General features: G+C 38.0%; 2 protein-coding genes across 3 annotated transcripts; one reads left to right on the plus strand and one right to left on the minus strand.

Annotated features, from left to right (window-relative positions):
• Positions 1–12,937: 12,937 nt before the first annotated feature.
• LOC149533648 (floral homeotic protein AGAMOUS-like) lies at positions 12,938–14,376 on the plus strand. The gene has a single exon (XM_089803837.1). The coding sequence runs from the start codon at positions 12,949–12,951 to the stop codon at positions 14,029–14,031; it is 1,083 nt and encodes a 360-aa protein (XP_089659963.1). The 5' UTR covers positions 12,938–12,948; the 3' UTR covers positions 14,032–14,376.
• A 3,495-nt stretch (positions 14,377–17,871) lies between these two features.
• PUP5 (purine permease 5) lies at positions 17,872–60,393 on the minus strand. 2 transcript variants are annotated; one of them, XM_089803836.1, is made up of 2 exons: positions 60,256–60,393; positions 17,872–19,492 (listed from the first exon to the last, which is right to left on the minus strand). In XM_089803836.1, exon 2 carries the CDS (start codon positions 19,362–19,364, stop codon positions 18,381–18,383), a length of 984 nt encoding a protein of 327 aa, XP_089659962.1. In that variant the 5' UTR covers positions 19,365–19,492; positions 60,256–60,393; the 3' UTR covers positions 17,872–18,380. The 2 variants fall into 2 exon arrangements, with proteins under 2 accessions (XP_089659962.1, XP_089659961.1); XM_089803835.1 differs by lacking the exon at positions 60,256–60,393 and adding an exon at positions 59,591–59,919.
• Positions 60,394–60,948: the final 555 nt, after the last annotated feature.

Below are 60,948 nucleotides of genomic sequence, written 5' to 3' on the forward strand. Positions count from 1 at the left end.
TAATTAATTAATAAATGTAATTTTTTCTCATATGTTTTATCATAGATTATATTCAATGATCATTTAATAAAATAAAATAAATAATTATAATGATAATATTAAAAATCAATGCTATTAATCTAATAACATATATTTGTATGTTCTAAATGTAAATATGATATATATACACATATATCTCACAACATAACTCTTCATTAAAATAATAACAAAATTCACCTTTATATATATAATAACATAATAATTTATTCAATATAAAAATAAAATACTAAACTTAATATAAAAGTTAAAATATAAGGATGCCTTGGATATTACCTTTTATAACTTCATTTTATCTCCTGAGTTGGCCTAGTGGTGGAGAACTTGTACTCTTGAAAGAGAGGTCACAAGTTCAAATCCCACTGGGGGGTAGGGTTATGTATGCCTCATTTGTAGTGCCAAGTGCCTCTTGAAAAAGAGTATGAGGTAGTCCCATATCACTGTCACCATACGTAAACCCAAAAACTATGGCATAGTGTCGTGGACTATAAAACCCCATTTCCTTTCCTTTCCTTTCTCCCTTTTGATTTGTATATCCTCCTCTTGATTTGTATTACTTTACAATATTAGTTTGCATTAATAAATTAGTTCCAACGGGATAGAGGAGGTTCCTCGTCAGACTTTTAATAATAGACCTCCCAACCACTCTTATATGCGTCAAACTATGAAATGGTGACATAGCGATGTAGTGTGAGGGTTGTTTGCCTCAATTTGAGTGCCAAATCCACTATTGGATTCGATCCTTGGCCACTCACAAATTAGGAATTCTTAATTTTTTACCAATCCAAGTATGATCTATGCAAAGCCTAAATCTTACAAAGAACTTTCCAAAATCTTACTTCACTATCAACCTTGCTATGACCCTCTCAATTCTTTCATTATGTAGAGCTGCAAGCTATCTGGGATAGCCCCCCTTTTATTTTTATTTATTTAAAGCCCACTTGATAGTGTTAAGTTACACAGTTGTCATTTACCTTGTTCCATCCTATAACATGCATTTCTGATATATTAAAAACTTCAATTTTTTGTGGATAGTTTAGGCAAGATAAATGAATCCCTTGCCATATTATAAATTCAATGCAATGTTGTAATAGTCATCTTTGGCTCAAATATTATGACATAAAAATGTTGACTCATATTTCTACCATTACTTCTACACTAATTTAGTCCGGTCCAATTAATCTTCTCTCCTTCCTTATTAACTTTGATACTTCCTTTATCACATGCATCCTGATAATTCAAACAAGCTGAGGCAATTTTCAAAACACTTGACCATTGAGTCAGTACCTTGGACAATAGTTTTGAGATTATGTGGTGTGTCTTTACACCACTAATCTTTCTTCTGTCATCCATAAGCTTGACATGGTTTGGAGTCTTTGAGATCTTTGGACACGATGGCATTAGGACGAAGGGCTTAAACATCACAAACTAAGGCTTGATTCCTAGTGCAAAAGTGTTAAATAGTCAAAGTTTGACTTACTTTTCTAGGCTTAATTTCTTCCTTAGTGTGTGATGTTTAAGGCTGGCTGCATTAGGATACTCTTCACCAATTTTCATACAAGACTGTAGGTATATAAGAAGTATGAGAAGCAACCACTCATCATATTATAGCTATTTCAATGCCAAATTCCAAATCCATGTGCAGGGAAATAAGGAAACTTGTCTCTCAATATTTTAATCTTTAACACTGTAGATACCATCATCAGGAACAAATATTTGCACACATTTTTCTAGAAATATATTATGCCTAATATGTATGTTTCTCATCATTTGAATCATGTAGTCCCTCTCCAAATATTTCCCAAATACACATTTCACACACATCTTTGGTGGAATCCACGAAGGGAGGGCAATCAAATTCTCCTTTGAATCTTGTATATTTTCTATTTTTCCCTCTAATCGATGGTCTAATGTTGGCGGCTACATCATTATTTGCACATTATTATAATGATATCTCCATTTACATGTGGTTGAATGCTTTGTAACTGAATCAAATGCTCATACTTGGCATGATCCCCTTTGTACTTGTGTGATAACCCTTTGTCATGGCTAAGTCAAATTGTGTCTAGTTTGAGCTTTTGTATTTTTTTCTTTGGATATATAGTTTCTAATGACCACCAAATGGGTCTATGATCTTCCTTCCCATCTTATCTTCTTTTCTTTGCTTGGTTGCATATTGTCTTATTCCAAGAGAATCACTTAAACCTTGTTTTTAGTCTTTTTACTCTATCTTCCTAATATCCCCATTTTGAATAATAGATATGCATATAGTCTTATTTCCTTTTATGAATGTCTGCTTTCTTTCTTATATTATTCTTCCCTCTTAATTCCATATTACATTCTCATATTCACTTCCTACAACAATATTAGATCTGTCTAGACTTCACAAACTAACGAGTAATCTCCAAATAATAGGAAACTGACATTGCTTTTCTCCCATTAATTGCCATCTAATCTAGATGAGTAGGGTAATAACAAATATTGATTTGTTTTCCCTCAGAAGTCTTTGAGTAGTCACCCACCAATTATCTATTCCTCTCCAAAATATAATGGCAGGCCATCTTAGGTATTTCTATTATGTAAAATAATTTTGTTATCTTTTGGCCTTTCGGTGATAATAATCACGTTATTTACTGGATACTTATTGCTTATTGGCCTCACTATCAAGCAAGATCTTTGGCTTTTCTTCAAAGAGCCCATGTCTTCATCTTCTCTCTAATTCAATTCTTAGGTTATAAATTGATTTCCAAGATTGTCTGAGTCGTTTGAGTCTCTACAATGTCTCTACGTTAATAATTAGCTTACGTATTTTCTAACTTTTCTCAAGCTGGAAGGACCTGATTCTCTGATACCACTTGTAATGTTCCGTTTAGGACATTTATTTATTTGCCTTTTTATTTGTATAAATTTGATAGTATTCTATATGATATCCCTTCCGTCATTTGATATTCCATATTTATATATGCATTCCATAGTCATGTCCTTTCATTATTAATATTAACTATGTTAATAAGGTAATTATAATATATTATATATTATTTTAATAATTATACATATTATATTAATTATATGAATCATCTTTCTTATCATTAATAATGCTATTTAATTGTTTATAACATTATTATTTTAATATTTAATAAAGATGTAATTGTCCTATACTATAGTACTTAAAATATTTTTTGAAATTAAAAGCGACCAAAATGAGGGGGTTAGCCCATACAAGCGAAAAGTTGGTAACCAACACATTACCAACAGACAAAAGACTAACTAAACATCAACATAGTTCCAAATGTCTGCAAAAAACCAACAGAGTTTAAGAGAAACTAAGCTAAAACCAAACAGAGATAGCTAGCAAACTACAAAAGTTCAACATAACCAAAATTGGCATAACAGGCCAACCTGAGTCTTAATAACAACTTTATACCAACAAAACCTTAACCAACAGTAAGACATAAAACTTCTTGGATCCAAGGATCCCAGTAAACTAAGAAACATAATTATCTTTTTTCCCCTTCCCTTTTGCATCCAGCAGGATCCAGGCCCAGTCATCTGCAAGGAACTTGAAGAGCAACTTGTGGTCCTCCATATCCATACTCATGTCCTCCTTTTCCTATGCCAACAACTAGAGCCTAGTAGCCGCAACATGTGTGACTTTGAGGCCAAATTTGGAGAAGGTAAAAAAACTCTTCCTCCAAATTTTTAACCCTCCTTTTCAGATTAGCATACCGGTCTTGCAACACCTCAGTCCCTTCCTTAGTCTCCACTTCCACCTTTAGTGCTTCCTCCTTGGCTTTCTGCACCTGGATATCATCCTGCAAAACCCTTGGGTTAGAGGAAACCTTAGAATTATCCTTAATTGGGGAGGAAATAGTTATGGGGGAGGTGTCCATCTTCCTGCTCTCTTCACAAAAGGTAATGGGTTTGAGGGAAAAATTGGCAGACACATGGGTGATCTCTGTATTCACAACATTACCAGCAGAAGCTTGGGTCTAAGTATTATCCACCGAATTATCCCCTGAATTAAAACTTTTCTATCATCCTTCTTGGAGTTGGAAATATCTTCCTCCCCCCTTCCTTCATTATTTTTTTCAGAACTATCTTCCTCAACCTCCTCAACCGGATCTCTGATGGATTTCTATTTGCGCCTAGCCTGAGATTGTGCAAGCCTACTAGATCTCCTCCTCTGAATCCTCTCCATCAACCTCAACCGATTTTTCAATTTTTATCTTCTTGTTTCCCTTTTGTTCCACTGTTATATCAGATTTTTTCTTTTTCTTGTTTTTCCTACTAGGGGAGGGTCAGGGGGTGTGAATTTTAGTGCCCGTACTAGAGCTCGGGGGTGAATTCTAGCAATGGCACTGGTTATCCACCACCACCACCCTAGGGGGACATAGGGCAAGGTGAAACTAATAGAGGTAGAAGATTAAACCTTGATGAATTATGGTAAAATTTAAACCTTTACTCCTTTTTTCTCTAACATCAACAACCATATCCTCAAGAGAATGCAGAAGATAAAAAGGGATAGAAATGAAATCCTTATTCCTAAAATGATTTAATAAAGGGAAATGATAGTAATAGCAGACACCGAACCTACCCTCCGACATCAAATACCTCATAAGGACCAGGCACACATTATCCCATGGGGTGGGCAACTTGTCTCTTTTAAACTCTCCTCTGTAACGAATTGACTCCTCATCTTCCACAAAAAAGCTATTCATACTGGCCTCATCAAAAAATTTGGTTACCTTTCTCCATTTTTTCCCTTTCATTGAGAGGCCAGTCACCATGGCAATCACTTCCTCAATGAGTTGGAAGGTGATTCCATTAATGGTGACCTTTCTATCATTCCATCCATTAACAAACTGAAGCACACAGTTCTCATCATACCTCGCCATAGTTGATATATATATATATATATATGTACAATTATATAATAATATTTATAATTATATTATTATGATATATAACAATTTATATTTTCATCTTAGTATAATTAATATTTTATATACATTATTGATTATTTTAATATTATAAACTTTATATATAATACTTATTTACTATAAGATTATATGTCAAAATTAGGACATCACAAACATCCAATAAGTGTTTACACTTTGGGGGCTCTACTACTGATTTATAGGGATATGTTGGCTCAGATTTGGTAGGGTATATTGATGCCAGGTGGAGTACTACAAGTTATGTGTTTACTGTTGGTGGGGTGGCCATGAGCTGGGTTTCTAGGTTATAGAAGGTTAATGCTTTATCCTCTACAAAGGCATAGTATGTTGCTACTACAAAGGCAGCTAAGGAGATGATACGGCTTCAGTTCTTCTTGGAAGAATTGAGACACCCTTAGAAGTATAATTATTTGTCTACAAATAGTTAGAGTGGAATTCATCTTATAAAGAATTCAGCTCTGCATTCAAAGACAAAACACATACAGTTGCGGTACCATTTAATTCAGTCAGTTTTGGATGATGGACAATTAAAGCTAGACAAGATACATATAGATGACAATCCAATGGATATGTTTACAGAGGTAGTGACAAGGGAGAAGTTGAACTCCTGTTCAAATTCGGTTGGTCTTCTTGACTGAACAGAATAAAAGAACAACAGAGTCCAACGTGGTTTGATATATTTCAGTGGGAGCTATAGGTTTAGCAGTGCTATGATCAATCTCCAATTGGCAGGTTATTTTTGTGGAGTCTAATCAATCTTCAAGTGGGAGATTGTTGTGATATGGAGCCTAATCAGACTTGGAGGTTTATTCGGTGTGATTTTCTTCTTGTATTATTTCTATGGGGGTTTGGGGGTAGCACCCTTGTGGGGTCCTGGGGCAGCGCCCCAAGTGCGCTCCTTGTTGTAGTACAAGGTGGGGTTAAGGGGCAACATCCCCAAGCCAAAAAATGACCTTATATTGTAAAAGGTGTTGGCTACTATTTTTCTATTATTTTAGCCCTAATTTTGTAAGCAACAAAAGCTTGTATAAAAAGGCTTAGGGTTAGGGATTTCATGATGTAGTGGTGATATTGTAGCTTCTTGTGGTAGTATTAAGTTGTAAGGAATCATGGATTGTAATCAAGTTGTAATCACTAGATAATAATAATATTGGACTTACTATTGGTGGACGTAGCCTAGGGATTGGGTGAACCACGTTAAATCTTGGTGTCTTGTGTTCTCTTTTATGCAATCTACTATTTTCTGGTATTGGTCATATTTGCATGTAATTGTCATTTCCTTTTGAGGTTAATCCTAATAGAGCGGTGACGGAAAGCCTATGAGCATGGTGTGTGCGAGCAGCGGCCCCTGGGTGGAGTAGCATCAACTGAGACATCAGGTGACACTCTAGAAACTATACAGGGAGCATTATCCCAGTGATTGAGTAGCTCCAGGAGATGGGCCACCTCTAGAGCCACCTTGTTGGCTTGTACTTGAATCTACATTATTACAAATGCATGCTTTAGTGTACATAACAACATTTATATAAAGAAAACTGTGAGTGAAAATAACAAAATTTCGATCTTTCTATAAAGTAAACAAAATCTCCATCTTGAAGGTATTCTAGATCTAGGTAAATTTCTTAGGAAACTTGGGGGAGTCACCCAAAATAACCATATGGCAGGAAAAAGGTTCTAGCTAAAAGGGCTTAAAAAAATCATGAATCCAGTACCAATATTGCTAAGCACGTCTATAGAACCAAAAAATATGCAAAAATGTCTTTGGTTTCTTGTAGAAAGGACACTAGGAATCTGAAAACCCAATATGCTTGAGTTGAGGCCCAAGGGGAAGACCTTGAAAAACCACGCCAAGCAAAGTGGGCAATCTTGGGCTCCATAATGGCATTCCAAATAGTGTCAAAATGCTTTCTCCACTGAGAAAGAGAATCCTACAAATGCTAGCGCTGCTTAAGGGTATCTACCATCAGCAGATGTGGAGAAATCCATCGATACCCCAAGTTGGGCTTATAGCTAGTGAAGGGAGTGGTAGGATACCACTTCCAGTTAGTCCACCAAGGACGAACAGACTAAATACCCAGTTTATGAAGTAAATGATCTGGAATTGTAGCAACCAATAGATCAAAAGTTTTCTGATTTGAGCGAGCAAGACGGAACTGGACTTGCATATCTTCCTAGGATCTAAGGCTCATAGTGACCTTGGAAAAGAGGTCCTTAGGAGTCTTGATGCCACATTTAACAAAACATAGTGCACAAGCACTTTGAGTCTTGGCTAGAGGGACACCTAGGGTGGCAAACAGAGGAGACCACCAAATGTTTTGTTGATTCAAAGAGAGTCTATCTCAAAACCCATCACTAGACCAGTGAAGCCAAGGCTTGATAGCTTTCTAGATGCTCTTGGTAACAAAAGAGCCCTGTATGTGCACAAGTTCCCGCATGATAAGAAGTGTTTGAAAGCCAATCCTCTTTCATGCATGCCTATTAATAGGAAACCTAGAAGAAATGGAATGCCAAACCAAAATTTTCCAAGCTTCATCTCTAGTAATGGCATGAATGATCCATTTGGCACAAAGAGAAAACCCTTGCTTCTAAGTGGAAAGAAGGCCAAGGCCTCTAGACTCTTTGGGGAGACAATAATAATCCCAAGCCGCTCTATGAAAGCCATGATGATCAAAGCCAGAAGCTCAAAGAAAGTCACATAGTAATCACTCTAATTTTAGATAAGAGGCTTTGGAAGGAGCCCAAGAGGAAGAATAATACACATGTGTAGCTACTAGGACCTTTGAGAAAATCTAGAATTTCCTTGCAAGAGAAAGGGGTTTAGTAAGCCAATAGTCAAGCTTCTTTTCAATCTTGATAAGCACAGCATTCCACAAATCAACTAGCAAAGCTTGAAAGGAAAAAGGAATGCCTAGAAAGCGAAAGATCTCATGAGTGACCCATTTCCATTGGAACTGGTCAAGCCATGGTGGAATTGGAAGAAAAGATTGCCAAAAATAGAGCATTTTGTGTCAGCTTGATAAAAGGTATCCAAACATTGTAAAGCATTAGTGATATTTTCCTCATCCTCCAAAAGAGTGAGAAAGGAATCATTAGCAAAGTGTCCATTGACCAACTGGGAGGAGGAATCTAGCAAGGAAATGCCATGAACCAAACCAGAAGAAACAAAGTGGGGTAGCAAGTATCCAAAACCTCAGTAGTGAGAACATATAAAGTCGGAGCTAGAAGGCAACCCTGCCGGATGGAATGAAAGAGCCCAAAGGCTTTAGATTACGAGCTATTGATAGTAATACAAGAATTAGCATCTCCAAAAAGAATTTCCACAGACTGAAGGAAATTGGGGCCAAAACCAAGAGCTTGAAGCATAGCCAAGATAAAAGGCCATTCCATCCGGTCATAAGCTTAAGCAAAGTCAATTTTCAAAAATACTGACGACTGATTGGATTTGCGAGCCCACTTCATGCCTTCCTAGATAACAATGATGTTGTTAATAATGTATGTGGAATTAATAAAGCCAGTTTGCTTTGGCTGCACAATTAAAGGTAGGAGATGGCAGATTTTGAGCGAAATTGCTTTGGCAATAATCTTATAGGACACATTAAGCAAGGTAATGGGTCACCAATTACAAATATCTTTAGGTATGAATTTGATGTTTCCTTTGTTAATAATAGCTCCTCTACTCTTAGAATGATAGGCTTCAAGATACACTTTCTACAAGTCTAGACAAGCTTCAAGATAAACTTTGTGCAAGTCTAGACCCATAAACTTCGAAAGGTGTTTGTAAATTTCACAAGGGAACCCATCACACCCAGGGGATTTGTCATCAGCCATAGAAAAAATTGCCTCCTTGGAATCTCAAATGGTGAGAAGTTGCTCATAGAAGGCTCGTTGCTTGACCGTTGGGCGGTTTGGAGTAATAGTAATACACTTTTTGAGGGCTTCCTCCCAAGCAACCAAATTTCCCTACGAAGCAAACCCATTTTCGTAGTGGTGAACAAAAGCTTGCAAGATGTCAGGGAAACTGGAGAGAATAGAATTGCCTTGTTTAACCTTTTTAATCCCAAAATTGGTATGACAGGCTTTAAGAGCCTGGAAAAATTCTTTAAAAGCCTTATCACCAACCTCCAACCAATGGAGGCAAGTTTTGATTTGGGCCCTACAAGCAGCATAGTTGTTTGCAACCTACTTGTCATGACGAAGCTTGGCAAGCTGAATTTGCAAATCCACATCAAAAGGGTTAAGGGTGAGAGCTTCAAAAGCTTTTTTGAGAGCCGTGGTAGTAGATTCATAAGACCAACATCTAAAAACTATCAACTGCCTCCCTTAGATGCGCAGAAATCTAGCAGTTATGGTGATGACATCATTCCACCACTAAATCCAACCTATCTAAGAATGTGGACGTGGCTCCAAATTCTAGATACGTGGGATATGAGCAATAGTGGAAGCATGCATAAGCACTGATGTATTGAGGAAAAACTAAGTCCTGACAACAAGTTGGACAACTATATGCCAAGAGATGGAAAAATAAATGGGATAGTGGTTTGATAACAACACATCTGGCAAGGGAATGACAGGTAGATCTCGATCCTTAGAAAAGGAGAAAAAAGATTGTGTAGTAATCATAGCAAGATCGAGACGTTTTAAAATGCAGTCAAAGCCAGCTCGAAAGTTGGACCAAATGTGACAGACCCCACTATGCTAGCGACAGTTAGTATTGGGATCATAAAGGCCCAATTTATTACACATGTAGTACCAAGCTTCCCTTTCCCCAACTGTCCAACAAGAAGGCACAATGCCATCTTTGTCAGAGGCCAACTCAACCATATTGAAGTCACCACACATAACCCAAGTAGCAGGAGGCAAGTTGTCTGCCATCCATCCCCACAATTGAGATCTTTCCACAGCATCATTAGAAGCATAAACATTAACTACTCCAAAGGAATGATTGTTGATAGAAAGCACATGCTAAATTATTCTGTGCATGGGGTTAGAACCATGCAAAATAATGGCAGAATGAAGATGAGGTGACATAAGAGTAACTACACCACCTCTACTAGTTTCATGCTGAGAAGAAAACATAATGCCATCTAGCCAAATCACAGGAAATGTAGAGGAAAACATGAAACCAGAAATTTTAACCTCTTGCATGCAAAGAAAATCTAAATTACCAAGTCTATTATGGTTATCCCTGACATAATACTTCTTGGAGAGGTCTGTAAGACCTCGCACATTCCATGATAAAAAAATTCATGAAAACTCTTCCATATCTTCTTCGTCCTCGAGAGAGGAGTAGCTATTTTGCAGGAAAGTGGAAGCATGGTTAAAGCTAGTAGGAAAATCCTCTAGACTGATAGCCCATCTTTTCTCTAGTGTCTCAACACATCCGGGAGGACTACGAGAATGCTACACATTTTGGGTCGCTGGAAGAGGCCACAAGAGGAGTGTGAATCACCACCAAAGTGTTAGCCCTTGCGGTCGCCTTGATCCCCTGTGAACTATCAAGGTTTGAAACGTGGGAAACACTAGGGTTTGAATTCAGAAAAATTGGCTTCAACCCTATAATGGCTAGGGTTTACGCTCTTGTTGAAATAGGAGGAACTGAAACAACAACTGCATATGACTATTTCAGAGCTGAGGGAGTTTTGCCCTTGAGCACAACTGTACTCCATTTCTCTTTTTTGTTTCCCTTCTGCAGATTTAACCAGGGCCTCCTTAGGCAGGGGTCTAACCCTAAGCACAACCAAAGGGCAATCCCTAATCTTGTGTTCTCTTAACTAACACCTGTAACAGGTTTGGGCAGGTTCAAATGGAGCACCTTCTGAGAGAAGGTTTGAGAACCAATCTGAATTTCCATAGAATCATTGAGATCCTTGGAGAGATCAACCTCAGCGCACATGTGTTTCTAAGGATGAGCATTGAAAGAAATTTCATGTTCATTAGTAATAACTTTGCCAAGAGTATTGGCAATAGACTCGATAAAAGGCCAACACGGCAAGGGTAAACCTGAGAACACAACCCACACAAGAACCCTAAGCTTTTTGTCGTCAGAGACGGTGAAGTCTCTCGACCATCTTTGAAAAACAAGCAGGGATGAATGCACAAACCAAGGGCCATTGTTAAACACCATGTCTACCTGAGATGGGTTGGCAAAACGAAAATAAAAAAAACCTTTGGTAAGGTTTTGCACAACATCAAACGGACTCCATGAGGAGTCCAACTCTTGTTAACACATTCTCGGAGAGGAGTCCTACCAACAAAATACTCTATCAAGGTATGTTGTTCTAACCAGTCACAAGCAACATCAAATTCTTGCAAAGGAAGGATAATATCAAGATTACCTTGTGAAAAACCTTTGGGATGAATTTGCAAGGACGTTTATTCAATGGAGGCACCATGGCTTTCCGAAGCAGCAGTGTGAACACCAATATCAACAACTGGGTCACCGTTGACCAGGGCCATTATAAACAAGCCTAAAAACTCCCACACTAAATGCGGTCTAATAGGTGGAAAGCACAGAGGGAAAGCTTAGACAGAGAGCCAAATGCAAGGAAACTCAAAGAACGCATGAAACCCTAGCCTTCCATATCTATTTTCACCAATACGATCCTATGAAAATGTCTTATACATTTAAATATTATGTTTACACATTCATTATTAACTATATTATATAAAATAATAATTTATATTAAAACTTTCTAAATTTTCTAAGCTTAAAATCTTTAAGGCAACAATTTGATAAATAGGTAGTTTTGAAGGGTTTCCACTAACATAGGTCTTATAGATGTCATAATAAAAACAAATTAATAGTCTCATTATTATCTTTTACCAAAAAAAATACACATATATAATTATATACCTAAACCTAAAATTAAAAAATTAGATATAATATAACAAAGTTTTAGAAAGCACGTAGAATAAACTTTCACGTCATGCCAAAAGTACCACTCTAATTCTAAAATCTAAAAGTATTATCTTCTAAATTTTACCCAAGATTCGAAATTAACATGTATCACAGTTTATTGTAAGCCTATTCCACAAAAATAGCTCTTATAGAGTTCCATATGTCCTTTTTCTTTCTTACCAATTCAACCGTGTCAAAATATCACTACCAACTCCTTTAAAAGTCAGGTTAAACATATAAATTAATTTGACCATTTAATACGAGATTCGATTTGTTTTGGAATAATTAATTCGAACTTTTATCCAAAGAAAAATGTATTTCTAATTATAATTTGTAAAAACAAGCTCCTATACCAAATTATTTTTTATTTAAATTTTAATATAGACTCAAAATGGATTTAGATTTATTTATTTATTTTCAAATGTATTCTAGAGAAAATGAATGTCAACTCCATTTTTGAAGCTGTTTTATAGCCGAAGAACGTTGTCTGTGTTCCCAGTTTTAAGGACTTTCTATGTATAACAATCATGTTATCTCTTACAGACAAAGTTTCAATCAGGAAATTTCATCTCTTAATATTCAACTCATAATTAAACTGCAGTGAAACGGCAAAATAAGAGGAAACGTTAAATCAATCTCGACTCTTAAAAGAACATCTGTGTCCACATTGTTGATATGTAAAGGAAAAAGTAATACCTCTGCAGTAGGTATAAGAAAAGTCGATTGAGCTGATCTGTGAATATCCAACGTAAGTTTTAATCCTGCATTCATTTTCACTTTTATCATTATAATCATATTTGCGTTATAATGGCGTTATTGGCATTCCAATTTTCTCTTTATGAATTCCATGACACTTCCACTGCTGTAAAGATCATTTTTAATACATTTTAAGATATGTTTTGGCTTTCAGTAATACTTATTATGTTTTGGTTTCATAATCATGCGAGTTGATGTTGAAATTGGAATGATTTCAATGTGGGTTTAACTTTATTCATTGTATTGATGAGTTTGAAATAATTTTTAGAGATGTTTTGACCAGGTATGTTTGATATTGTTATGGTGTCTAGAAAGATGGGTCGACAAAAGATAGAGATAAAAAGGATAGAAAATTCAGATGCCAGGCAGGTGTGTTTTTCCAAGAGGAGAATGGGCTTGTTCAAGAAGGCTAGTGAGCTTTGCATTTTGTGTGGGGCAGAGATTGGTATAATTGTCTTCTCTCCGGCAGGGAAAGTCTTCCCATTTGGACACCCTTCCATTGATTTTGTAATTGACAAGCTCCAGGATGTCCCTGTTTCTACAGATAGTGAGAAAATAGAGAACACTCAAAAGCTTGGAAAGCAATACAACCAACTTGTTCAAGATCATGATGCACAAAAAAGGCATTTGGAGCTCCTAGAGTGGGAAAAGCAGAATATTTGTACTGGGTATGGGTTTAACCATGAAAAAAAGGACTATTGGTGGAAGATGAATATACATGACCTCCACATGAACGAGCTGAAGGAGTTTGCAACTTCGTTGCAGATGCTTAAAGAAAAAGTAATTGAACGGGCAGAGTATTTGTTATCAATAAGAATCAATGAAAACAATAGTACTTCTCCCTCCATGAATGAAATGTTCATGGAACAATACAATCAACGGCCTCTTTATGAGAATGCTAGGCCTCACCCATCTTTAGTCCCTGACTTCTATGGTTCAATCCCACAGTCTATATGGAATACAACTAGTTCTTATCCAGCACCATATGCTTTAATGGATGGCAACCAAGGTTTATTGAATGCAGATGGTAATGAGTTTGTTCAAGAATCCGGGATCCAACCGATGTCCTTTCCAGATTTGCCCAGTCCTGGCATTGATTTTGTTCCCACTGAAAGATCAGAATCAATAAATCAACAACGGCTGTCTCTGCCTTCCTCAAATATATATGATGGTGTGAGTTTATCATCTGTGTTAGGAGAAAATCAGCCCTTTGGTTCCTCTCAAACAGCAGACATGCATAAATGGATTTTTGCAGATAAACAATCAGGGTTTTGGCATCCCACCAGTGATATTACTGAAACTTCTACATTTCAGTTTACATCCAATGTTCAAGGAGATGAATATGAAGCCATAAGAGGGCAAGCTTGCAACCCACAATTTTGATGGAGCAAAGCCTGCAATAAATAACAAACAATTTTGGTTAGAAAAGGCATTGATCATCACGTAGAACTAACTGAAGCACTTTCATTTTGTTCGTGGGATTACAAAAACCGTACTTGATTTGTGTCCTATGAGAAGCTCACGTAGGGTTAACAGTATTGGTCTTAGTCATAGAATACCAGAACCTTCTCTCATTCTATGTTTTTTGAAATCAGAGTATAAATATTTTTAATGCTTTTTATAAAAAAATTCTCTGGATAGAATGGAGAATAGGTGTTAATGTTACTAGTCAATTATCAAAGAAAGTTTTCTCAACTTTGAGAATTTTCAAAGTCCTTATTGCAAAGGTTTTCATCGCTGCCAAGTTCTTGATTTCTAGAAGCAACTGAATTTACATGCATAGTTTTTAGTTGTTGAATTCAAGTGCTTACAAACTGAAGTATTCAATTCTACTATTAGAATGATTCTGCTCAGGCATTAAGGTTTTGTATGACTATGGGGAATGACAAATTTACAGTTTTATTGTGTTTTGGACATGAGCTTTATCCTTTAGTTAGAAGAATAAGATTAGCTAAATATTTTATTTATAGAATGACAGTAGATCTTGTTTTGTGCCTATTAGATACAAATTTATCAAATGCAAATTCATTGGGAATGATCTTCCTCTTTATATTATAAATTAGCACGTGCTTTTTACTAGTGGATCAAAATTTGAAAAGAAAAAGACCAATTTTAGTTTTCTCTACTGGATTTGGTATTGAATGGATTGCTGCAACACTTACCCATATTTTTCTTTTCAGTGGAAGGTGTATTCTCCATAAGGCTTTCTTCGTCTCACATTTGATTGGCATTATGAGAACAAGTTTCATGTATTTTTATTAATTTAAAAGAAAATTTGAGTACATATAAAAGAATTACTTATATCCTCGAGTCTGTTTTGGAAAGAATTAGGCTTATTGATATTCCTTTCCAAATATGTTGGCTGCATTTCTCAAATTTCTCAAGTCACTCCATTAAGAAGTAGCAATCTGATCAACGCTTATGGTGTGTTACGAAATTCTTAAGAGCAGATATCTGTATCTGATAACGAATAGATCAGGATGCACATGCACAAATGACGAAAAGTTCTCATGAAATTGGTGCCAGGGTTTCCTTAAATGGATTGGAGACTAAGAAAGGAAGTACACTCGCTCAATAATGCACGAGACAAATTACATTTACAAGAGTAGGACATTCGTTCGTTCTAACTATGCTTTTGTCTTGTATTCTTCAATTGGATTTCTTATTCCTTCTCAACTCTTAAATTATGGTTATTGAGTTATTTTTTAGATGTTTTGATCTTGTGACAAAATAACCTTAGAATGAATGCTCCTTTGAATTGGTGGGTGCATGTTGATGATACACCTCCTGTACTGACTCCCTAAGAGGAAACTTCTAAGTTATATTTGGGAAAAAGTTGTGCTTCCTTGTGTAGAACTTCAACAGTGTTTATAGATTCAATTACATATTAAAGGAAAGAAAGACCATATGACATATTTACTTCCTTTGCCTGAGGAGTTTTGCTTGACAATGACTAATTTTAGGGATTAAGTCTTAGTTCCCCCTAAATTAATAGTTTGTCTAGGTCTTTGTCTGTAGCAGATGAACATGCAAAATAATTTGCATCATCCTAATCAAGGTAGCTCACTGTAAGCATCAGCCCTATTGCAGGAGATGCCTATGCAGTATTAGATTGTTTAATTCAGCAGTATTTATTAATCCTATGTAATTGTCTGGATTTTGCTGGCGGTAAGTGTAATTTCTATCTTTACAACTTCTTGAACAATTCTAAAGTGATAGGGAAGATGCTATAGTTTGCTTGCATCCTGAGAGTTCCTCGGATACAATAGTATCGAAGTGTTGAAGCAGCAGGAAGAGTGGAAAGGATCCCAATTGATCAGTTCTACAAGAACCTTGCAATTCTCTGTCATACCTAGTGCAGTTGTTGGGAGCTACATTGGAGTTGACATTCACTACATCAACTACACCAGTTGTGTTTTCTCGAGTTAAGAGGTTTAAAAGTTTTTTCCCCTTCTTTATAAGATTTCCTATCCTTCAAAGATACATACTTGCAGTACTAAAGAAAAAGAAAACTTAGTTTGCATAATATTTGCCATTAAAACTTAATGTTTGACCATATATATTATAGAATAAGTATCCTTGATGGTTAGAGGCCATTACCAATATGTCAAGCGTGGTGATATATTTATATTGTGCTTAATACAAACATATTATTGCTTCCACTTGTAAAATATTTGTGTTATAATTATTTTCTCCAAATGCATCTCTAGCAGCAAGAATCGGGTCTCTTTAGACTTTCATAGCTGATTAGAACATTTCATGTTTCAGATTCTGCTTACCTTGATGATTAGGAAAGGTTTCAAGTATGAAAAAAAAACGTTTTTAGTAATTTCATTGTTAAAGAATGCAAGGATTTGATGTTGATCTTGACCAGGCAAGGTACATGTCAAACAAGTGACATGTGGTATCATTAGAGGATGAGCAATGCCAATGATTGTAGTCTCTAGGCATGCAATTGACTTTATAGACACATGATTACTAAGTCATCATAGCCTGGTTTCTATTATTTATCTTACTATTGTAACAAGATAGATCATAATCTAGATGATAGAGACATGAGAGTATAGGATTAGAAATAGATCTGTAAGCAGTGTGATGTGATAGAGACCCAAAATTATTCAAGCTTAAATTGTGTTATAATATTAATATATTGATGAAATCTAAACTGAAAATAGGTAAATGAGTTAGACATAGTGTACTGTACTCTGTATTTATGATGATAATGTGTGTCTATATTAGAGTACAAACACCCATTTATAATTTAATTATATTTTAGATTTATTAATGAATTCTTTCCTTATATAGAGTTCAATTATTCAGTTTATTCCACCACCATAATTTCAGGAAATCAAAACTCTTTGCAGCCTTGATTGCATTTGTAGCTTGTAAACCCACATTCGGTTTAGTCCTCCATTATTGCAGAACCTTCTGTTAATGACTCAAACGTTTATCAATTCATGCAGCTTATGTAATTCTAGTACCGCTTCTATGAAGATAATTAAGTAGACACACACTAAAATTATAAAAAACAAATATATATGGTTATACTGAATAGATCAAATGCAAAACATAATTTTGCACTTGAATCTACTGTTGAGCTGGCCATAACTTCCTTCCTGAACTCATTTGGGTTTGGAAGCAAAATTTATTTAGGTCCCCAAACTAGAGCACATTCATTCCTCTCTAATGAAATGTAACAGAATTTCCCTAGTGCAAGTATACAATTATCCTAGACAGTCTCTTATTATCATCCAATTTCCTCAACCTCCTTGTTTAAATTCATTACTGTTAAAGATTATTTTACCTGATGAGTCATTTTTTGATTGGGAGGAAATGCATTTCTGTACACTATTGACTTATTGAAACCTTTTCATCACATCATTCTTTCCTTAGCTCTACACGTTGGAAGGAATCATTACTTTGTATGAGAGTACAGTCCAATATTTTGTCTGGTGACCAAGGCCTCTTTTCCACATTGTTTACAGCACCACCACTAATATTTTGACACTTGTACTAACAACAGGCTTTTAAAATTTTCACTTGTAGAACTTATTCTGCAATTTCTCAATGCTGAATGTCTTGTAAAAGACTTGCGCGAATGAATACTCTGTAGGATGCACTAACAATCACAACAGTTTATCCATTGTTTGTGCATTTTAATATATGATCTTCACTACTGACATTTGTAACTGAATCATGCAAAACACAAGTTACACAATACAATTTCTTATAAATGGAATTGAATTGAAGATTAATCTGTATATCCAGTATAGCAAGCTTTTCCCACCTACTTTGTCACAAATAGGTCAAATATTTTTTGTTGTTGTTTCTTATAACCATCTATCATCAAGGTCTTTGATAATTCAAGTTATAGTGTCAGTCCAATTTTTTACATTTAATCCTATAGAATTGTTAGTGCACACCATGTTGCAACTGTCAGATTGCAAGTTGCAACCTCGTGTAGATACCTTGTCTCGATGGGTAATGAGAAACTAGGAATCTCTATGCTGCTTTAGCTTATTTGCAGCTTAAACAATGATTGAATCCTGCAATCCTGTGGAAAATCATGTGATTCATGGCACTATGCAAATGTTCCACTTAAAGAGGGAAACCCAAAGTCTTATGTATCTTAGTTTTTCAGAACTTATCATAGTGCAGCCCTCCAATTGGGTAACTATTCATCCCATGACATGGGAATTCGCTAAGAAGCTTGAATGTCATGCTTTAAAGTTCTAAATTACAGACTCTTCTTCAATTTTTTTCCTGTCGACTGCAATTTCAGTAAAGTCATGCTCAATTTTGACTTCTGAAGATGTACCATAAATGTATGAACCAAAACCCCAAACTGTGAGGACTAGAGAAAGAATTTTATAGCCACCCATAGGGTCATGAAAGCATACAACAGCAGCAAGGCTAGTAATAGGAACTCGTACTGCATTAACCACCCCAGCCAGTAATGTCGATGTGATGTAAAGCACTGCCACACTTCCTAATATTCCAAGCTGGAAAGTTACAGCTCCCCAGAAAAGCACCATGTAGTAAGATACTGCCCCATGTTTGAATGTATCTGCCTCTGACTTCATAGCTGTAAAATCACCATTTACTATCACTCCAATTGTGGTAAAAATACAACCAAATAATGAAACCATCACCTGTTGTTCTAGGACAACATGGAACGATTTCCTTCCTAATAACTTAATAAACAGAAGCTCTGATAATGCAAAAATTAGGCCATGCAAGGCAGAACCCAAAATGTCCCAGATGTAGCCAGCAGCATATTGACCATTGCTTACACCTGCAGGCTTATCAGAATCTGAATCTAGGCCTATAATCACTGCAGCTGCAGTTATAATTGCAACTGCATTGAAAGTGGAAGCATTCAATTTTTTTCCCACAATAAAATAAGCAAAGATAGCTGTAAATACGAGTGAGGATGAAGCAAGAAGAGAAGATGTTGATGCTGGTAAATATGAGTAAGCCCATGCATACATCAGGTTGTCAGCGGCACTCAAGAATCCAAGTACCGCATATGAAATGGCAAGTTGCCAACTAAGTGGCGTAGGTGAGATTCCCTTTTGAAAATAAAATGGAAATAGAAATACTGCAGTTAGGGGCCAGCCTGCTACTGCTATCCATGAGAGCAACCACCTGCTCTTTCCACCATTGACATAGTAAAGACGGGAGAGAAGGCTGGAAGCTGGAAAAGCTGTCATCATGGCAAAAACACTAAGTAATAAGATTACCCAGATAATAGGTGATTTCCTGTCATATATTTTCCATAGTCGAGAATAAGCTGACTCCGCAATCAACTTAGATAGAATCTGTGGTCTCTTATGAGATGTACCTGAAGAGATAAAACAACTAAAATGTTAAGCACTCTTCAAGGATTCCAAATGTTGTATGAACTAAAATTTCAAAACAATGTTACAATTTGTAATCTGCACAAATCGATACATTAGGATTTCTCCTTCAGCAAAATAATATTCATGATATATAAATATATAAGGAAAAACCAAATAAACTCACTGTGCCTCTATGATCAATCACAAGCCAAGAAAAGAACATAGTGCTTCCCTGACTGTAGAACACGTAAATATGAAATTAACTCTAAATGTAATCAAATTCAACAGTTTTAATGGACAGGTTATCCATGGTACTCAAGCATTCACATTTCTGATGTGAGGTCCATAGAGCTTAACCATGCCTATTTCAAATATGAAATCTATATTACCTTATGGGCAGGACAGATAATTCACAGATCCAAGTGTCAAAGCATTGCGATGGAGACAAGCAGACCAATACTCGAGCACTTCTTGATTGCTTAATTCATCAGTTCCAAAACTACAAATAGAGGGTATATGCATGAAGCATAATACATAACATATCGGATAAAGAGACACAATTTAAATCTTGATGGAGAAAATATGGAATTCAATATCATAGGTCACTTCAGATGAATAGAAAATCATTATTCCTTAAATATTTAGGTCCCCAAGATATAATTTATCGTCATAATGTAGTGGAGTACTTGGGCAATTTGATTTACCTTCAGTGTTACAACTGATTTATTTGATTTTACAAACTGACAAATACTTCATTAAGATAGTGTTAATAAACTTATCTATGTTGCCAAACTTCACAAACTAGTTTTGGACTTAAACTTGGTATAGACTCAACAATTTGAAAAAAAGAGCAATGTGTTTTTGTATGCACTCTGCTCTAAATCATTTGATAAAATCATTAAACAATAAAAACTATACAATTACAAACTAGTTTGATCACATGCACAAGCATACATCAAATTGATGAATATAAAAGATTTTGAGCTGAAGACAACAAGATTTTGCAGGTATAAGTATTCATAAGTAATTTTGGTGTACCAAGTTCAGGATTCCAATATCCATCATACCAAAGAACCAAAAAACACGTGGAATCATGACCTCTAACAGAGACGAGTCTGTATCACTAAGGCTAGAATCACTAGCTCTATCATGTGTCTTGCAATCACATCTCAAATAGGTCCTCAATGCTGCTGCAACCATGATATCTTGTGTCAGAAATGTCAAGCAATCTGCCTAAGCTCTCTTCTCTTCCTCCACGATTGCTCTTAACTTTGTTTCAAGCTCAACCAAATCAAATGATGTTTAGCCATCCTTACTAAATGTGATTTTCTTATTCTCTATGATGTCTTTTTTTTTTCCGTTATGTATTAGAGATGTCTCTTCCTTATTTTGGATGTCTTTATACTTTTTAGGGGTTAGAAATTAGAATGTTAGTTTTCAATTTTTTAAATTTTTATTTGAACCCCCTTGAACAAGAAGAGACTTGTCTGTTATAGTCAAGTTCTCTATCATCTGTCAAAGTTTCCCATAATCTTCACATGGGGTTAGACTTTAGATGCTTGTTCAGCCCATGGCGAATAGGAAAGAAAACATATAATCAATGCAAAATACTATTCACTATCAAATGCTTTTCTGTACACAATAATGATATAATCGGTACAATGATAATGATGTTGACAATGATACCAAAATACATAAGTGTTCACAACATTTATAAAGTCCGAAACGGTGCCAATGAAATGACACAACTGTCGCCGCACCGGTAACTGTCTAACTACCCTTTTTGCCGGATAAAATCATCCCCCCCAAAAAAGAAAAGTCGTCTCCTAGTGACTTCATAAACTAACAAAAATAGGAGACAACAACATACAACATAGAAATAATATAGACTAGGGAGGAGGTTGGATCCCTGAAGAGCTTTGTTGTCGGCGCAACTCGTACACTTGATCTGTGTGGATGCGTAAATCCTTCCGAGTCCACGTATTAACTCCACTATTTCCTTCAGAAGAAGCGTTGCATCAATAGCCTAGGCCTTAGCTGTCTGCAATTCCTGCTCGGCCGCCTGTAGTCTTTGTTCGGCCATCTCCTTGTCTCGCAAAAGTGTTGCGCACTCGACTGCCCACACTGCCTGCTGGCTAACCAAGTCAACAGCTAGCTTCTCTCTAGTCCCCCTCTCAATTGTCACAAATCTCTCAATTGCGATCCTCTCCGATGCCTTGTCTGCCTTTGCACGCCTATGAGCATACTAGACGCCTTTATATAACCCCACTATCTCGTGCACCAGTTTCTCCATTGGAATCTTGCACAATCCTAGCTCAGGCTTTGTAGCCCAATCAACCAACATCTTTGGTGTCTCCACAGCTGGCCATCCCCTAGCCTAACAACAAGAGTGAAAATGCTCAAGACAAAGCCCCCAAATATAAGCTCGAATCAAATGTAACTCCCTCCTACGAGTCAAAGCCTGGCATGCAACGATGCGTCCTTTCTCCATCACAACCTGCATAGCTTTGAGGTATGCCTTGCATCTATCCTCATCCGACCCATAATCCTCTTTTCCCACATCGTCAAGAGTCCACTCCCCGTCGGTATACATCCCTGCCTATCTTGCGGTAGCCACATCCACATCCAGTGTTGCTGCCTCCTCTCCAGGCGCATCCTCGAACTATGGTACTCCCACCTCTTGTGGCTCTAACACGATAGCTGGTCCTAGGGATACCCCTTCATGCCTTGGGGACTGAATGGAAGGACCGACCTTTGCAAGAATGAGTCAAAACTGCTGTCATAGGAATGCACTAGCTCTGTCCATCACCTCAATATTCTCGGGTTGAGCTCCCTGTGTCGACTGAATGCTTTCATCTGGCTATGCTAACTGTACTAGCGACTGGCTGGGCGTCGGCCAACAAAGAGGAGATGGTGACCACAACATCAGAGCCAATCACATCTAATGGAACCTAAGGTTTGGGCTCTAGCACTGGCAACTCTACTATCTCTGCAGCTAGCTCTGCTAGTGCAACTGAGTCTGGCGAAAAACTCTGTGGAGGCATAACATCTGTCGTGGCCGTTGGTGAAGTCGTAACCTCTGTCGTGGTTGTCGGTGGAGTCATAATGACCTGCGCATGTCTTTGGCCAAATGGAGAAATGAGCGAAGTGGTGGCTGTCAAGTGTGCCGAAGTTGGCAACTGGGGCAGGGTGAAGAATGTGGACCCACTGGTCACCGCGTTGCTGCCAACTTCTGTAGAGGTACTCTCTTCCTCAGAATCGGCCCCACTGCTCTCTGTGGTTTCCTCCCTTCCGCTGTCCATGTCCTCGTATGCCTCCAATCCCTGCAATACTTTCTTCTGCCCAGCCGCGGTTCCACCCATGTCTAAATGTCTCCAGTAGAATATTGGGGGTTCTTCTGTCGCCAACTTCCCCCTCGGTGGAACCTCAAAATCGTCGATTGGAACTTGATGAAGAGGTGCCTCCAAAAACAAGTCGATGGCATGATGCATCATTAAGAATGTCCGATGTTGGAGTGTCATAAACTCCATCCTGTCGGCGAGGACCGTGGCCCAATCATACACGGTACCATTCATGATACCGTTCATGAATGTAATTTGCGACAAAGCTATATCCAAGGCCCAACTTGCCCTCGTTAACCTGCTTTTAATTACATCCATGATACATCCCAATGGCCCTCCCAAATAAAATCTCTTCATAGTCCTCGGCTCTTGGCACCCTTCACCACAGACTCCATTTCCTCTGGTGTGAGGTCGTAGCCTACTAATTTCACCCAATACTCTTTATGTTCCTATGACAACTTGCGATTCTTGGTCTCCACCTTCTAACCTCCTCGGCAAGGAATGCCAAAAACCCTACTGAAATCCCACAGTTTGAAAGAGACTGTCATACGGTGCTTTTTGTAAAGAAATGTACTCACCTGTTGTACGATTCTATCATAGTTCTCAAAATTGATTCAAACAACCAAATGAAAAATACTGGAAGTTGTATTGCCCAATGTACTTGTGCTCGTACCAAAATTTGTTTGATTACCTCTGTATCTACAGTCTCTTGCCACCATTTCCAACACTTGTTGCCATTCAATCCTTCAAACTGAACCGTGAGGTGTGAAAGGTCAGCCTTCACTTTCTACTTCTTACTGCTAGATGTTGTTGGCCCTGCAACTCGGACTCCGAAAGCCAACACTCTCGCACTCTTTTCCATATTTGCCTTCAACTAGTTTTTCCATTGCTTTCTTTTCCTTGCGGATTCCATAATAACGGTCTCTTGTTTTGTCTTTTAATGTACCCAAAAGAAATAGTTAGAGTTTCTCTCTCTTTTTGTCTTCTGCGGCAATAATTCTCCGATGGCAATGGTTCCCACGTTGAATGCCTTTCCTTCCCTACGGATATTCTTTTCTTCCCATGGATGATGTGCCTGCAATATGTTCCTTTCTTGCGGACCATAGCTTCTTCCTTTTCTCCTTCAACACTTATTCTTCTTATGACTTCCTCCTGTGGATGCTCTTTCTTTATGTCTGACACCAATGTTGCTACCACGGACTACCTTTCTCTCGTCGACGTGAACTTTCATTCCTCCTACGGCTAGCTTACTATCTCTCCACAGTTCTTTCTTTTCTTCTCTACGGCTTCGATTTTCTTTACAACCCTTGGCGTATTACCCCGCATGATTCCTTGTAACCAGTGGCCGAATTATGTAAGTCTTGCCAATTGTCCACAAGACCCTTACCGCGAGACACAAGTGTCCGCAGCCACACGTCTACGAGATGCACTTTTTTTTTTTTAACCTATGTTTGATTTGGCAATTATTTCTTACTTCGCCTCCTTGTCGCGCTTGATAGATTTTTAACCTTGATCCATTGATGGCCTCGGGAATTTTGCGCCCGTCCAAGGTCCACAATTTTATGGATCCATTGTCGCCAACTTCTCACTTTATATGGTCCTAGCCACTTAACCTTGAACTTCTCGAGTTTTATTTCATTGCGGCTGTTGTACCGAAGCATGAGTTGGCCTGGCTAGAACCTCGTCCTTTTCAAATGTTTGGCGTGCCACGCTTTTTGACGGGTTTGTGCCACTTTTGTTGCCCATTGCGCTGTTAATCTGCGTTTATCCAGTTTGTTCAATTAGTAAAGGCGTTCTTGTAAACTCTCCATATCTCCTAATCTATTGTGAATTGCAATTCGCAAGCTTGGGACCATAAATTTGGCTAGTACCACAACTTCTTGGCCAAACATCAACTAGAACGGTGTTTGTTCCATTGTGACTTTGAATGTGGTATGCTAGGCCCACAACGCCGAAGGTAACTTCTCCCAGTCGGCCTATTCGACGCCACATGATTTGTATATGATGCCCACCAGAATTTTATTTGTGGCCTCCACCTGCAATTGGCTTGTGGATAGTAGGGACTTGACAACGAATGAAATTTTCTGAATTCTGTTGTCAATAATCTGGTCACGTGGTTGACAAAGTGACCTCCTTTGTCACTCGTCAACTGAATAGGTATACCATACCGTGTGATTATTTGTTCATACATGAACTTGGCCGTGTTGATTGCAGAATTATCAGGTAGTGCTTGTGCTTCTACCCACTTTGTTAGATACTCCATGGCTACCACTATGTATCAGTAGCATCGGGCCCTACTTGCCTTCAGGGGACCGACAAAGTCTAATCCCCAACGTTCAAACAACTCCTAGGCGTGGGAGGGGTTTGATGGCATAAGTCCCTCTTGAGTGGTTTGCCGGCTCTTTGGCATGTGTTGCAGCTCAGCACCCATTCTCGTGCATCGTTGTAAAATGTGGGCCACCATAACTCGACAAGCAAAACCTTTCGTGTTGTGCTAGGTCCCATGTGGCCACCTGCCAGCCCTTCATGTGTTTCTCTTAGAACACTTTGCACTTCTTCCTCCATTACACATTGGTGTAGTACTTGATCAGGACCCATCTTATAGAGAAGACCATTTATTAACTGAAAAGTCTGGCTTCTTAAAACTAGCTTCTGTCGTTCGCTTGGCGGCATCTCTCTCAAAAATTGGGATGTTGATAGATACTCCCCTATAGACTCATACTATTCCAAAAGAATGAGGATTCTAAACAAGTGTGCATCCAGAAAGTCGCCATTGACCCCTTCCGGCAGCTCCTCGGACTTGATTCGGGAGAGTTGGTCGGCAATGACGACTCTTCCCAGGTCGCACAATGATGGTGAAGGTAAATTCTTGTAGCAGCAAAAACCATCTACTAATTCTACCTTGGATGATTGGTTTGTTCACTAGGTACATCAATGCCTGGTGATCCACATAAAAGGTAAATGGTGTGGCCAATAAATAATGTCTGAACTTTTGTACCGAGTACACCATCCCAAGATCCTCCCTTTCAGTGGTACTATAATTTCTCTTCCCTTTTGACAATAGCCAACTTGCAAAATAAACTGGATGATCAAGACCATGATCACCAGTCTACGCCAACGTCACACCGATAGTGAAATTTGATGCGTCCACGTGGACATGGAACTCCCTGTCCTAGTTTGGATATGGCAGTATGGGCGCTCCCAGCAATCTATTCTTCAGTTCTGAGAAGGCGGTCTCCTACTCAAAAGTCCAGATGTACGATTCTCCTTTTCGTGTCAACTTGTCCAGGGGCAGAGCAATTCTGGCATAGTTCTTTATAAATCGTTTGTAATACCCAATGTGTCCAAGAAAGGACTTGACTCCAGATATGTCCGTCAAGGCTTCCATTTCCACTATCACCCTTACTTTATCCGGGTTGGTCTTTAGTCCTGTCTTCCAAACAATATGTCCAAGTAGTTTTCCCTGAGGAACCATGAACTGACATTTCTTTGGATTTAATGCCAGCCTCACCCATCAACACCTCTCCATACATTCCTCAAGTGCCTTTAAGTGGTTGTCTTGTCCACTGAAAATGGACCAATCATCCAGAAATGCATGGAAGTTGCCTACCGACATTTTGTCAAATATGTGCAATATGATCCTTTCGAATGTGGCAGGTGCATTACACAATCCGAAGGGCATTCGATTGTACGCATACGCTCCATCCTCCACCACAAAAGTAGTCTTCAGTTTGTCTTCCTCAACAATGGAGATCTAGTTATAGCTAGAAAATCCATCCATGAAGGAATACATCTCGTGTCCAGCCACTTCTTCCAGAATTGCGTCGGTGAACAAAATCGGGAACGAATCCTTTATTGTGACCGCGTTGAAGCACCGAAAGTCCACGCATATCCAAATTTGGATCCCGTCCATCGATATCACAATAGGTGACACCCACTCGCTCGTTTGAAATTTGAATATTATGCTGGCTTCCAGCATGCACTGTATTTCCTCATCTACGCAGGCTGCATAGTTTTTGTTCATTCGGTACGAGCGTTTCCGCACAGGTATGGCTCCGAGTACCAACTGTATGCGGTGGATGCAAATCTCCGATGGGATTCCCTTTAAATCTTTGTAAGTCCATGCAAATACATCTTTGTACTCAAGAAATTTTTTGAATGTTGGCCTTCAGTACCGGGTTCCAGTCGTCTCCCACGAGTATGTTCCTTGGATTCTCCATGTCTCCAAAATTAGTAACCTCTATGGACGGCTCTTCATATCTTATCTCTTTTCCTTCAAAGCAATGGTTGAGACTCTCATTGATCTCTGTGTTTCCTTCTTTGTATTCCACGAACTGTGGTGGGAATACCTCCTCATCTTTGGGTTCTTCCACGCCAAGCATGTACATATGGAAGAGTTCATAGTCTTCCATCTGCCAATGAAAAATTCCATTTAGTGAACTTGTCTCGTCCTCTGAACACTCCTCCAGCTCTAAAATGCCTTTTTCGTTCAGATCCATTCTTCCCTTGTCTGTCTGGTGCTCTCTGTTTGACTCGGATTTCAACGACGATGCCATCTCTTCACTTACCACTTGAGTTCAGAGATCAATCACAAACTTCCACCCTCCACTTTCCATTGACAGGATATTCTTCTTCCAGTTGTGATTTACTTTCACCGCCACTAGCCATCCTCTGCCAAGAATGGCATCATATCCCTTTTTCTTCAAGGGGATTAGTACGAAACCCAACACAAATGGCTGCGTCCTGATAGTTACTTGTTGAGCCACTAAGGTCCCCAGGGGTTTTATCCCTTGCTGGCTGCACCGAGTAGGTTGAATGTGGACAGCTACAGGGCAGGTTTTCCCAATTTCCTCCACATCTCCTTGGGAAGAACATTTACCCCGCACCCACCGTCCATGATGGTGTCCGTCAAGATGGTTCCGAGGATTCCCATCTCGACCACCGCCGGATGACGATCGTTGCTTACTGTGAGCAACATGCGATCTGTCGCGGACCCTCCTGGTATGGTTCGCTGTCCTTTTGTCTGCGCCGTGTGTGTGGGTATTCAGTAATGTCGTCCTTAGTTGCGGTACTACTTGTAAGAGGTCTTGAACTCTGACGAGCACCTCCATTTGTAGGATCCGATTGACCAAGTTGTTTTCTCCTTCCAATCATCGAGGAATAGCATCTTTCATATCCTTCATAGCCTTCATTGCTTTCTCTACATCCTTCCGTGCCTCCTGCAGTATTTGCTTCTCTGTGTGGGTCTCAAGATAGGTGGCCTGTTTAGCCTAGTTGCGGGTGACAACTAGAACCTTTTCCTCATAGATGTTAATGAGATTTAATTGTTTTGGGCAATTTGCATCTTCGTCATCCACATAATTTTTGTGGAGTGTCATTCTTTGGACACTCTCTGGCGAAGTGGCCCCATTGGTTACATGCCCGGCATTGGATTATAGGCCTCCCTTTGGAATCATATTGTATTCGATTTCTATTGTCTTTCCCGCCCTGTCCTCGGCGATTTTTCCGATAGCTGCCAGATGTGGCTGTATTGTTGCCCTGGGTCTCATTGTTTGTGCCAGACGTGGATGGTTGTTCTTGTGTGAACAATATCTGTTGGCTCCTAGTCTTCATGTTGATCGGACATTCCTTTGTAGAATGCCCTAAGACCTGACAAATATCACACATCGCCTTTTTGGAACACGCTCCTTTTAAATGGCCCTTCTCTCTGCAATCCGTGCACCATATTTCTCCTTCCTCCGTACGGCCACTGGTTCCCATCATGGATTTGAATTCCTTTTGCATCCATTCTAAGTCTTTTTGAAGTGCTTGTACTTTCTTGTTGGGCTCCTCTTTGCAATCTATATTGCTACCCTTATCGGAGGATTCATCGCTCTCGAAAGATGATGAAGATTTACTTCTCCTCCTCTTCTTCTTTGTTGTTTTGCTTTCACTTTCTAAATTTAGGGGATGGTTGTATGCATTGGTATAGGACGTGGGCGGAACTATTTTCATTTTTCTTCTCAATGCTCCTCGGAGGCCTTCTACAAACCAGCGTTTCTTTAGTCCGTCCGCCGGTTGCATACCCATCCGACTAAGATCTTTAAGCCTTCGATTGTAGGCTCAAATCATGTCCTTCCCTTGTTTGCAATTGTAGATTTCTGCTACAACCTTGTTATCATCCTGGAGTAGTCGAAATTCTGTTTGGAATTCTTTCTTCAGAGCATCCCATGTAGAGATCTTTGCCTTGTCCATGTCGGAGAACCAATCCACCGCTACCCCCCGTAAGCTGGTGGGAAATTAGTTCAACCATTCATCCGCATTCGTGACCGCGTTGGCAGTCCATATCATTTCACACGTATGGCAATGCCATACAGGATCTTTCATCCTGTTGCCCGTGAACTTCAGGAGTTTTTGCTTTTGAGACATAGTGCTTCTTTCTCGTTGATTACCACTAGATCATGTTGCTGAACTATTAGAAGTTGATCCCAACGGGTTACTCTAACCACCATGCATTGCCACTCTGGCACTTCCTTTCGCCCTAGTGTCTTTTTTTGGCCTTGCCTCTTCTCCTATGTCTTCATAGGTTCGCTCTCGTAGTGGTGTACGTGATGAATGTAAAAATTGCTCCTTTGTCTCCTCAAGCACTGCCAATCGATGCTGTGTTTCCTCGAGCAACTCCTCGTTGCTCCATCCTCGCCGTTCCGGTGAACTGAGACACCCTTCATTGGTTCCTGTGAACCCTGCTATGAACACCACACTAGGTGATTCCTCTGGCTGCCCCTCAGTCCATTCCCCAATGAGTGGTCTTATTTCTCCCCCGTCGCTCGGCTTCACCACACACAATTTGTAATTCATCAATTTCTTCCCTCAAATTCCTATTCTTATTCAAAAGATTGGGCATTTGGCATATAGTACCATTATAAAAGAAAATCAAAACAAAACGCTCTTTTAATTATTTATTTTGTATACATCATGTGTCGACTTGCGACAATTACTGATTTTTGAGTGCCCTTAACACCATAGAGCAACTGCTCATGGTTCAGTTTTCCAACGCCGTGCATCTCTTTCCTCATAGAATTTCTTCAGTCTCCTAGCGGCATTCCTCGCGTTCCACTTCCTCCTGGTGTCTCTTCTGTGCCACGTAGGCTTGTGCGATCAGACGGGGAAGTTGGTCTAGAAATTTGTTCATGGTGGGGCTTGCATGCATATCATCCCACACTATCTGTCGTAACCTCATTCTCCGTGGCTTCCCTCCGTACGAAACTTTCTAGAGCTAGGCGATACAGAATGTGAAAGTTCTGCACTGCCTTGTGCTCTCCAAAAAATTTTGTTTTGCCGTCATCATTTGTCTTCCGGTTGTCTTGTACTGTTCTTTCCATTTATCTTCATCCTTCCATACTATCACGAATTCGAACTAGCAACAACGCCAAATGTTCAGCTTGTGGCAAACAAGAAAGAAAACATATAATCAATGCAAAATACTATTCATTATCAAATGCTTTTCTGTACACAACATTAATATATTGTGTAGAATGATAATGATGCTAATAATGATGCCAAAATACGGAAGTGTTCACAACATTTATAAAGTCCAAAACGGTGCCAATGAAATGACACAACCATCACTGCACCGATAACTGTCTAACTACCCTTTTTGCTGGACAACAATACTCATGGTCTTTTTTGCTACTGTAAATACACTAGGATCAACAACAATTGTATGCTCAAAAGAAAATATGTCAATAACTCTTATTTCCATTGAAATCAAATTATGAATTTTGTCAACATGAAACAAAGTTATCATATATTGCACACATGTAAACATAAGGATAATTAAAATTAGCAAAACCAGAAAAGAGAGAACACAAACACAAAGGTTGTGGAGCTTTAAAAGCATTCACAAAAATTTAAACATCCTTTGTAAATCTCAAAAGGGCCAAAGAAATGGACATGAGCAGGTAGATTACAAGAAATATGAGTAAAGAAGTTGTATGATTCTGGGATAAGAAGAATGGATCTGGAATACAAAGTTACTAGAAGTAGGAAATGCCACAAAATCAGGAAATAGTGCCTTCTAACATATGTAAAATAGTTGAAAGACGAGGAGGTGTATATGTCTATAAAATAGATAAATGCAACCTGAAAGAATTGCTTAATTGGTTTCCATCTACATCACCAATTTTTATTATGTTAAAGAGTTCCTTGTCACAGCAAATTGCTCTTACACCACTAAATTCTGAAATCCACCTAGATTCTTGTGAACCCAAAAGCATGATTGAAGTAGCTGTAATGTCACATTCTACACCTAAACGATTGAATTTGACTTGTGCACACAAGTTGTAAGATGAACATGTCATAAAAAAACATAGTTCTTCTTCTTCGTCTTCCCCGCAACCATTCTTTACAAATGGTTCAACGATGTGCGATTGCATATTATGTGGAAATTCAAAGAATACCTTTCCATCTTCCTCTCTATCATGTCCCCTTTCTAGAGTGGGCATCAAAGACGATAGAGTTAGCCTATTAGGGAGTCTTGTAGGCTGGCCGTGGTGTTTAGAGACTCAATTAGGGTATACAGTGTTCGGATCTAGAGTTTCAGACAGTAGGAGGGCAATTGAGAGCAATTCCTTAATTGGAGGAGTTTCCTACATTTTAGGAGGTCGAGATGGGTTATAGTCTTGAGTCTCTACGAGATCATTCTATGGTTTCAATTTCGGGAGATTCGGAGACGTTCCTATTTTTTAAGAGTATCCCTAATTTTGAGGGATGAGACTGTCAATTATTTCAAATTATCCGGCATCAGTCATAGGAGGTGACGAGTTCAATTTCACCTTGTAGAGGTGTTTTGACTATTAGTTCGCTATTTGGGAAATATTTTAATATATTTAAATATTCTCCTAAGTTAGCATTTTAATAATTTAAATAAGGCTAAGTTATAGCCATTTTGGAGTAATAAGGGGATTTTTGGCCTCATCTGGATGAATATCCCTTGGTGTAATAGCTTGTTGGAAAGGTCTTGAACTTTTCTAAATATTTCTCTTTTGACTCAGAGCATTTCGGTGAACGGATTTCTTTCTATTGGGAAAAAAAAGTCATTTTTTGGATACTTGACCACTTCAAAAATGAGAAATATATTATTTTATAACCCAACGCCACATGGGGACACTGTTAGGGTTCGAGCTAAGTTTGGTGGGTTATAAGGAGATAAAGACAAAGTTCGAAGGCATTATTGACATATTACATCTTGGATTTGCATTTTGGGCTCTGATTGAGCTTTCAGCATTTGGGACGCCAAACCCACTTGCTTTGCCTGTTTGGGACGTAGCCCCCAAAACAATGGTCTGGATTCTTGTAGTTAGAAGCATCTTGGAGATTGTGAATTGTTTCTTCTAGGGAACGCAGTACTAAGTCAGAGTTTTAACTGGGGTTTGGGTATTTTACCCACGTGTGGGCACTTTGCAGCTATACGGCTGCGCCTGGCAGCCATCTACTTTTCCACGTACAACATTTGAGAGCTGGATTCTGGCTGTAGCTTTCTTCTGGGCTCATATTTCACCTTCACGCCTGCAAGTTGGCTTTATTCTTGGTTGTAATCATTTGGATATTATTGTAAATCTTCATCTGGTTACATATTAGGCGTATATTCAAAAAATATCTGCTTGAAGCGACTTTGCTTTAAATGTATTTGGAATACATTTTCAGAACTGGTTCATGTTATTGTACTCCTGTTATTACTTATTGAAAAATCATCAAAAATATAAAACAATCAAACCCTTCTACAACTTCTATCTAGCTCTGCATAAAAATTTTAATAAACAGGGAAAACAAATTTATAAAAATAATAAAATTACAACAGATCAGTAGAAGAGATCCATCAAGGATCTTTTAGTGGTATCAGAGCCTAGAACCTGCTAGCCTGTTGGAAAAGAAACCAATTCAGTTACAGACCAATACCATAGTTAGAAATAAAAATGGGTGCTCTAAGGTTTCATCTTCGTTAACAAGCACAAGTAAGATGCCTCTTGCCAAGACATTCAATGTTGTAGTTATGAGCAGCTACCATCAGTATTGTTCTCTTCCTAAGGAGATACACAACCCCCTTTCCTTTATAGAATTTATGGGTGTACCTGAAGCAGATGATAACTAGGTATCTACAAGCTCCTTTCAGCAGCAAAAAGAGAAAGAAATATTAAATAATAATAAAGAAGCCACTAGTCACAAATTGGAAGAGATTACAATCAAGGGACAAACCATTAGAGATGTTGGAAATGTGACACCAAGGTGTGAGGCCTATTCTGAAATTTGCAACAGCAGTTCAAATCATGAGGCAACATTTATTTCAAAATGGAGGTAATGATGTTGATGATGGTATTCAACTTAAGAATGGGATGACAAGTTTAGTATGCAGGCAGTCTGATTTTGAATCTCATAGAAGCCAAGTTGAAGACTTCTTTGAGCCACTTCTATCTAAGCATGTGAAGAATCAAGATGGCGTGTTGTTTGATGATTGGAATGGAAGCATGGAGGAGGCTCCCACAACTCTGATTTGGGGCAGCGATAGCTTACACCCTCCTTGTAATATGGTAACTCTTTCACTTGGGAATAGTCATGAAGGCCCGTATGCAAGTGGTGGCCATGAGGCTTTCTATGATAATACACTTAAAGGGGTCAAAAATATAACTAGAACACATCATAATAATTCTGAAGTTCATAACAGCAATGACACAACTTCGTTACCTCAAGATGTGGCATCCTTTGGTCAAGAAGAGAACAATGATTTGTACTCTATATTTGAGGGTACACATGGTGCAAGCATGGGACGTGATAATGGGAATGGTACAAGTCATCATAAGCCTGATTTTGTATACTTTGGAGTAGATACTATAAAACATTGTCAAAGGTTGAATAAATATTGGTTAGATAGAGCTATGCAAGAAAAGATACTTGCTGCCCAAGCAAGACGACGTCTCCAAAGAGTCAAAGAATGCCATAATCAGATAGATGATGGAAGGAAACAAAGGGAATCATCCATTAGAACTTTATTTCTTCCAATGGCAGAAGAGGCCAGCATTGATTTGGATGGAACAACAAGTAATACAGAGGGTCAAAATTATTTTGGTGAGTTTGCACAAGAGAGTACTCTGGAAATAGGTATTTCAGAGAGGCATTGGGTGATGAGACTTCATTTCATGATGAGTCTGATTTCTTAGACCATACCCTAGAAATCAGAGTAGTGTGTACTCATAGTGACACTGAATCCCAAGATCGTGATTCGGTTGTATGTGCAGACACATGGGGAGCTAATGAGAGTGAGCATAGTGTGGTGGCAGTAGTTTCATCATTGACAAAGGAGGTGGTCTCTGAGGTAAAAAGTTGCAGTACTATAAAGGAGGATACATGCATTAGTGAATGCATATTGGATACTCCTTACAGCGATGTACATGACTCCGACACAGTATTCTACCATAGTGCAGATTCAGAGGTAGTACACATGCTTGAGAACTATCATTTTCAAACTCCTCATCGCTTGATTAGACAACTCCGAGTTGATGACAGGAGGGTAGACATAGTGGTTGAGCACCTTGATGTCACTTGACAGATGTTATCTACACCCAGTTGGAGTGCTCTTATGACTGATGAGCAGGATAGTGGAGGATTTTCCATGACAAATTTCCATGCTCTTCATAAGGCTATGGGGATATTAAAAGCAAGACTCATACTATTCGTGTTGCGATAGTGCGCTCCCATCTTCAGAGGATAGAGTTATTGCCTGTAGGCACCTGATTCAACAGTTTGGGAGGATTGGTTGGTGGGACCAGCAAACGATCCAGCATTATGTCAAGTAGTTTCCAACATGGGCTATCACATCTATATCACAGAGACTTCATCCGGGATCATGGTTACAGGATGATGTGGGTATTAGCAGACATGATGCTTTGGATGATTATTACTTTTGTGGTGGTATCACAGTGGTTGCGGAGAGATGGCATGATAGAGGTTTCCAGTTATCCCTGTTTATACCTGATGGATGGGTGTTGGAATCTGGGTGTTGTTTTGTTTGATGCCTTGTCTCACAAGGATTCCAGCTGGTTACCACCTTGGTTGTGGGAACACTCTCATCCAGTGTGGGATCCTGGTATTATCCTATGTAGTGCATTTGATTGGGCGATCCTTGATGTGTTGCTTCATTTCACACACCCAGGGGTGTATATCAGAGTGGCACAACAAGAGTTTGTTCATTGCTTGTGGACAAGCAATCTCTAAGAAGGGAGGATTGTCATGTCCCCTTTCTAGAGTGGACATCAGAGATGATAGAGTTAGCCTATCAAGGAGACTTGTAGGCTAGCAATGGTGTTTAGAGACTCAGTCAGAGTATACAGTGTTTGGATCTGGAGTTCCAAACAGTAGGAGGGTAGTTGAGAGCAATTCCTTAATTGTAGGAGGAGTTTCCTACATTTTAGGAGGTGGAGATGGGTTATAGTCTTGAGTCTCTACGAGATCATTCTATGGTTTCAGTTTCGGGAGATTCAGAGACATTCCTATTTTTTAGGAGTATCCCTAATTTTGAGGGATGAGACTGCCAGTTATTTCAGATTATCCAGCATCGATCACAGGAGGTGACGAGTTCAGTTTCACCTTGTAGAGGTGTTTTGGCTATCAATTTGCTATTTGGAAAATATTTAAATATATTTAAATATTCTCCTAAGTTCGCATTTTAATAATTTAAATAAGGCTAACTTATAGCCATTTTGGAGTAATAAGGGGTTTTTTGGCCTCATCTGGGTGAATATCCCCTGGTGTAATAGCTCGTTGGAAAGGTCTTGAACTTTTCTAAATATTTCTCTTTTGACTCAAAGCATTTCGGTGAACAGATTTCTTTCTACTGAGAAAAAGGTCATTTTCTAGATACTTGACCACTTTAAAAATGAGAAATATATTATTTTATAACCCAACGCCACATAGGGACACTTTTAGGGTTTGAGCTAAGTTTGGTGGGTTATAAGGAGGTAAAGACAAAGTTCGAAGGCATTATTGACATATTACATCTTGGATTTGTGTTTTGGGCTCTGATTGAGCTTTCAGCATTTAGACTGTTGAGATTTCCGGATCTGCTGCAAATGTAATGGCATTGCCTGTTTGAGGTATATGTTTTCCATATGCAACATCCTCTCATATTTATATTGAGCATAGGTTACTGAATAGACATGTCTATTCAATTATTAAATAATTAGTTTATTTATATAAACTTAATTATTGTTATATATATATATATATATATATATATATATATATATATATATATATATATATATATATATATATATATATATATATATATATATATATATATATATATATATATATCTATTTCTCACATATAATAAGTTTATATCTCACATAAAATTATGTCTCATATGTATATCCATAGAGTTATCCGACAGAAGCTACCAAACATTAACACTCCCTCTTAGCAAGGGAGGATAAACAAAAGACAAATATTACACCATTGGTAATATAAGGATATCTCAAAAGTTTTCCACAATTAATGTCACATACGATATCAAGAGTATTGATCTCCAAAATATCAACATATGATATTCATCAATTACTCAAACTAGGGTAAGATATCACATTTGATATCAAGAGTCTTGATCTCCTAGAATATCGACATCCGATATTCATCAAGTACTCAAAAAACAAGGTTTGATATCACATTTGATATCAAGAGTATTGGTCTCCCAGAATATCGACATCCGATATTCACCAAGTACTCCAAAATCATTTAGATATTACATTTAATATCAAGAGTATTGTCCTCCCAGAATATTAATGATATTCACCACTTCCTCAAAATGTTTAGATATCACATTTGATATCAAGAGTATTGGCCTCCCAAAATATCAATGATATTGACCACTTACTCAAAACGTTTAGATATCACATTTGACATTAAGAGTATTGGCCTCCCAGAATATCAATGATATTCACCAAGTACTCTATGAGTAATGGCCTCCCAAAATGTTGAGATACAAGACATTCACCATTTACTCAATTTATTAGATCTCATAATACAAGTTGATTGTAAGATTGTCACCTTACAACAACTTCTCCCAAATACAATTGATGATCATTTGGAAGTTGTCACTTCCTCATGATGCACATAGAGGATAGGCCCATATAAAAGTCACATGGTCACAATCCTCTTGATTGTGACAACTCATAGATCATTAGAGAAACCATCTCAACATGGTTTACTCCCTCTTAATCAATAAGATCGGGTTCACTGAAGGTTAACCAAAATAGCATCCTCGGTCTTCTACCTCTCTCCCAAGGTTGCCTCATGCCAGGCTCCCTCTAAATCATAATCTCCTTCTTCCTGCAAGAACATTCTCAGAGGAAAAGATCAAGGTGCATAGCTCTTATAGTAATAAAATTATCATTTATAATTATTTTGAATACTAATAATATAAGAACATTAGAACTTGATTCTATACTTAATTGATATTATTCCAAGATTCGATGTAGTAATCAATTTTATCATCATGATTTCTTTCCATAAGCATATTATATCCCCATAGATATATTATAATCACATATGCCTACATATAAATCTATTTCATAATAACTCATATTGCTATCTAGCGACATATCAATTAATTAATAAAATCTATCAATTTATTAAATCTCATATTATTCTTTATAATATTAATAGAAATTCAATAATTATTCTTACCAATATTAAAAATTTGAATATCAATTCTATTTACTTAAGAAGTAATAGAAATTTCTTAAAATATAAATTTAACAAGTGAACCCATACCTTTTATATGTATATCAATTACCTTGTGGGGATTCCATGACTTACTCAAGCGTTGTTTGAGTTGGTCTTACAATCTCATTTGTCTCCTTTAATAAACATGAGACCTTTTACATTACTATTCATTACCACAAGCTTCTCTCTCATGCAACCGGAGATTAATCTCCATACTGATGTCCTTATTGCTTTCCTAAGGGGCACTTGACATGGTCTATTTAGGAATCAAACATTTTATTGAGGCTCGTCAACTTAATATAATCTTGGACGTGAATGCCTCTTGGGTTCCACTTAGTAAGCATATACCCATCATTATCTTTTATTAGGGATAATTTATGATATTTACGTTCATGCCAATCGAGAAAGTTTGAACCAGTTTGAAATCGATGCTAATGTCTCTTCAACCTTATTCGTTTCCGTCTTGCCCGAAAGGGATGTTTTAAATGGATTATACTTCCCGTGTGTTTCCTCCATGGCATCCATCTTTACTCAAACAAACTACTTCCCTTCTTTATGTGTATTATAATAACACGCTGCCCAATACTACTTCTCTATCACTGAGTCGAAGGGTCTTATTCTATAGGATTTCGATAGTTTGAACTATTGTGGAAAGCTGACATGATGACTGTTTGAGGATTCTGACTTTCCTCTCTATTCTTACTTAGGGTAAATAAAATCTCATCTTATTATTTACTCTATCCATGCCATATTCAGAGGTCAAAGTCCCTTCATTTCATATGGAGATCCATTTCTTGGAGCATGGTATCCCGGTTAAAAAGAATCACATGGTATTGTCCTAGAGCCATACAAACTTCAAAAAATGGGAACAACTTTTCCCTCAGCTCTTTTGCTTCATCCCCTTATCCATGTGCAAATATCCATGTTTCTCTGTCCATCGAACTAGGCACTATCTGATGGAATAATTTGCCATGGTTTCCAGATGGTATTGTGCAGTTGATGCGATCTTGCTGAGGATTGAGGGACCTCACAATCAATTACTTTATCTTATATGTAAGACAAGCACTTGAGATGGAATACAATCTCCATTGAATGCAAGATGTTGACTGTCACCTTCGTTGTAACCAACGTGTTGAATGCAGGATGTCGACTGTCACCAATATTAATTTATCACCAAAGTTAATAATGATGATAGACTGAGTCGATCATTCATACACCTAGCATCCATGTTGTAATGGGCTCACAATGTTGCTATTCACTATTTCTCCAACAACGTAAATTATCTTAGCAGGCCTAGGAGTCGCCTGCTCTGATACCATGTTGAGATTTCCGGATCTGCTGTACATGTAATGGCATTGCCTATTTGAGGTATATGTTATCCATATGCAATATCCTCTCATATTTATATTGAGCATAGGTTACTGAATAGACATGTCTCTTCAATTATTAAATAATTAGTTTATTTATATAAACTTAATTATTGTTATATATATATTTCTCACATATAATAAGTTTATATCTCACATAGAATTACGTCTCATATGTATATCCATAGAGTTATCCGACAGAAGCTACCAAACATTAATAGGGACGCCAAACCCACTTGCTTTGCCTTTTTGGGACGTAGCCCCCAAAATAGTGGTCTAGATTCTTGCAGTCAGAAGCATCTTGGAGATTGTGCATTGTTTCTTCTGGGGAACGCAGTACTGAGTCAAAGTTTTAGCTGGCATTTGGGTATTTTATCCACGTGTGGGCACTTTGCAGCTGTACGACCGCACCTGGCAGCCATCTACTTTTCCACGTACAGCATTTGAGAGTTGGATTCTGACCGTAGCTTCCTTCTAGGTTCATATTTCACCTTCACACCTTCAGGTTGGCTTTATTCTTGGTTGTAATCATTTGGATATTATTGTAAATTTCATCTGGTTACATATTAAGCGTATATTCAAAAAAATCTGCTTGAAGCGACTTTGCTTTAAATGTATTTGGAATCATTTTCAGAACTGGTTCATGTTATTGTACTTCTACTATTACTTATTGAAAAATCATCAAAACTATAAAACAATCAAACCCTTTTGCAACTTCTGTCTAGCTCTGCATGAAAATTTTAACAAATAGGGAAAACAAATTTTAAAAAATAATAAAATTACAGCAAATCAGCAGAAGAGATCCATCAAGGATCTTTCACTCTCTCAAATTCGAATCATTTGTCTTTGTGCAAAACATCTAAAATAATGTTCTGACTAATTCAAGCAAGATAGGGCCCAAATCCAACATTAAATTAACATCAAGTCAAAAAGACGGCACAAAAAGAATTCACAAGTAGTGAATTCAAACTGCTAACTAACTAAGCAGAAAAGCTACTAGCAACAGAACTAGAAAACCAAAAACTAGCACACTGGACCAGCTGACCAGACATTACATGAGGGGCCCTTGGAATCCCTTTCCAGTCTTCGTTTAGCTCCTTCAGCTTGTTCAGAAAGGAAGCCTGTTTGGGAGGACGGACCGTAGCAGCACCAATGGAAGCCCCATCATCTTTCAGAGTCACCTGTATGCTTTCCTTTCTCTTAGTGTGTTTAGCCTTTTTTTTTCCAATTCCGTCCATAAGGTATTAAGGGAGAGTGTGGTCTTTTCCATCATCTGTTTACAGCTACTATTATACACATTAGTGAGCCTTCAGATCATGTTCATAACAAGCGTGCTTCCAAGTTACAATTCCAAGTGTTCGGTCCATAAGCTACAAGTGGAACAATGGACAACCTCTGCCCCTATGTTCGAGTAAGGAGTGGGACTCCAAGGATCTGAAATATCAATGGCAAGACATTGCTGATAAACTTCACTTGTAGGGATATTTTTTGAGCACAAACTTTTGGGGTGGCTTTGTTATCTTGTGCAAGAGTGAGGAAACAACTAATTACATCTTTAGGAGATCCCCTACAACTATATTGTTTTTCTATATGATTCAATCTAAATTCTAGTTCCTCATTTCTCATTTTCCCTTCTTGGTAAGGAGCAATAGGCGCAATACCAAGAGTGTCAGCATATGGTCTGTTAGGCCTGCATGAGCTACTTGTGGAAAACAAGATGAAAATCTATCTTTGAGGGGGAATGAGCTACTTGAGGTAAACAAGATGAAAATCTTTCTTTGAGGGGATTCTTCTCTGCTCACCATGGAGAATTTGAGACTCTTCAAGCAATAGCTAACTTTGATCGTTAAAGTTAACTAGAGGTAGTTCTATAAAGTTCGCTCTTTCCGCATTGAGGCATTGGCTAAGTGTGATTTTCCCTGTAACTACTTTTCTCAGTTGATGCAAATTTCTTTTATATTTTTTTAAGTATTGGATACATTTTTTAATCTGAAATAATTGTTGGGCAAATGATATATTACAACAATAATTCATACTTCCACTACGTGCAAGCGAGTTACCAATCCTTACAAATAATCTCTGAAAAAAAAAAGAGGTGAAATCTTTTGTGCATTTTTGCCTTTATTATATGTTAGCTAAAAGAATGCACGTATAATTCTTCCTACTAATCTTCACTGACAAAATTGTCACTAATTATATGAACATTTTTTTGCCAGAGATCGTTTTGATAAAAAATTGGATGGAGGTCTATATACAATAATCTAATGGTGTTAGTATCTGGTAAATGCAATGCAGATACCTCACAGACCTGCAACTATAATCACATTCCTTTCACAATAGAGAAGCTAGAAACAAATGAACCATGGAAATCAAAGAAAAAATAGAACTCTACTCCCAAAAAATAGTTGATTATAGTCTTCATTATTCTGCAGCAAAAGGTTTACATCATTTCCCCAAAACTGAACCCCCTACAACAGAAGCAAATCTCCTTTATTTCAGTGTCCCCCCACCCCAAACTTCCTCGTATAACTCCGTCAACTAACAACAAAAGCTAAACATAATATGACTCAACAAATACTAAAGAAGACGAGTCAAACAATTGGATGAGTTGGCATTAAACACTTAGGTTAGGCTACAAATGACTGAAATAGTCACCCATAACTGAATGCTGCTAAACTTGGACAATTGTTAAACTGAATGCTCCGCATCATCCTCCCCTTGTCTAGGAAGGCTTGAACATTTGAGTTCTCCTATGTCTAGTTCAAGAGTTGGAATACGTTGGCTGTACTTGAACAAGTTAGTTTTTGAGGCCCAAGAGTCATAAGAATTAGGAAGCCCTTCCCACTTAACAAAATATAGTTTGTAAGAACTAGATTTAGTAGTCACCAATTTGGTATCTAGCACTCGTTCAATCTGCTATCTTTTCTTCTTTGGAAGGAGTTTGGTCCAATTATCTTTCTTCTCCTTTCTCTCATTGTCTACCTACCCCTCACAATTTCCAGCTGAATATGAATATAAGCTAGCAGCATTAAAGCTGGGACTAATGTCCAAATCTTTAGGTAATTCAATTTGATAGGCATTGACATTTATTTCCATGATGATTTTAAAAGGCCCAATATTCTTAGTCTTCAACTTGTTGTAGGCACCTTGGGGGTATCTTTCTTTGTGTAGATGTACCATTACCAACTCTCTTTCTTGAAAGACCTTTCTTTTGCAATGCAAATATTCCATTTCTGTATATTTTTCATTCATGGACTATAATTTGAGTCTAGCCTGCTGATGTATTTCTTGAATATTTTCCGAAAAATCTGCAGCTTCTTGGTTATGGTGTGGACTTATTGGCAAGTCAACTAAGTCCAAAATTCCTTTATGATTGACACCATATACAATTTGAAATGGAGACTAACCTATTGATCTATTGATGCTAGAATTATAGGAAAACTCAGCTTGAGGTATCACTGAATCCCATTGTCGAGGATGATTTCCAACTAAACACCTCAAGAGGTTGCCTAGACTTCTATTAACCACCTCCTTTTGATCATCATCTTGGGGATGGTATGCTAAACTGAACTGCAATTTGTTACCCAACTTCTTCCGCAGTACCCTCCAAAAGTGACTTAAGAACTTGGTGTCCCTATCACTTTTTATAGTTTTTCGAACACCATGCAACCTCACCACTTCTTTCACAAACAAATGTGCCACATGAATCACCTCATGGGTCTTCTTACATGGTATGAAATGAGCCATTTTAGAAAATGGATCCACCACTACAAATGCTGAATCATTGCGTCTTTGGGTTCTTGGAAGACCCAAAAAAAAATCCATAAAGATATCAATCCATGGCTCCTTTGGCACAAGTAAGGGCATGTATAAGCCTATATTTTGACTTCCTCCTTTTTTCTGTTTGACACACTCTACAAGCAGCAACAACTCGTTCGCATCTCTTCTCATATTGGGCCAAAAGAAATTTTCACTTACTAGTGCCCAGCTAACACATTTGAGTGCATCTCTTCCACAATCTTTTCTCTTTGTGATCCAAAGGGAATACAAAGTTGTGACCCCTTAATTAAGAATCCATCTAACAACATGTAATCTTCAAATGATTGCATACAAGTATGGTTTGGATTGTTTAAAATTGTTAAAATGCTTCTAAAATAAGGATGATCAACATATTCATTCTTCATTTCTTCAAAACCAACCAGCCCATGACTCAATACTACCAATAGATGACATCTTCTACTTATTGCATCAGCCACTACATTGGTCTTACCACTCAAATGCTGCACAATAAAAGTATAAGCCTGCAAGAATGAAGCCCATTTTAGCATATACCTTGTGAATTGATGTATTAAATTCAACGCCTAATTATCAATGATCAAAATGAACTCCTTACGTAGGAGATAGTGTCTCGAATATTTTAATGCTTGCACCACAAAATAGGATTCCTTATCATAAATGGTACTCCTCTTTTTAGCCTCATTCAATTTCTCACTGGAAAAGGCAATTGGTTTATCCTCTTGACTTAACACTCCTCCAATAGCAACCCTTGAAGCATCACACTCAATTGTAATAAGTTTCTCAAAGTCAGGTATGGAAAGGATATGTTCTATTGTAACTATTACCTAATGAGGAGATGGACACTCAAGAAGGAGTGATGGAGATACTGACAGGTGAGGGTCTGAGGACACTGGGTGTTCATTTGGATGTAGTGAGTTCAGATACAATGGTTATGGTGAATACAACATTGTTAGCATCGTCTGAGGAGCCAGACAGAGAGAGCAGAACCCAGACGTTGAGCACGTACCTAAGTACGAGGTTTCACCGTACACTAGCACCTCAAGTGATATACCTGCACGCACCTACGTGAGAAGTAGCTTCGGAGGAAGATCCTCTACAGGCACAGGTGGAGGAGCGTCAACTGACACGGACTGATGGACTACCATGTAGCGCTATTGAGCGGATGGCGGAAGCAGTATAGAGGGCTATGGGTGCTCAGCAGAAACCTCCAGTAGCACCAAAAACAGGGACGAGAGAGGCATTCTTCATTTATATAGCAACCCTAGCCACTCGAGCTCACCATGTAGTGGCCTCTACAGAGATACAGGTCGTGGACTCAGTAGTAAAGGAGCTAGAGAGTGTGAGATCCTTTGTGTGAGTATGATGCTCAGCGACCTTTACAGTTTTTTTTGAGGAGCGAGGATGGCCGAGTGTGGAGACTGCAGAGATGCGTTAGGATTGGGCAACTATTAGAGATCCAGGTATGGAAAGCCGAGTAGAGGCTTTGACTCAGGAGATAGTCGAGATACACAGGGATGCATATTACATCCTTCGGAGGAACCAGGCAAATCAGGTAGCAACAAACAGAGCTCAGGAGGAGTCAGCTACCAAGCTAGCCGCAGAGAGGGCAGCTTGGGAATCCAAGAGGGAAGCATTGTTAGCACGACAAAGTCAGCTATAGAAGGTGGCAATGGAGAAGGAACAGTTAGCAGTAGAGAAAGAGTGGGGAGCAGAAGGGAAGGAGAAAGAGCTTGAAGAGATTGCTAGAATGATGCAATCAACTTTGGAGCTTCAGATGGAGGCTGAAGCAGAATTTAAAATACGGAAGGAGCAAGTGTAAAAGCTTTGAGCAGAACTGGATGAGCTGAGGGCATGGACGTCTACTACACGAGGGACGTGTCCCTCTTCTTAGTGTCTACATATTGATGTAATTATTTGTTTTGATCATAATTTGAGTTTTGTTGTAAGGGTTGTCTCTATTTTATCATCTGGAGATGACTTTACATTTCGAGGGGATGATGTTGTCAGTAAATTCTATATTATAGCCAACGGGTAGAATTGTATCCAAAATGGCGCGTGATGGTTGAGTCACCCCTTCGGGAAAATATATGTACACCGTCTAAAAGGGACTATTGAGACATCATCATAATCATATTGTAAGCATTGGAGTGCATATTGCGTATATGAATAAAGTATTTGTTTTATGTTATATCTTACTGTACTACATGCGATAAATATCCGTTTACCCTATACGGTAAACAGTAACCTTCTTCTTCAGCTGTTCAAAACTAATATCAGCTTCCTTCGTCCAAGTAAAGACCTCCCCTTTTGTGCAATTAGTCAATGGTGCACTTACGCCACTGAAATTTCTTGATGAATCTCTCATATAAATTTATCAAGCCATAGAAGCTCCTTACCTAAGAAATACTTTTTGAAGAGTAGGCCACTCAAGACTAGTCTTGAATTTTTTTTTAATCCATGCTCAATCCATCTGATGAAATGACATTTCCCAAAAATAACAAATTATCCTTGCAAATTTTGTTAATTTTGTATGAGGTAACTCTAATATCATACTGATTTGAATCTGCAGATTGAACAGATCCAATATATGCATGAAATCTTTGATTGAATAGGCCTATATAAATGTTTATTGCTTCATTGTGATCAGCATCTCTTTGGGGCACTTTTGTTGAAGTCTAATTGCATAAATTTGGTTAGTTTAATTACTAACTAATGGCCATCCACAAGAGACACCGATTTCATAAGAAACAATTAATTTAAAGCTGACCTAGAGAGGGACGTGTCCTTTCTAAGGACATGTCCCTTGGTTGTTATACATATATGGGGTGTGAGTGTGGATAAAGGACACACAACAAATACAAGTCTGCTCCTTTAGCATTTACTGCCTCATACGATTTATAGCAGAGATAAATATTTTACTGCAGAACTATACATCACAACAAGAATATTTAATATATGGTCTAGTGTATATAAAGACTATCTTCAGCAAGAGTAAAGGCATTATATCAGTATTTGATTTATCAGCATTTGCAGAAAACTTACAAATTTCACTTTTATCTTGATAGAAAAATTACCTTTCTACTCTTAAGTATATCAAGTACTTCCCCCAAATGCTCTACACACTTCTTCGAAGATTTACTAAAAATTAAGATATCATCAAAATGGATTATCACAAATTTATTAGAGTATTTTTCGTTTATGCTTATTAATTAAATCATATTGATTTAATTACATAAGTTTCTATTACTCTAGTTACTTAAGCTTCATTTAGGTGCATTATTAATTAATAATGTGCAACCTAGTTTTTTTAGTTTAGGGTTTCTATCTCACCTTTATAAGGTTGAGCCTTGTACTTTTCTCATTATCTCTTATGCATTTTTCACATTTGAGAGCAACTTTTCTTCTGTCTCCATTATTCTTCTCTTGTGATAGGTTATTGGCTAACAGGTTCTTCTTGGGTTGTGTAGAATTGATATTAATCAATTCTTTCAAAATTTTCCACTGTGCATTCTAAATACACAATTCATTGTCCATATAAATGTGTCTGGAGCATTAGACAATCCAAATAGCATAACCACCCATTCAAATAATCCATCTTGGGTTTTGAAGGAAGTCTTCCACTCATCACCTTCCCGAATCCAAATCTGATGATAGATGAATTACCTTTCTACTCTTAAGTATGTCAGGTACTTTCCCCAAATGCTCTACATGCTTCTTCAAAGATTTACTAAAAATTAAGATATCACCAAAACAGATCATCACAAATTTTTCATTGTGCATTCTAAATACACGATTCATTGTCCATATAAATGTGTCAGGAGCATTAGACAATCCAAATAGCATCACCACCCATTCAAATAATCCATCTTGGGTTTTGAAGGAAGTCTTCCACTCATCACCTTCCTGAATCCAAATCTGATGATAACCACTTCTAAGGTCAATCTTCAAGAAGATCTTGGTATCAAACGAACAATCCAGTAAGTCATCCATCCTAGGTAGTGGATATTGATACTTCATTGTAATTTTTTCAATGGATCTTAAATCCATACATAGTCTCTCCCCTTTCCTCCCTTTTAGGGGACAGTAGAGTAGGTGTAGCACATAGACTCATACTTTTTCTCACTTATCCTTACTCCACTAAATTTGTGACTTGTCTTGTCATTTCCTTATTTTCTAGAAGAGTTGTCCCATAAGCTGCTTGATTTGGAAGTTTAGAACTACGAATCAGGTCAATTTGGTGAGTAATTCCTCTAGAGGGAGGCAAACCAGCTGGTAAGCCACTTGGTATCAAGTCTGGATATTGCTGCAGCAATTCTTGCACCTCCAAAGGAATTATTTTCTGATCTGATTTCTCCTTTCCATGCGGGTACAACAGATAACATATCTCTCCTTTAGATTCTCTTAAAAAGTCTTTCCACCCTACTGTAGATGGTGACAAAGTTGTTCTTTCCGCTGATCCTTCTTCCTTAAAAGGCGTCAAAATATGGAGTTTTCCTCTATGTTGTATCTTATAAGTATTTTCTCTACCATGATGGGTTACATCTCTATCAATTAGCTTAGGTCTGTCGTCAGTAAATACGGTATCAGGATTGTTAGTGAACAGATTGTCCTCCAAGAAAATACATACAAATATAACCCTGAATGCCCAAATGAGAAGACGAATCAGCACTAACAGTTGGACAAGTTATCATTGGATTGATAACTTTCCTCTGAATTTTATCGGGTACAGCTCCCCGTATGAAATATTCAATGAATTTAAATATCCTGCACTTTTACCCGAAAGTACGAAAGGATCTCTCATAGATTCTTGGATCGTGAGGTATAGATTATTTCTAAGATATTTTAACTGATCTACAGAAATGAATAATAACACCTATCTGTAGTAAAGACAGTAACCAGATATCTAGAACTGATAAATCAAGATTCACAAAGTAATACTGACTCAACATGCCTGAACACAAGGTTTCTAAGCCATATTCAAGAAGATACGTATATAGACATCAAATCTCTGTATGCACAAAGTCATGCAAAAACTAAAACACCCATATCATATCTACCAATTACTGTCATTACAATATTTGCCTATCTAAAACTCTAACCATTCTACCCTCCCCTTTGCAGCAGCATAAAATCTCCTGTAAGAAAAAAGCAGAACTCTCAGCCCAAAACTCTCCTGTATTGCAGCACCAAAGTCTCCCCTACAGAAAAGAAGTGGAACCCCCTCTTCACATTTACTGGAACATATTTATCTTTTCTGATGTTTGTGACTGTTCGGTTTTCGTAACTGATTCTTGAATAACTTTTGATTTCCCTCTTCCTTTGCAATATCTCCCACTAATTCTTATTTGAATATTAACTCTTAATGACATATGTCATTAAAGTTATAATATAATACATAATCTTTCACATTCTGTCTTGAAAAGATTATACGAGAGATATGTTTATAACCCAGAATTTTTTTATATATCCTGATAATTATAATGTTTAATGAAACATTATAATTTTATTTGTTCCTTTCCAAACTTTAATTTTAGACACCTATCATATATCTGCATTATGCGAGAGAGTTTACATATGCCACCTGTCATTTGAATGATCTAATTTTAAATAAGATATTCATGATGCTGAGTGGATTGGAAATGATTCTGACAGTAAAAATAAGCCTGATTACGGGGGGCATAACTAATTATTCCACCATTGGATCTTGCTGAATTTTGGATATGTTATCCAAATCCTAGTTCTCCACATTCTCACCAAGGCGATTTTGAAAATAATGCCCAAGTCAAAAGTTACAGATCTCTGTTTGAGGGTCTATATGACTGTCAGAAAATCCGACTTGCTGAATTGAAATTCCCTATTGATCATTGGACATCATTTTGAACATGCTTCCCTGCTATGATTTTATCAATGTTTCCATGCCAAAGGATGTCTAATGTGAATGCGCAAGCATGGGTATTCCTATCTTTAGTTTCATTTGAACTGTTGCTATGTGACTGCAGACAGACCTGTGGCCTTCCAAACTTATTATAATGCTATCGCCTGCGAAAAGCTGACAGGTTGCACGTCTAACATATGGGATTCTCCATTGATGGTTTTCCCTAGGCGGTTCTTTCTCTTCCATTGGTCATCGGGCTGCCTTCACAATGATAGGATGGGTCTTCACTTCGATCTACAGCTTGAGCATCTTCAACAAACAACAAATCCATAGCTTACACATTAGGCATCAACTTCCTCCACCGAATCACCAAATTTGAAGACATTAGGCCCGAAAACTATCTCTAAATCTGCATGCTGAAATACTGAACCACTTCGAACTTCTGAATTAAGGAACCTTGAAGGTTTACCATGATGGTATTCTGTCCTTTGACTGGAGTGCCTCCCCAAATTGTGCCCTCTAAACTTCTGTAATGACCTTGAATCATGGACTGGTACTGGGCTTTGAACTTTTTGAACTGAAAAATCTGCATTTCAAATCCAGAATCTGAACTTCGCTTGTATTGAACCTATAGGACGGGCTACCTGAACCATTGAACTGCTTTGACCTACTTCGAACTTCAGTTTGAAGTGGTTCAAACTCTGCACTTGAAGTTTTAAAAGTGTAACCATATCGGGCACTAACAGGGGCTCTAACTGCGGGATTGATTTTGATACAAAATCAAAGAACTCCAGCAATCTCTGGGAGAAGAACAGTGCCTTATCCATGGGCGAATAGAGTCAGCAAGAGAAGAAGAACGGGAGCTGCTTGCAAAGAGGGCAGAGGGGAGTAGGGCAACACCAACAAACCAAAACCAACAACAAAACAAAACTACCAGCAAGCCTGAAGCTTTCGCATTATTCCAACTACACTACGCACAACAAAACTTATTTACAAAATATATACAAAGGTAGGAAGAGAACCTACCATGAGAACTAGAAGAAAGGAAAGGAATCATGCAAATCCATTTACCGGCTGGGAGAAATAGGAGCCTTTTCTAATCAGCAAAGCGTACCTCAATGGAACAGCTCCAAACCATTGCTTGATGACGACTCCTTCAATGCCAAACTTTGAACTGGCAATGTCCATACACATGCTGATCCAACATTCCTTTCCAAATAGCCATAGCTCATCATAATACTCTCCTTCACTTGAGATTTGATCCTTCACATCTCCAAGTGTAGATTCCAATCCAGGCTGAAAAGCATAAAGTTTAGGAAGCTCACTGAAAGATGATATGCAACACCTGGAAATGCTGCCATGAAGATTCAGCTCTTGCACGTGATTGTGATCAACTTGCAACCATAGTGATGCCTCATCCAACATAGGATTAGCCTTCGAGTATCTATTCTCTTGATCTCTTTCAAGAACTAAATTGTTATCCAATATGCCACAAAATCCATCTCTTTCTTTTTCCAAAATGCCATCACATGTTCCAGCATTTCTTCCGTAGTCCAAATCAGCAAAGCCATGTATAGATGGATGAAAAGGAAAATTATCAATGAATACTTCATCCTCAGATTGATTTAAACAAGTATCTAGTTCATCATTAGAGGAATCATCCAGCTTGAGTGATGATAGGAACGTGTCTGTGATTTCCTCTTCCTCATAGGTGAGACTTTCAGATGATGTTGCAACAGAATTTTCAACTGGCTGGAGACTAACCCCACTCTTTCCTTCTTCCATCAGAATTTTAGAATCTGTTAATACGGAAGAACTGAACAGGTTTTCATTATTTAATTGTGAATCTTGACGCTGGAAAAGAGGATTTTCTCTGATAGCAGTATTCTCACAAAACTCCATTGGCATGAAAAATGGATTAAGGTTACTCCAGACAATTTTACCCCCCAGACTTTCAGCCTTTTCTTCACCCTTTGGATCATTGGTGCTAGGATTCTCATCTTTAGCTTGAGTATTCTCGTTCTCCCATCTTACTTCATCATGGTAAAAAGAATTTTTAGAGTAAGATAAATTCTTATCAGCATATGTCACATTACTATCAGCACAAATTCCCAAAGGAGAATATGATATGGCTTCATTATCATATATGACAGATTCTTTAACTTGCTGATTACAATTCTCAAAATGCAAAGAATCATCAACATTCATTCTTTCAATGTGATTAAACTCCTGAATACCGTTATGAAAATCTTTACCATCTGGACCATTTGAAACTAGATAACATTTCGTACTTGTGGATTTGGGAGATCTAGTCTCTGGGTTGAAGAAAGATTGTGGCAAAATCTTGTTACCTGAATCTGTGAACTCTTTAGCATTGCTTTGCTCCTCTTTGTCATTTTCAATATGTGCGCAACAGAATCCTGACATCTTTAAAGCACCATCTTCAGCCAACAAAGGTTTTTTAAAGTCTCCATCATTAAAAACCGTTAGATTCTGAAAATGGGAAAGAGTGGAAGTAGGTCTGGGTCTTTCTAGAACACACCTCTTTTTTGTAACTTTCTTATCAGTGTAATGTTGCTGTCCGCAAAGATATTCTTTCATTGGGGGAGTCTCTACAGATTTCATACCACTAAGGATTAAAGCATCATCTAACCTGATTGCTTCTTTTTGCACATTTACTAAATTTCTTACTCCAAGGCGTTGTAACCAAAAATTTACTTCAACATCCATAGCAGCAATAAAGAAGCATACCTGATTTCTTTCATTTGGTTGAAGAGCTAGAAGAATTTTACCAACAGTTCGATTAAATCTATCAATGAACTCCCTTACAGATTCATCCTCTTTCATCTGAATTTGAAGAAGATTCACCAATAATTGATGAGAATTGACTGTGGGCTGAAATCTCTCAAGGAATCTTTCCTCAAGATCATTCCAAGTTGTAATACATCCACCTTGCAAATGCTGAAACCATTCTGCAGCTTTTCCCACAAGGCTTTGAACAAACAATCTGACGAACACATCTTCTTCCTGTACACCAAGAATCCCGCATGCAACAATAAACGCTTTGATATGATCAGCCGGATCTTGTGTTCTATCTCCATGAAACTTGGGAAGGTATTCTGATGACCTTCTTGGTAAGGTTGAATATTGGGCCAAGGCGAATGGTCCAATTTGGGCACCCCATGGCTGAGCTACAATTGCTGCCATAGTACAGGTTGAAACTCCAAAATCAAGGATTCAACAAGTTTGTAACGTAGAGTCGCCAATCTCCTGCATGCAGAGATAACCATAAAACTGAGAAAACAAATGTTAGGCAATGATCTTCGTTTCCTTCCCCAGCAGAGTCGCCAAAAATCTGTTAGTGAACAGATTGTCCTCCAAGAAAATACATACAAATATAACCCTAAATGCCCAAATGAGAAGACGAATCAGCACTAACAGTTGGACACGTTATCATTGGATTGATAACTTTGCTCTGAATTTTATCGGGTACAGCTCCCCGTATGAAATATTCAATGAATTTAAATATCCTGCACTTTTACCCAAAAGTATGAAAGGATCTCTCACAGATTCTTGGATCGTGAGGTATAGATTATTTCTAACAACAAAGAGATATTTTAACTGATCTACAGAAATGAATAATAACACCTATCTGCAATAAAGACAGTAACCAGATATCTAGAACTAATAAATCAGGATTCACAAAGTAATACTGACTCAACATGCCTGAACACAAGGTTTCTAAGCCATATTCAAGAAGATACATATATAGACATCAAATATCTGTATGCACAAAGTCATGCAAAAACTAAAACACCTATATCATATCTACCAATTACTGTCATTACAATATCTGCCTATCTAAAACTCTAACCATTCTACCCTCCCCTTTGCAGCAGCATAAAATCTCCTGTAAGAAAAAAGCAGAACTCTCAGCCCAAAACTCTCCTGTATTGCAGCACCAAAGTCTCCCCTACAGAAAAGAAGTGGAACCTCCTCTTCACATTTACTGGAACATATTTATCTTTTCTGATGTTTGTGACTGTTCGGTTTTCGTAACTAATTCTTGAAAAACTTTTGATTTCCCTCTTCCTTTGCAATATCTCCCACTAATTCTTATTTGAATATTAACTCTTAATGACATATGTCATTAAAGTTATAATATAATACATAATCTTTCACATTCTGTCTTGAAAAGATTATACGAGAGATATGTTTATAACCCAGAATTTTTTATATATCCTGATAATTATAATGTTTAATGAAACATAATAATTTTATTTGTTCCTTTCCAAACTTTAATTTTAGACACCTGTCATATATCTGCGTTATGTGAGAGAGTTTACATATGCCACCTATCATTTGAATGATCTAATTTTAAATAAGATATTCATGATGCTGAGTGGATTGGAAATGATTCTGACAGTAAAAATAAGCCTGATTACGGGGGGCATAACTAATTATTCCACCATTGGATCTTGCTGAATTTTGGATATGTTATCCAAATCCTAGTTCTCCACATTCTCACCAAGGCGATTTTGAAAATAATGCCCAAGTCAAAAGTTACAGATCTCTGTTTGAGGGTCTATATGACTGTCAGAAAATCCGACTTGCTGAATTGAAATTCCCTATTGATCATTGGACATCATTTTGAACATGCTTCCCTGCTATGATTTTATCAATGTTTCCATGCCAAAGGATGTCTAATGTGAATGCGCAAGCATGGGTATTCCTATCTTTAGTTTCATTTGAACTGTTGCTATGTGACTGCAGACAGACCTGTGGCCTTCCAAACTTATTATAATGCTATCGCCTGCGAAAAGCTGACAGGTTGCACGTCTAACATATGGGATTCTCCATTGATGGTTTTCCCTAGGCGGTTCTTTCTCTTCCATTGGTCATCGGGCTGCCTTCACAATGATAGGATGGGTCTTCACTTCGATCTACAGCTTGAGCATCTTCAACAAACAACAAATCCATAGCTTACACATTAGGCATCAACTTCCTCCACCGAATCACCAAATTTGAAGACATTTGGCCCGAAAACTATCTCTGAATCTGCATGCTGAAATACTGAACCACTTCAAACTTCTGAATTAAGGAACCTTGAAGGTTTACCATGATGGTATTCTGTCCTTTGACTGGAGTGCCTCCCCAAATTGTGCCCTCTAAACTTCTGTAATGACCTTGAATCATTGACTGGTACTGGGCTTTGAACTTTTTGAACTGAAAAATCTGCATTTCAAATCCAGAATCTGAACTTCGCTTGTATTGAACCTGCAGGACGAGCTACCTGAACCATTGAACTGCTTTTAACTACTTCGAACTTCAGTTCAAAGTGGTTCAAACTCTGCACTTGAAGTTTTAAAAGTGTAACCATATCGGGCACTAACAAGGATATAGGCCGTCGGTATCAGGATGTATGTCGTCGGTATCAAGATGTTTGTCGTTAGTATCAGGATGTATGTTGTCGGTATTAGGATGTATGTCGTCAGTATCAAGATGTATGTCGTCGGTATCAGGATGTATGTCATCGGTATCAGGATGTATGTCGTCGGTATCGGCCGACAGGGTGTGTATCGGGATGTATGTCGTCGGTATCGGGAAGGTTCTTATTATGTAGCCGACATGTTGTATGTGGCCGACAGACACCTTCGGGAAGATTCCTCGAGATGTATATATACTCCCCTCCGGGATCATTGTAATCATCTTATCATCAAAATCATCATAAGCATAATGTTATATCTGGCGTATGCGAATAATATAAGGAGTTCTGCTATTCTTACTGCTATTCTGATCCATTATCTGCATGCATTGATTCATTTACCCAGTACGGTAAACAAGGTCTACCCAATAAAAAGTGACAAGCATCCATTGGTACTACATCACACAATGCCTTGTCTTAATATGGGCCACTTTTAAACTCAACTAAGCAAGACTAGTTCACAAGTACAATGTAATCCTCTTTTAACCAAATTTTTTTTATAAGGATTTGGTTTTGACATTCTAGCAAAATTTAATTTGATACCATTTCCACACTTACCCAGTTATCCGTGGACCCTCCATCCACAATCACCTTGCACACTTTGTCTTTGCACTTGCATTCTGTTCGGAAAACACTATTTCTCCTCTAGTCTACTTTGGTGGCTTCTTTGCCCCCAGCTACCATGGTCCTTCTCAACATTAAACTCTCTCCTATCTCCACTTCTACCTCCTCTACTAAGGGATCTTCTCCTTCTTCTTGAGTCATCATAACTCTTTTGGGGTTTTGAGGGCATTCAACATCTCTATGAGCTTCACTACAAATATAACATCTCAAAGGTTTCCAACCTCCCAAGGGTGGTTGTCCTCTTCAGCTACCTTTAAAGCCACCCATCCCTTAGGAATTTGGATTCTCATTAAGTAGGGGTTCTTCTTCTGTAGTTGATTTGGAGGAGCCTCCTCTTCCTCTATTTGAACCACTACCACCTCTTTTATTGGCCACTCTGCTGGCTCTATTCAATTTCTCCTCAGCCTTCAAGGTCAGCTGATATGCTTCATCTAGGGTGCTTATTTTATGTAGGGCCAACCCATTCTGGAGTAGGAATTGAATTCCATTGATGTATCCAGCCACAGTATGCTCCTCATCTTCTTCCAGATTGGTCCTGATTTGTAGCTTCATGAATTCTACAGTGTAGGTAGATATGGAGGACTACTCCTATTTTAAGTTCTGAAATTCTCTGAAAAGTTTCTGTTGATAATCTGATGGGATGAACCTAGCCTTTAAATGTTTCAGCATCTTTGGTCACAACTTAATTTTCTCCTTTCCTTGATGTCACCTAGTGTTCCAGAGATTCTCCCACCACAGAGCTGAATGAGACTTCATTTTTGAGGCTGCAACCTTAACCCTTCGTGGATCATCTTCTTCCATTCCCTTCCATGTCATAGTAATTTTCTAACTCTTGAATCCAGTCCAAGAACACATTTGGATTTAGTTCTTAAAAATCAAGAACTTCAATCTTGGTTCTAGTGCTTTGTTTGTTGACGGCTTCAATAAGTCTCTCCATTGGGTCTAAGATTGCCGCTTGCCCTCTTCAGACTTCTCGTTCTTCGTCTTCAGAGTCATCACAAAGCAACCTAGCCTCTAAGTCTTGTAGCCTTTGAAGTTCTTCACCCAAGGCGTTATCTCTCAATTTGGCATTTCACTAACCTCTTCTTCCCCAAGTCATTCAAGCCCCTCTCTGAGCCATCTTTCAATCAGTGTTCTAATACCAAATTGATGCAGATACACCACAGATCTACAACTGTTAATTACATTCCTTGCATAATAGAGAAGCTAGAAACAAATGAACCATGGAAATCAAAGAAAACATAGAACTGTACTCCAAAAAAAATAGATGATTATTGTCTTCATTATTCTGCAGGATAAGATTTACAACATCCCCAAAACTGAACCCCCTACAACAGCAGAAAATCCAATTTATTTCAGTCCCACTGCCTCCCCCCACCGCCTCCCCAAACTTCCTCCTACGGGGATTGCAAACAGCTAGTCAACTGAAACAAACTATGCCTAAATTCACTCCTATGTAACTCCCTCAACTAAGTTACTAACAACTAAAGCTAAACAGAACACGACTCAGCAAATACTAAAGAAGACCAGTCAAACAACTTGAAACAGTCAACCATAACTGAATGCAGCTGAACTTGGACAGCTGTTAAACTGAATACTCAGCATCAAAATGACCCCTCTTATTTATGTTGGGATCTTCCCTTTCACTAAGATGACACAATTGAGGGGTATCTATTTTTTTTAAAAGTTACAAAAAACTTGCATTTGGCTTCATCCATTGAGACACATTGCACCAATGGACCTTTGAAGTTGTGATTTCCACCTTGTTAATTCAGTTGTTAAAACTTAATTCAATTCACCATATTTAGCATTGTAATATGATTTTCTTTCTTTGGACATACAGTTCACCGTTTGAGCCCAGTGCAGTTGACAAATACTTATCTTTGGTATTTACAATACATTTAAGTCTCTCCATCAATCTTTTATTCAAATCGGACTACAATTGATTTTATATTCCTACCTATTAATTGGCAATTGCAAATAGTGTTGAGGAAAACTAGTTTCTCCAGATTTGTTATCAACAAAGAAATGAAATGTTTATTGATTGATATAAGATATGTTTCTCTGTAGTAACAGACAAAAATTGATGTGCACATAATCAGATGTGTCTTCTGATACATATATATTGTAAGAAGTGGGGGGAAGTTAGTTTCCTTTCAATATGTTGACAAATTTTATCACTTGTTTTACAAGAGGCTTATCTTCTGAAAGTGGAAATCATGATAATGAATTAGGTATATCTGGTTAAAGAATGATACAAATGTACAAGTAAAATGTCATAGGTTGATTCCAGTGCATCTAGATCAGTTGGCAAAACTCAATTTTTAGACGTTTGTAATAAATCCATTCATGATCTATCTCTGGACAAATCTTATCCTTGCAGAGCCTAGGGCCTGGGCACAGCTTGTAACAAGTCAACCTATTTATTTTGGATGAATTCTTCAGGACTCGGCAGATTTCCGTAACATGATCACTATGAGTACATAGTAGGTATACTTTCAGGCCTACTCAAATAAGTGGTCACAATAACAATAGCCACATTGTCAAGATATCAGGCACAATGAAGGCCTCCATCAACCCTACATCAACCACAACCATGTCAATTACTTGAATAAAACAAATTAGTGGTTATTGCTTCAAAATTTGCCCAAAACTATTGAGAAATTTTTACAAGTTGCTTGCCTTGTATTCTCACAGTAATGACAGCAGCAGATCTGATTCTGCGCATAGCAGAGAGGACAAGATTGAGAGGATGCAGCACTAGTCTTCTTCAAGAGTGCCCAGTTATGCAGGGGAAGGTACAGGTATGCTCGTACCAACCTCACAGTCCAAATTACGAAGATTTGTTTGCATGGTTAGGGCATAATTTCCCATATGGAGTATTGGAAGGGTAAATGTCTGTTGTGTTGATCCATTGATAGTAAGGATTGGGTTAAGGAGTGTAGCTCCCTGTTTGCTTTGCATCATTGCATGCATGCTTTGTTGTTTTTGGCATAACCTTCTTCATCTACAAAAGAATGGCAGAGGTGTGAGTGATTTATTCATTCCAGTTATGAGCCAGTTCAGTGTATTTTTGTTTTTAGATAGAGTGAAAAATAGCTGCAGGTTTGATAAGTCAATACTGTGTACTTATTTTTTGCTTTTCAGTGTGATATTTTTGTACATTCTTGTATTCAAACTCTAACAGTTTTCATAAGTAGTCAACTTATGTTTCCTAGTGTTTAGGGTTAAATTTTCTAAAAACCTATCACAAACCTCATCAAATAGCTACCAAATTATCATTATTAATCCATGGCTACCAGCAGTCTGAGGTTTAGTGGGCTCCTACGCAGAGACAATTGTAACAGACTTGTGTAAACTCTAAAACCTACAATGCGCAAAAAATTTACAAGTCCTTCCTGCATGATAATGGAATGTTAAATGAGTCCTTGAACATTGAATCACAAGGCATGAAACATTGTTTCTACAGGATCATCTAGAGTTCACCCATATTAGGGTCTTCTCGCACTATGTGATTAACATGTGAGAAATGAGAATTTAGCAAGCATCTGTTGGAAAACTCCAGCACTAAGTTTTAAATAACTCAAACAAGATTTTCCCAAACTAGCTCTAAGCTTTAATGTAGCCATGCACCCTGGATTTCCATTTCATTCTACAGAGGGGACATAATACCTCGAAACTTGATACCAAGATGGAAGAGGAAGGATAATGAGTAAGAAATGATAAAAAATGGTGTAGGTTGTGTTTTAGGTCAGAGATAAGCCAGACACCCATTCGGCAAAGATACCCACTTGTGGAAGCTCAGAAGACACAAGGGCATTTCTTTCTTTTTACCTTATATATTGCTCAAGTTTTGAACCTTCAGACTTTGAGCTCACAACTAAAGTCAGGAGAAAACAAGAACCTGCAAGGTCATAGGTCCACTTTGGTGTTTGAGATCGTCCTTGTGAAAACTGGAAAGGGGATTTCTGTCTAGTTACCTTATGTCTTGTTCAATTTTTCTATCCTCAGATTTTGACATCGTGATTGAACACAGGTATAACTAGACCCCGTGATGCGAGGAAGTAGCTCCGATTTGACACCTGATTTGTGGAAGCTCAAAACAGGCTTTCTATCTAGTCTTCTCTCTGTGACCAATGTCAGGTATGAACCAAACCCCATGAGTCCGTCCACACATGGTTGTACTAAACATATATTATCTTCTGGGTTGACATCAAAATCCATAACTCATCATCAAGGAACATTCCCATTGGTGCCACTATACATATAATAACATAGTAAATACTTTCAGAACAAATTCATGGGGCACATGTTACACAAAAATGCATATTTTCCTGTAAACCAGTCCAGAGAGATCACAGGTTCATTGCAGCAGGGTTAACCACAATTCATCATGCTATAAAATATTCTATGCACCAGCAACGTTCTTAAAAAGAGCGGGGAGGCAGTGACAACCCCTGTACGCTAAGGGATTTAGCATTGAATATCTAGCATGTGATGATGGTATTACATACAATTACCACAATGAAAAATTGAAACTCGTAGACCTAATAACCCTTTGCTCAAGATGATTAGTATTGAATCTCTAGCATATGATGGGATTAATTACAATTAACACCATGAAAAGTTGGAACCCATTTCGTTAATAACCTCTGTATGCTCACGACAACGAGTATCGATCGCTAGCATGAGGTAAAATCAGATACAATTAGTAACACGAAAAATTGAACTCTACAAACACAAGGTGCTTGTACTGTGTCTACTATAAGTAAATTGAGAAGAAAACCAAATACTTAAGAAGAAAGTTACAGAGCAATCGCGATTTATTGCACTGACAGTATCAAATTTTGCTTACTTGGGTGAATGTCATGTTGATCTGGCTCTTTCTCCATGAGTAAGGGCTAACGGTGGAAACAAACTGTATGTGTGTGACCAGAATCCTTTTAAAAGTCAATCACACATTATGATATTGTTAAAGTAAGGCGGTCATGTTTAACCCGTGGCTATGCAGCAAACTAACAAGGAGAGTTTGAGAAAAATAATCTAATGTCCCCTTTGTTAAAGTCGCATTTAAGTTTGCTGTTTACACGTTTCCGTCATGTTTATATGTGGATCTTGTGGTAAATGGTTAAGGTAAAAATATTGTCCACGTTTAATATATGTGCAGGAACGTAAAGAGCAGCAGCAATGTGAATTGCATTTGTGGAGTTTGGTGACTGAGATTCAATCCATTATGATATTTATTACTTAGTGATGCGATGGTGATTACACGTGGGTTTCTTCTGCATCAATGAATGATTAAGGTGAACTGAATGGAAGGAGGAGCACCAAGCAGCCAGTGGATACGGGCAACTTATATGCACCCATATAAGTGTTAAATAGTCTAATATTTTCATTGAAGATGGGTCCATGCAAGTTACACCTTAAACGGCGCCTTCAAACACTCTCTGTTTTGTTTTTTATAATCATTATGTAGCAGTCAAAAACTAAAACAAAGCAATCATTATATAAAGCACAAACCAGTCAAAGTAAACCCAATTTTTTTTGGGAGATGTCAGTTTTCGCCATTACTACCCGCAATCGACCCACGAGAGTCCCGTGCTTTTTTATTAGAATTGTGAAAGGCGGCTCCGGGTGGGGCTTGAACGCAACTTCCCTATATCCACAAAAGGATGTACATTGCTTGGTGGGAAATTGTTAGTCGAGACTCCAGCGTATTAATGTTTACAGCGGAGGCGGCAAATTGAATTAATTTACATGAGAAACATATTTTCATATTTTGTGTCTTCTTCGAGGTCGGTCTCCAATAACAATATGGTGTTCATTTGGGTTGTCATTTATTTTATTTTATGAATAGTTATTTTCTATTAATAAATAATATATTAAGATTACAATTCACAAAAAAAGCGCTGGTGGATACAAGATCACCCCACGAGAGTTCACACGGTCGAGGCTAGAAACATCAACTATTCATCAAAAAAAAATATAAAGTAATCTTCAGACAAGTAAAGTAGTGTCTACTAAAGGAGGTGGTTCATCTCGATCATGAAATCTCCAATCATCTTTGGGATTGGGAAGCGGACTGGGAACAATCCAACCGTCAGTAGTAGCATCAGCAGAATCAGTGGCCTAGTCAGCATCCTTCATATCAGGTCGTGGAGGTGAAATAGCCAGTTCCAGGCGAAAAGACCATTTCCCAAAAACCACTCGTCG

Source organism: Cupressus sempervirens, chromosome 10, assembly GCF_028749045.1.
Source record: "Cupressus sempervirens isolate cs-2001-9-10 chromosome 10, ASM2874904v1, whole genome shotgun sequence".
In the NCBI taxonomy this organism is placed as follows: domain Eukaryota; kingdom Viridiplantae; phylum Streptophyta; class Pinopsida; order Cupressales; family Cupressaceae; genus Cupressus; species Cupressus sempervirens.

Excerpts from the sequence above, each read along its gene's own strand:
- LOC149533648 (XM_089803837.1), top strand. The coding sequence starts at position 12,949 with ATGGTGTCTAGAAAGATGGGTCGACAAAAGATAGAGATAAAAAGGATA.
- PUP5 (XM_089803835.1), bottom strand. The coding sequence starts at position 59,627 with ATGGAGAAAGAGCCAGATCAACATGACATTCACCCAA. Across the intron at positions 19,493-59,590 it reads TCAACATGACATTCACCCAA|GTACATCTCATAAGAGACCA; the intron begins GTAAGCAAAATT and ends TTATCTCTTCAG.